This window comes from Arvicanthis niloticus, chromosome 15 (genome assembly GCF_011762505.2).
Source record: "Arvicanthis niloticus isolate mArvNil1 chromosome 15, mArvNil1.pat.X, whole genome shotgun sequence".
Taxonomy (NCBI): Eukaryota; Metazoa; Chordata; class Mammalia; order Rodentia; family Muridae; genus Arvicanthis; species Arvicanthis niloticus.
Window position 1 is genome coordinate 15,410,008 of NC_047672.1, and position 63,515 is coordinate 15,473,522.

Sequence of the window (63,515 nt, forward strand, 5' to 3'; positions counted from 1 at the left end):
TATGTATCATTTAGAAAAAAATGCTGGATATTTGAGAGACAGGGAAGGAGAAGGGACATGTGAAAACTGCAATTTTATTTTCATTATAAAAATTTAGGAGCTACTTAATGGGTAATAACCTCTGGCTGGGTTAGACACTCAACACTGTAAGACTTTGCAGCAGAACTACTTTCCCCTACATTTTATTTCAATGCTCCTGCCTCCACCCATAGATCTCTCTTCTTACAAGAAGTCACGTGGAGGATGTTTTTGTATTTAAATTCTAATTTCTGTACCCATAGATCTGGTTGCAGTCCAGACTTTAGTATTGTAGTTATTATGAAGCATCTCCTGACTCAGTAGTTTGTAAACTCCATCACTTTCTGATTGGTCAACAAAGATTTGAACCACCAATAGCTGGACAGGAAAGGAAAAGGCTGGGCCAAGAGGGAGAGAGGGAGAGAGGGAGAGAGGGAGAGAGGGAGAGAGGGAGAGAGGGAGAGAGGGAGAGAGGGAGAGAGGGAGAGAGGGAGAGAGGGAGAGAGGGAGAGAGGGAGAGAGAGAGGAAGAGAGGATCTTAGGTGGGGACTGGACAGTTTCCAACAGGACAGGGATGAACAAGAAAGCCCGGAAGAAACTAAGAGGGCAGATAACAGACCATATGACTGGGAAGTAAGCCAAACCAGCTCTGTGGAGTTAGAATAGCTCAGAATCTGTCCAGCTATTATACCTTGAGCCTTTCATAAATACAAAGATCTCCGTGTTGTTTGGAGCAAGAGCTGGTATAGAAAGCCATACTTTTACAAAGTCATGATCACAAACATTACATCATGTTGGTCATGCAGGCTCTGTGGTAACAGGGAGAGCTAGTCTGAACCTTTAAATCAGCTGACATCCCAAGGTATACTGCTCTAGTCTCACCTACAACACCATGCCACCCTACATGAGTCCTGTATGGCCGTGTGGAAGGAACTTTGTGACATGGCTTCCCACCCCTGAAGCAGAGCCAGCAGGGTGTGGGCCTCCACCTTTGCTGGGTGTGAGGTTTGTGTGTGTGTGTGTGTGATTTATAATATATTATAAAATATATTTTTTCTTCATGTTCCTTCTTCAAGAAATATTCTCCCTGCCCAGGTTATCTGGAAATAGTCTCCCTGTCAAAGTTACTCGGGAATGTCCTCTCTGCCAAAGTTAATGACTCCATGATAATCAGAGACACCAAGAGTCAGGGAGATAAGGGTTTGTCTATGTCCTTAGGGAAAAAGAGTAAATGCTGAGAACTTCAGGACAGCCTTAAAGTTGCAGGAAAGAACTCTGAAAAATATGAGTTCAAAACTATATAATTTCTCAACTATGCAAGATATATAAAGATGCACTATGAACTGTATAAGGACCTTCACAGACCTAAAAGCACAAAGGCAGCAGCACTGAGTCAGCCTGTCAGAAAGATACCGAGGAAGGAGATAAAGAGATTTAGGAAGTGGTGATCAAAGGGCAAGATCACACCAAGCTATGTTTATTGTTTATGCTTACAAAGGCAGGCAGAGTCCTGAGTTCAAGGTCAGCCTGGGTCAGAGTGAGTTTAGGTCCAGGCATGGTGGGAATGGTAATTTCAGAATGGGGTTCCACCCAGTTAAACTTATTGTCTGTGCTTACAAAGGCAGGCAGATATATGAATTTATTTGCAACATTTATATATATATATATATATATATATATATATATATATATATATATATATATCTTTTCCTAGGAGTCAGGGGCCAAGGGTTATAAAATGCTGATAATCAAAGGGGAACCTGGGATGGACAATTGAACTGTTATGTAAATAAAAGTCTGGACTTAGGTCTTCCAGAGCTGAGCTATCTGGATGAGCTATTTGGATATCTCCAGAGATAGCTGTCTCAAACAGAACACAGAGTATAAGCCTATACCTGACAATTGAACTTGGAGTCGTTAACCCTTTCCTCCGAACCCCTCTCCAATCTGAGGCTGGTCCTTGGCACCACCCATACATTTCTCCAAGCTTCATCTCTATATTAAAATCCATCCCTATGATGCTGCCTTCATCTGCAAGGAAGGCAACATGGAAGAAAAGACTGCAGCGTGCTCAGTTTCTTACTGGATCAACAGAATCCTTGTCTGCCTTCTGTCTTAGATTGATACAGAAACAGATTGATACTGTCAGACTCCAAAAAGCCAAGAATTATCCTAAAAATATTTTTAAAATTTCTCTATTTCAATGGTCCAAAGAGAGTTGATTCAGATATGGCATTCAACTGTTTTCATACACTGCAAATGAACTTAAAATGCTTTTGGGCTAGCCACATATATATTAAACTAATTTTCCCCTTTATGCAAAACATATGATGTGCTAGCTAGTTTTATGTCATCTTGACACAGCTAGATTCATCAGAGAGGACGAATCTTCAGTTTAGAAAATGCCTCTATATAAGACTGGGCAAGTCTGTAGGGAATTTTCTTAATTGGTGATTAGTGGGGAAGGGTCCAGCCTATTGTGGACTGGTGGGCTGGTGGTCCTGGGTTCTATAAGAAAGAATGAGCAAGCCGCAAGGAGCAAGCCGGTATGCATTGTTCCTCCATGGCCTGTGATTAGGCTCCTGTCTCTATGTTCTTTCCCTACTTGAATTCATTATCCCTCCATGATAAACAGTGATAGGGAGGTATAAGCCAAAGAAAGCCTTTCCTCCCAAGTTTGCTTTGGTCATGGTGTTTCCTCACATCGCTAGAAATAGGAATTAGGACATAATTTTAGTTGGTCCATGTTGGGCACAAGCCTTCTGAGATTTGATTCACTGTAGAAAACCAGTGGAATGAGACTCTCGGAATATATCAAGGAATGTCTCTTGTTTCACAATACGAGAACCACAGACCCTACTCTGAGCCCAAATTAAAGGACACTTCTTAAAATGTGGTTTTACTATCCAATGTTTCCAACCATTCAATCAATAATTATTTTGTTCCTTTCTAGTATTTAATTTGTTTGGGTTTCCCAGATCAAGGTTTGCTACATAGGCCTTGCTAGACTGGCACTGAACTCAGATAACTTCTCCGGTCTCTTCTCAGTTGATGAGATCAGGGACACCATGCCTTAACCTAGAATAATGTTCTATTGCTGAAAACACCAAGTACTTCGGACATGGGACTTGAGAATTTGGGCTTGATGTGACACTAAATCCTGGCAGGTTTATAGAAGTTACCAAGTGAAGGAAGCAATCAATTATCATGCCTCTTAACCACAACACGACCAACACGGTAGCATGTCTGTCGATCCCACCAAATGAAAGCGAAGGCCACTGACCTTTATTACTTGAATTAAAGCAAGTTTTACTTCTGTGCACTGCAAAGCCAGTACTGCTGTGTCTCTCTAAGGTGGGAGTCCAGAGAACAAGTCCCAACACAGGGGAAATGAGGGCTTGTAGCTCAGAACCACAACGCTGGGGATCTCCAAGGCTTGGAGGATTTCCAAAAGATCTTGGCAAGCGAAGTACAGAAGCGGTTTAAGATTACTTGACAGAACATCTTTTGGTTTTGTAGATGGTAGAGGTCAAAGCACGGTCAGGTTGTGGAACAAGTCAAATTCCAGGAAATGGAAACTTAAAATTCACAATAAACAGAGAGGAACTTATTTTGACCCTGTAACAAGATGGCTTCTGTTCTTAAAGCGGAGCCATGCGGTTCTACCCTTTACCCATTGTCTTATGTAGCCCTTTCAGATCCTTGCTGGGGAACAGTCATTTCTGTCTGTCACATGGGCTGGTCATCCCAGTGGAGGACAAGTGTCTGAGCAATTTCTACTTGCTAGGAGACAAATTGTAGCACATCAGATTTCTGGCCCAATTGTGAGTGATGCCAGGAGGAGCATTAGGGGATCTCAGCACCTGAGACGAGAGTAGAGAGCCAGGGGCTCCAGTCGGATAGAATTGATAACAATTAGTTCTTTTTTGGCTGATCTAAGTATTGGGTTTTAAGATTATTTCTTACCATAGCTAGGGTTTCCTTAGTTATGACTTGATTGGTTGGGATAGAAACAACAGGTTTCTCCGAGGGTCACACATAGCCTCCTTGTTTCATGAAGAGCCAATCGGGAACTCTTCTATTTTGTTACCAGAGTATATTAGTTGTTCTAATCTGGTGACTGGGTTTTCTAAGAATCCTAAATCCTGTTTAACTTGAGCACTTATGGGTTTGAACCATTGATCTTGTAGAGTGGTGTTTCTAATACCACAGTTCTTGTCATCCTGGTATTCAATAACAGTGGAACTAGAACGGACACTCACTTGAACCACGAGTGATCTGGTATTGTAGCTAGTTGTAGGCAGACTGAGTCACCATCATGATCATAAGTTTGAGGAAGAATTCAAGTGAGGATATAAAAGAATGGATATAGTGGTTTGAATGAAAATGGCCCCGTAGACTCATAGGGACCTGCATCATAGGAGGTGTGGCCTATAGACTCACAGGGACCTGCATTATTGGAGGTGTGGCCTATAGACACATAGGGACCTGCATTATTGGAGGTGTGGCCTATAGACTCATAGGGAGTGTCATTATTGGAGATATGGCCTTGTTGGAGCAGGTGTGGCCTTTGGGAGGAAGTGTGTCCCTGAGTAGGCTTTGATGTTTCAGATGCTCAAGCCAGGCCCAGTGTTACTCTCCCTTACTGACTCCTGCTGATCCAGATAAAGACCTTTCAGCACTTTCTTAAGCACTATGTCTACCTGCAAGCCACCCTTTCTCAATGGGTCTTCCCTGTCTGCCTGTCTTTGCCTGGAGAGTGTCCATGAACACAGCTGGCTGGTCTTGGCTGGCCTTGTCTGAAAAATGACCTTGTACAGAGCTGTCTGCAGGGCCACATAACTCAGCACACACATCCCACTCTGGCTTCCTGCCCACGTGATAGTTAGGTGCTGTATTATAACCAATCAGCTCTTCTCAGTCATTTGATGCTGTGACCAATCAATTCTTTCCACAAGTACCCCTTAAAAAGCCCTTATATACCCTATCTCTGAAACAATAAGTAATTTGTTTAGCTGCAGTGGTCTCTGGAGGTCCTTCCACCACACTCATGGCCATTGGAACCTTGCTCCCCACCTATGTTCCCCTTTGTCCTCTTAGGCTGATGGCCAGTTACCCCCCAAGGAGAAAAAGGGAGGCACAGTCATTTTCAACTATGACAGAGGTATTCATCAGAAAGCAACCACTATCATTAACCAAGGTTGTTACACAAAACGTCCTTGGCTTCGCTTGTTTGTGCTTATAAAGCCAAGGCCCTTCTCCCTCCCACCTACCATGGCTTAGAATTGTATTTCATACCATTTTTTTCTAAAACACTTGGCATTACATCTCTTTCTGCCTGTTTTATCAACAATAAGACTACAAGAAGTATTAAAGGGGCCCTTTTGGTTAATAAATATATCCCTAAAGACCTTTAAAATTATTGAAGCTTCTCTTTCATGGGCAATAATTGTTTCAACTTTTGCTTAGATGTTTTAAATTATGTAGGGTTCTCTTCATCTGGATTATCTCCCACTTCTCTACTGAAAAGTGAGTGTGTGTGTTTCTCTGGAATGGATTTAATGCCTAATAAAGTAGAACCGACATTATCTAGTTCTCTATAGTCCGTACAGTGTTGTCTAGTTCTAGGAACACTGGCTCAGCATCAGAGCACCTGTCTGTCATGTGCAAGGACTGGGTATGATTCCACAACACTGAAAAAAGAAAGAGCATTATGTTGGTTTTATGTCAGCTCGACACAAGCTACAGTCATCAGAGAAGAGGGAGCCTCAACTGAGAAAATGCCTTCATGAGATCAGGCTGTAGGCAAGCCTGGATGTTGCACCTTGATACTTAAGGTCAAAATCTACCATGTCCAGATAGCTCCTCTGAGCTCAGGACTCCCTTTTCTTAATGGGGCGTCTTCTTCTCTGCCTGATCTGGGAAGCCTGACCCCTAAATCTTCTACCTGAGGAATGTCAGACAGTCCTTGGCAAACCTACAAGTTCAAAGACCTCTTTCCTGGTAAGAACCTGCCCAGCAAGTACCTGGGATTTCAGGAATGCCTCTCCATACAAATGAGGCATCCATAATACTTTAAACTCCAACCAATGATTTCATTCACCCTGAAAACTGCTTCCCACTCTCCAAAGTTCATATATAGCCCTTTCCACCTGAATAAAATATACATGTATAAGTCCACCCCTAATAAACGTAGGCTCACAAGCTAAGATCCCCTAAGAGAGCTGTTTCATTAAAATCATCAGAGAAACCCTTCTCCCTCCCCACCTCTGCCAACCTGCCTCCTTCCCCCTGGCACTCCCAGGCAGATAAAGATCCTGCAGACCTCACCTGTGGACTCCTGCTTCTGTAAGGGTCCATGATTCGCTGAATAATACCCTAGACTCAAATAGTATGTAAACGCATGCTGGGATTTTCCATTACCAATATAGACCTCCTAAGTGAGCTCGCAGGCCCAGTTTAAGGCCCAATTAGGGGAGTTCCAGAGTAGGTGGGCTTTGTCTTACTCTATCTCCAGTCATTCTGGAACCATTGCTGGGGCACGGGAACTTGACGAATCCCAGGGTAGGCGGGCTTTGTCTTCTTCTATCTCTAGTCAAGTGCAGTAGTGAGAAGGGGGGAAGTATAGGAGTTCCATCTGTAACTGACTGTGAGCAATCAATTGAGATAACTCACTACCTTCAGACCAGCCTGTCTCACCCTCTCACTCCATCCTTCCAGCCTGCTGTGTAGCAGCATCTGGACACCCTGAGGGAGGAAACAGAGAACAGAGAACCACAGCTGAACCCCAACACATAACGCACCTGTAGGGCGTTTCTTAATTAATGATTGATGAAGGGGGGGGGATCAGCACATTGTGGATGGTGCTGTCCCTGGGCTGGTGGTCCTGGGTTCTATAAGAAAGCATGCCGAGCAAGCATTGGGAAGAAATCATGTAAGCAGCGCCCTCCATGGGCTTCCGCATCAGCTCCTGCCTCCAGGTTCCTGCCCAGCTTGAGTTCCTGACCTGATTTCCTTTGACGATGAGCTATTGATGTAGAAGCATTACCAGAATAGACCCTTTCCTCCCCAAGTTGCTTTGGTCGTGGTATTTTATCACAGCATTAGTAACCCTAAGACAATCAACAAACCCAGTCTATCAGATTTCAGACACAGAAACCGAAAATTGCTATTGAGGGGTATGTGAAGCATCGGTTTTGAAATAATGATTATTGTTATCATAGAGAGTGCTTCTACCAAAAACACGGTAATGTTTCCAGTTTAAACACGTTTTGTTTCGTGTTTTCAATAGGGATGCAGGTTTCTAACTAATTACTGAGTGTTTGTGCCCTGTCTACATTCCTTTTGGGTTGCCTCGTTTTTCTACCAGTTTGCCACGCCCTCCTGCTTGTTTGCCACACCCTCCTGCTTGTTTGCCACACCCTCCTGCTTGTTTGCCACGCCCTCCCTCCTCCCACCGCCAGACTGGAATTACTGTCCTTTATAGTCACCACGTCTTTATTTTTTTATCGTTTTAGCGCCATAGCTTTTCCTCTCTACAATAGAAAATTTAGACATTTCCCATGATTAACCTTGGGGAAAATGAGATGAGGCCTCTGTCCTCTTTTGAGAAGAGAATGTCTGTTCTTTGCTTAACTTGATGTACACGGAATTTATCCACATCTGTGCAGCTTGTTTGTGTTTATGATTGTGCATCTCTGCACTGGACAGGCCCGCTAACAGCTCGCGTGTTCCCTCCACTGTTGGTGGATATTCCCGTTGTTTCCCTGTGTTCTACTGTCAAAGGTCTAAAACTGCCTTGATGTGGACTTCTAGGGCTTTCTCCGAAGGACTGCTCCTTACAGCTTTTGCTTATTCGCTAAAATAATTTTCAAGTCTAAATTTTTTTCACCAAGATAATTTAAAAATGATTTAATTTCTAAACCATGCTGTAGATAGTAACATCTTTTAAATGAAAAAAAAAAAAAAAAAAAAAAAAAAAAAAAAGACTGCTCCTTTTAGTTTCCAGCTATATGATCTTCAAATCTGAGCAAATGTACCTGGGTCAGTGCCTCTTCATTATATGGTGATACAATTTTACATTTCCATTGACAGTGAGTGGTAATTCCATGTCTTCTCATTTTACCACTGAAACAAAATGCCTGAGATAATCAATTTTAAAAGAGGAAAGGTTTTCTTTCTTTTTGTTTTTGTTGTTTCTGTTTATCATTTAGGAACTTCTGACCCATGGCCATTGTCTTTGAACCTGTAGTGGAGCAGGACAACATGGCTGGTACCTATGGTAGAGGAAATCTGTTCCTACATGGACAGGATGGGGAGAGGGGGGATGGAGACTCACAGTCCACATCAAGGAAATATCCTAGTGACCTGCTGACATCCCACAAAGCCCTGCCTCTTAAAGGGTCTGCCATCTCCCACTGTAGTTTGCAAACATATGACAGAATTTCTATTCTCTAATATTTGTGAAGACAAGAATGTGGTCTGTTTGGTTGTTAAATTTGGGAAAAGTGTGTGTTCTATTGACAGTAGGCAAAGTGTCTCATACAAACAATAAGTCAAGCGGGTCAGTAGTAGTATTATTCAAGCTGTCTACAAACAATGGTTTTCTGCCTTCTTGTTGTTCCCATTATTGAGAAACTCCATGTCTGTGATCTTTCCGTTCTTTCCATTTCTCTTCGTGTCTTTTGAGAAATTTGGGATTGTTGCATCATCTTTGAGAAATGGCGTCTCCATCGCTGTGTATGGAGTCCTAGCATCTTCCCTGGATCCTGGTAATATCCTATGTTCTGAAGTTTGCCTCTCTTAAATTATTTAGTTCTCTCTGAATGTTGTTTGAACTAAGTGTTCTCTTAGTTTTAACTTAATTATGTTTGTGCTTTTAGTGAAAAGTTCAAAGGCATCATATAAATGGGTCCTATTTTTTTTTCCCCATGAGACGCGGGAGGAGACAAACGGGACGCGTTGGTATTGGAACGCCGCGGGTAGAGAGAGAGCGCGCGCAGAGGGCCCCGCGCCCTCTGCAGGCCGGCGCCTTATGCGCTGCACCACCACAGGTTCGCTATGGGTCCTATTTTATAATAGTCTAACAGACTATGGTTTTACAATATTTTGACTATTGATTTAATGTAGCTATTGCTACTATTGAATTAAAATAACCATCATGTATCTGTTTTTGACTTTTATTAGGTTTTTCTAGCTTTAATTTTTGTTCTATTTTGCATTATTTGAGTAATTTTTGTGATTTCATTTTGTCATTTCTATTAACTTTTGTTGGTTGTTGTTGTTGTTGTTGAGACAGAACTTCATTTTTCAACCCTGGCTGACCTGCAGCTCTATGTAAACCAGGATGTCCACAGCTCATAAGTGTCTGCCTGTGTCCCCCAAGTACTTACTATTTGCATCTCTTTAGAAATTTTTAACAACACTGGCATTTAAATTAGTAGGTATACTATTAGATAATAGTATACTTACCTAAATAATGCAGGACACATAAGCTAAGGCTCCAAAATATCAAAGTCCCACTTTCCTGCTCCTATGCATTTTTGTGAAATGAAGCTCTCCATTCTGTTATGTATCTAACCTATCCGTCCATCATCTGCCTGTCATCTATCTGCCTGTGAATTAAAGGGGGGATTAGAGAAGCTACAGATGGGCTTCATACATAAGCAACAACCATAAACCAAGTAACCAGATGAAGAGTGCTGAGAGCCATGGTGAGATAAAAGCCTTCGCTGTGATGTGAGCGGCAGTGAGCAGCCGGAGAAAGAAATGTCAGCATCCCAGGTTCAAACCAGGCCTCCGCAGTCATTTAAGACTAACTTATGGGGCTGGGGAGATGGCTGAGCAGTTAAGAGCACTTTCTGCTCTTCCTGAGGAACCAAGTTTGGTTTCCAGCCCCTACATCAGCTCACAGCCTCCTGCAATTTCTCCTCCAGAGGATCTAATACTTTCATCTGGCTTCCTCTGGTGCCTTCAGTGATGTGCACACACAGTCACAGATATACACACACACAGAACTGAAAACAAACCTTCTCTCAGCACTCCCACCAGCATTGTCAGCTGGTGACCTTGGCTGTCTCTCCCTAAGCTTTTACAGAGACTGATGTCATGTACAAGTGACCATTGCTTTTCTACTCTTTATTTTCCTTTTCTCTCCAGTCCTCACCCCTTCGAAACCCCCCTCTCTATTTCACCTCCTTTATCCTGATTCTTGCCCTGTCTCGTCCCCTTTTATCCTCTACTGAGCTTAAATTAACTTTATTAAAAATCAGTTTTTTTATTTTATTTTATTTTTATTTATTTTTTTATTAGATATTTTATTTACACTTCAGATGCCATCCCCTTTCCCCATTCCCCCACCCCTTAGAAAACCCCTATCCCATGTCCCCTTTTCCTTTTTGCATTTATACATTGTTTTAAAATAATGTTAATTATAAGCGTTATAAGTTTGGAATTGTTCAATCAGAGGTGTAACCCACTGACCAACCTAGATATAACAACTATCTTTGACTGGTGGAGATACATGAATATCTGCCTCCCTGTCTCCCCCCTCTTTCTCTCTTTCATCACCTAGCTTCTCCTCTCCTTCTTCTCCTCCTCTCCTTACTCCTTCTCTTCCTCTCAGTACTCCTCCCACCTTAGCTCCTCCTACACATCATCCTTCCTGTTAAAATGAAACTTTTCTCTCAAAATACAATTAGAGCATAATTATGCCAATTTGTACCAGTGAGGTACAAGATAGTCCTAATACCCCGTCCATCCTTTTGTTGACTAACCAGCACCTCTGTCATCTATCCTAACTAAAACATTTAGTTCTGAACCTGGCTTTAGGATGAATGTCAGCTGACGACCATCCACTCAAGTCTTTTCTCTTACTGTAAATAGCTATAAGTTTTCAACCCCATCAGAAATCCAGAATGACTGAGTTAACTATAATTGTGGGAAGCACAAAGCATAGCTTCTAAAACTTAGCCAATTTATAGAGACCTCTGAACACCTGAAAAGCCCCTATACTACCGAACGTTGGAGCATCAAATCTTCAGCCTTCTGGCCCAGAATCATCTGACAGACCTTGGTGATGCAGGATTATTAAGGACTGATTACTCTGTCTAGGCAGATATAATCAGTCAACTATTCTGCATGTGTGTCCTTTTCTGGCCAGTAATTTGTCTGTAGATGGAGAGAGGCAATTCTTGCCTAGTGGCTGTTACCACACAACTGGAGTAACTCCAAGGATGCTCAATTTCTTCTTAGAATCCACGACAGGAAGCTGTCAGGAGCAGACAGGTCTCTAATCAATATGAACATTAATATATAAATATATGTAGCGTCAGTTCTATGGACTTCTGATGTTTTGAAAACCAACTATCCATGTAAGGTAACCTGGACTGTTGTCTGTTCACTCCTCTCAGCTATTTCTAAATAAAATATGGAAAACACCCTAACAATAAACTCAAAGCCATGAATTTGCTATAGTCTCTTAACTCATAGGTTAACCGTCCCAAATCAGTTAAAAAAGTTAAAAAAGGGCTGGGTCTAGGCATTCTATTCCTAAATGTGTTATACAGGCACAATGCCCATGAGCGTATCAATATTCATCTCATTTTTATATTAATAAGAGGCTCGTACCAATGAAAACCTTAAATTTGAGGTCAAAGTAAATTTTGTACCATTTAAGAAATTATAACTTCATCTTGATAATAATTATACAGATTTCTACCAATAGGTTATGGCTATGCAATAAGTCCTAGCTAATCCCCCCTGTTCCAACAAAACCACTACTTGTCCCTAGAAAGACAGACCATTATTAACCACATTAGTCCCCAAGCTCAGGGAATAGGGGCACTGACTCTTTAACTTCTTCAAGCTGATTAAGGGCGTTGAGATTTTAGCAGAGGGGTGGGGGGAAGAGTAAGTTGATAAGCCTCTGATGCTGTGTCTTCACTGAATCCAGATGGAATTCCAGGACATCAGAGGTTTGGGCAGGTCTGCTCAGTATGCTTGCTTGATGAGTAGATACACCAAGGCTGTGTATTCTGCAATATACAATTCTCAGAACAAGTTTTAGTATCAAGAGAAAAAAAAAATTCCCACCCCCAGGGGGCTGACATTTTTTTTTAAAGATGTTAGTTCTGAAGACTTTTTTTTCCCCGCTTGTTAAAATTGGTTGTAGTATTTACGTTTCAGATTTTATCCCCTTAGCCTACTTCCTCCCACCACCCAGAAACCTCCCATCCCATCCCCCTCCTCATGCTTCTATGAGGCAGTGACCACCCCTACCCCCTCTCACTATCCCCTCCCTGCCCTCACATTCCCCCCACCCCCCACTGTGTGTTCATTTTTTTTTATGGGACCAAGAAACTCCTCTCCCACCTATGTCCGACAAGGCCATCCTCCCCTACATATACCTCTGGAGTCTTGGGTCCCTCCCTATGTGTTCCCAGGCTGGTGGTTTAGACCCTGGGGGGCTCTGGTTGTTTGGTATTGTTGCTTTCCACCTGGGGTCAATAACCCTTTCTGCTCCTTCAGTCCTCTCACTAAGTTCTCCATTGGGAAACCCCTGATCATATCAGTGGTTAATTGTGAACATTGTCCTCTGAGTGTGTTAGTATTTGGCTGACCTCTAAGGAGACAGCTATATCATGTTCCTCACATTATGCACTTCCAGCCATCCACAACAGTGTTTAGATTAGGTGGCTGTACATGGGTTGAATATCCAGGTGGAATGGTCTCCTGATGGCCCCTCCTTCAGTTTCTGTCCCATGTTTTGTTTCCCTATTTGCTCCCTTGAGCATTTTTGTTTCTTGTTCTAAGTAGAACTGAGGCATCCCCTCTTGGTCTTCCTTCTTCATGAGCTTCATGTGGTCTGTGGGTTGAGTCTTCGCTAATCCAAGCTTTTGGGCTAACATCTGTGGAGATATGTTTGTGTAACTATCTTCTTTTGGGGGTTTTGGAAAATTACTTTCTTGCTTTTTCTAGGTTGTAGTTTCCCTCCTTGTGTTGGAGTTTTCCACCAATTATTCTTTGAAGTGCTGGATTTGTGTTGAGATACTGTGTAAATTTGGATTTGTCATGGAATATTTTGGTTTCTCCATCAATAATGATTGACAGTTTTGCTGGGTATAGTAGTCTGGGCTGGCATTTGTGTTCTCTTAGGGTCTGTATGATATCGGTCCAGGATCTTCTGGCTTTTATGGTCTCTGGTGAGAAGTCTGGTGTAATTCTTATAGGTCTGCCTTTATATGTTACTTTGCCTTTTTCCCTTACTGCTTTTAGTATTTTTTCTTTGTTTTGTACATTTGATGTTTTGACTATTATATGTCGGGAAGTATTTCTTTTCTGGTCTAAACTATTTGGAGTTCTGTAAGCTTCTTGTATATTTATGGACATCTCTTTCTTTAGGTTAGGGAAGTTTTCCTCTATAATTTTGTTAAGGATATTTACTGGCCCTTTTAGTTGGGAATCTTCCCCCTCATCTATACCTATTATCCTTAGGTTTGGCCTTCTCATTGTGTCTTGGATTTCTTGTATATTTTGGGTTAGTAGCTTTTTGTATTTTGCATTTTCTTTGACAGTTGTGTCAATGTTTTCCATAGTATCTTCTGCACATGAGATTCTCTCTTCCATCTCTTGTATTCTGTTGGTGATACTTGTGTGTATGACTCCTGATCTTTTTAGGTTTTCTATCTCCAGGGTATTGTCCCTTTGAGATTTCTTTATTGTTTCTACTTCCATTTTTAGATCCTGCATGGTTCTGTTTAATTCCTTTTCCCGTTTGGTTGCATTTTCTTGCAATTCCTTAAGGGATTTTTGTGTTTCCTCTTTAAGGGTTTCTATCTGTCTACCTACCAGTGCTCTCCTTAAGTTCTTTGAGAGTGTTATTTATGTCTTTCTTAAAGCCCTCTATCATCATCATGAGAAGTGATTTTAATTCTGATTCCTGCTTTTCTGGTGTGATGGGGTGTTCAGGGCTTGCTCTGATGGGGGAGCTGGGTTCTGATGATGCCATGTAACTTTGGTTTCTGTTACTTACGTTCTTGCTCTTGCCTTTTGCCATCTGGTTAACTCTAGTGCTGCCTGTACTTGCTGTCTCTGACTGAAGCCTGTCTTTCTAGTTATCTAGCTTGTGTCTGATCTCCTAGGGGTCCAGATGTCTCTGTGATCTTTTCCAGCTGCACTGATTACAGTGGTACCTCTAGGATGCCTCAGGATATGGTGCCTCCAAGGTAGTAGTCCAGCTAGGTGTCTGCTGTTCTGGGTGCAGTGTCTCCTCTAGAATATCTCAGGATATGTTGTCTGAAGCTCTGAGTTCATTTGTTCTTCTGTGGCTCTGGATTGAGTGGACCTTCCAGTATGTCTCAGGTGGAATCCAGGGTCCACACAACAGCAGACCTGGCAGAGGTCTAATCCAGGCCTCAGATCTGAGAACTAGTTTCTAAGACACTGTCCAAGTTAGAGCACCTGGGATCCCTGCTTCCTCTGGGTTCTTGGAGGTTGGGGACAGAGCTGCCACCCAAGATCTGCTCAGTACTCTGGCCCAGATCAGAAGGAACCAGTGTTCCGGGCCAGGAGTGGGGAGTGACTTCCTTGGTCCTTTTGGTTCCCAGTTACTCCCTGTTTAGGGCGGGCCCTGCTGTCTGCTTACCTAAGATACTGCCTGAGTTCGAGCGCCTGGGATCCCCACTTCCTCTGGGTTCTTGGAGGTTGGGGACAGAGCTGCCACCCAAGATCTGCTCAGTGCTCTGGCCCAGACCGGAAGGCCAGTTTTTTAAAAATATTCATTTTAACCTGTATTTTCTCTTTCATGTGTATAGATGGTTTTGTTTGCACTGTGTATGTGTACTGTGTCCCTGCAGGAGTTAGAAGAACGTGTTGGGACGAGTTATATATGGTTGCGAGTGCTGGGAATTGAACCTGGGTCTTCTGAAAGAGCAGCAGGTGTTCTTAACTGCAGAGTTATCTCTCTACCCTCAACCGTTATAAATTTATAAAACTGAGCAGAAAGTACAGAAGGGGCGTGCCCTCCTCATCAGTTTCTCCTGTCTGTAACCTGTTGCATTGTTGCTGTCCACGGAATTAAATTCATGTATTTTATTAACTGAAGTGTGTAGTTTTACAGCAGGTGGAGGGTCACGTGATGTTTTCTACCCTGTGGGTCCTGGCAAGTGAATGATAACAGGAACCCACAAATCAGAGAGAATATCTCATTACCATAAGATTCCTCTGTGCTTCACTGTTCATTTCTCCATCTACTTCCCCAAGCCTGTGACAACAGGTGATCTTCATAGTTGTCCTTTCCAGCATGCCTCGGGGCTGTGGCTATACGGCACAGAGCCCTGCCAGATCAGCTTCTTTCACTTACCAGCGTGCATGTATCTTCTTTCTGGGGCTCCGTGTGTCCTGCCAACCTACTAAAAGGTATCTGAGTTGTCTCTGCATTTGGATGGACATTGTGAGCAAACCACCATAGGCATTCATATCTGGATTCTCGTGTGGGCGTATCAGCATGTTTTAAAACAAGGGGATGAGAAAGAAGGGGTCTCTAGAGTAGCAAATCATAAAGAAAGCATATGTTGAGGCTGAGAAATGAATATTAGCCTTCAGTGAGTAAGAACACTTTCTGTGCAAACATGAGAACCTAAGTTTGAATCCCCAGCAACCAAACAAAAATCTGAGTGTGACTGCTGGTGCCTGGAATCTCAGCATCGGGCAGCACAAAGCGGCAGATCCTGGAGCTCTTGGCAGTCAGTCTAGTAGAAAGCGCACGCACACGCACGCACGCACGCACGCACGCACACGCACGCACGCACACGCATACACACGCACACACCAAAAACAAACAAGCAATTCCCCCAAAACACCACTGTTTTAACATTTTCAGACTGGGCAAAAAACGGAACACAGCAAACCAGCAGGTAACCAGCAGGGGGCAGTGTTTGCAAGACATCGACGTCAGTTACTAAACTTAGCATAGTTGACCTTAAATGAAAATGTCCAATTTCTTAATTACTTCACTATATTACTGGCACTTTTTGAAATTAGTTCCTCTCTCATTTTTCTTCCCTCCTTCTCCTCTTCTTCCCTCCTCACCTCTTCCCCTTCCTCTTCCTCTCCCTGTCCGTTCCCCCTCCCTTCCTCAGTTTTGAACCTCAGGCTCTAGTAGAAGTTTGTTTTTCTTTGTGGCTGCAGCCACCTGGCTTCCTTTCATTCACACTGCTGACAGTCCCTTTCCAGCAGGGTGCACCTTCCCTTTGAAAGCTGCAGAGTGAAAAAATTCCAAAAAACCACGGAGTTCTGTGAGGAAGAAAGCATGCACCAGAAGCTGGGATGGATTTACACTTATAAAACAGAGAGCCTTCAGGAACCAACAAGAGCATACATGTCAATTAAAAAAAAAAATCTAAGGGCATGCAGATTATCGGAGAGACACCTGTATTCATTTCACCCAAATAGATCCCATATCCCACTCTCCTGCTTGAACATTACTTTTTAAAAGAAATCATCCAGACTTGGGTTCGGAGGGAGGCTCAGTAGTTAAGGAGCCTTACAACTGTCAATAGCTCCAGTTCCAGAGGATCCAACAGCCTCTCCTGGCTTCTGCAAGCACAAGGCAGGTGCAAAGGGCACTTCTGTACATGTAGGTAAAGCACTCATATACAGAAAATAAAAACAAATGAATAAAAAAACTGATCTGAACTCAAACACACAACTAAGTGGGACACCTGAAAGGCTCTGCAGAGAGAAGACCTGGCTCACCCCTCCAGATCCTGAGCCCAGCAGGGCAGCATGTAGAGGTAGACGGGACTTGGAATTCCACTAAGTGCTGTTGCTTTGCCTAAATCATCCTATAGATTGAGTAGCTAGCTTCATGGCTTCTGTGGAGACAAGGTCTGCCCAGGTGAGAAAACCTAAGCCTTGTTCTCCCATACTTTTCCCAGAAGCCGGGGCACCATAGCCAGGCTCAAGCATGATCCCTACTGATTAGCCCGGTAGGCTCCGGGGAGAGCCACTTTAGGCTCAACTGCCACCTCAAACTCCATCTAAGAAGCTACCTCTGTAGGGCAGAGGTCAACAGCAGAGCAGCATGCTGTCTGCCTCGCTCAGAGGAGAGGAAGCTAGAGTCTTGAAGTGCCCATGCTTTTAGGGTTCTCAATTGTCTTAGTCCCGTAGAGAATACTCTGCACACATGCATCTGCACACATGCATCTCAGTGGTGTAGCCTGTGGGGGTGGAGCAGGAGACAGAACTGGTTATTATTTTTTAAAAATATTCAACCTCATCCTCTGGACACCTTCTTCAGCCCTCGGAGCACAGCTCTTCAGAGAAGCCCACACACATCACTCTTTCCTGCCCCTCAGGAGACACCACCTTCCTCCCTCTGGAGGATAGATCTTGTGAGCTGTTCTCACCTCTTGTAGCTCTCATATTTTTATGAAAAGACTACAAACCAATGTGAGAGGCTGTCTAGGACTGGAAGACAGCTCCACAGAGAGTGTAGACCTTGGATGGAAAGATCCTCCGGAGACCAGCAGGTTACAGGTCTTGTGGTGTGTGTGTGTGTGTGTGTGTGTGTGTGTGTGTGTGTGTGCGCGCGCGCACGCGCGCCCGCGCGCTCACCCTTAAACCTACCAGCAACAAGTAGTGCCAACCCGAAGGGAAGGGCAATTGATCTTTTTTTATTAACTGTAGGGAAAGTCTGTTCCCAGGGGATTTTGTTTGTTTGTTTGTTTTTGGGTTTTTTGTTTTGTTTTTTGAGACAGTGTTTCTCTGTGTAGCCCTGGCTGTCCTGGAACTCACTCTGTAGACCAGGCTGGCCTGGAACTCAGAAATCTACCCGCCTCTGCCTCCCAAATGCTGGGATTAAAGGCGTGCGCCACCACTGCCTGGTCTCCCAGGGGACTTTTAGTCTCATCTGTGGAACAGCAGTGAGTTTACTCCCTCAATTGGACAAGCCTAATACCCCACTCCAGACTCAGGAGAGATTCTTAGACATTCTGTTACCTACTAGGAGTTTCCAAGGAGGAAAAGGAGCAGGTGAACTTCTAAAGTAATTTCTGTATAGCTGTTCAGCCAGGCTGTGTTAAGTGTCTGGAAGCCAGAAAGAAGCTGGAGGGAACCAGTCTCTGGGACAGGGCATCAATGGTTTTGTGAGCTGGGAAATTAGAATTGTGGCAGAAAGACAGAACACTGGCCTCATGGGTGATTTGAAATTTGTACACTACCCATTGTCCAGAAGGAACCCTAGCTGTTTGACTAGCCTCTGGTAGGAGCATTTGCTTTATCCAGTCAGGGTCAGGACTCCATCAATGGGTAAGAACAATACTGAGGCTTCTGCCTCAGAGCCTTGGGTTCCTCAATGCAGGAGAGCAAAGGGACATCTGATGTCTTTACCACTGACCATGGTCTGCACTCATTGACTGTCTAAATTACCTACAGGGACCTAAACGAGCCCCAGGGATCTGCCTCTCCCATCTCTCCACCATACCTACTGGAATATTGTCTCACTGATTCCAGTGCTCACCGAGCAGCTGGACTGGCTATCTGATCTCCCCATCCTCGGGAGGTTTAATTTTCTTTTTTTTTTCCCATCACTTTCTTTTTCTGGGTGAATATTCACAGTGCTGGACTGGAGGAACTGTCTTTCCTTTTAAAGATGTCAGGGTACCACTCAGTTGATCTGTTCACATAAAGCATTTGCTGTTTGTTTGTTTTGGATAAAATAATACTTTTTTTAAAAGATCAGTCAAAGCAAACAGAATGAGGCCACAATCAGTAAAGATCTTATTCCTGGAAAGAACCCCATGACCATTGCACAGTGGTTTTTCCTCATAACAGCATGACACATTTTTCTGATCAGGGACAGTTTGTTTTCAAGATGCTGGGGTGAAGGAAGGCTATGGGAAAGAAAGAATGGTATTATCACTTTTGTCAAATGAGACCAAGATATCTGCACAATGCCAACACACAAGTCTGTGATCTTCTCACAGTGCTTCCAAGTGTGGCCTGCACATGCCCTCTTCTGGTCTCTTCCAGTCCTGCACCACATGGAAACACAGCCAGAGGAGAGCTTCTTAGAAGCATGGGGAAACTCTCCCACTTTTGCTATTCCAAGGTTCAACCAAGGGCCAGAAGTACCTGATGAACACTTATCAATCCCTCCACTTACTTCTTAAAAATAAATGAAAGGACTGATAGATCCCCACCTGGTGGGTGGAGTGGTACGGTGGGTGGGATGGGCTGACAGCTGGCTCCTAGAGGGCAGGGACAGGGGACACTGCTACCCTGAGAGGATGGTGGTTCAGCATAAAATACTCTGAAGGAGACCGAGAGGGAAAGGAGTACAGATGAGAAACAGCAAGGGGACAGTCCTTTTATTGGAGGTGTGTGGGTTCAGAAGGAACCCTTGCTGTCTGACTAGCCTCCGGTAAGAGCGTTTGCTTAGACTAGAGAAAGCACTGGAGAGGGAAAACGTCTAAACAAAAAGGCTTGAGAAACCATGTTCCCACTCTTGATTTCGCTCCTCTTTCTCCTCAGGCTGGATTCTGAGACAGCAGCAGTTTAAGGCTTTCAGTTTGGAGGAATGACCTGCCACCAGTTGCTCTGCATCGCAAGAGTAGTCCTGCCTGAGAATCTGCTGGTAAGCATCTAAGGGGGTGACAGACCCCATCCCATCAGCCTAAGTTGGGTACACAGCCCAGGAAGCTGTACAGGAGGCAGTGGTTAGTGTTACCTTTGCTCTTTCATTGACAGTGTTGTTCAACCTGGATTCATCCAACCCTGAAAGTCAGTCTCCTCACAGAAGTGTAAAGCAGCTCAGGGCTTCCATGGTGGCCCTGATCTGAGCTTAGGAATCAACACCATCTCCCTCCACTCCTTTCCGTAACTGGTTACATATTCTCCCCTCTACCTTTTAAGGCACTTGCCTCCCCAGCCTCTTACCTGGTCCTCGTATGTCCACTGATGCTCAGGGCACCTCCACCTTGCCCTGCTGGAATTTCCTACTCACGGTGACCCAGAGACAGCCTCAACAACCATATCTTGAGCTAAATGACAACCACCGCAAAGCTGACAGCTACAAAACACTTGATTCCCTCATTTAATCCCCAGACATTTCTGTAAACCTCTCCCCTCTTTCTCTCTCACTCACAGAGAGCAAAGCAACGCTGAGGGTCAAGTTTGGCTTGCTACATCTCTGCTTCAGCTGAGGTTTGCCTCTGATGGTCTCCAGCTTTCCAGGGCAAAAGAAACAACAATATAGTCAGAAATTTGTTTTAGAAACTGGCTCACGAGGCCATGAGGGACAGAATGTCTGAGCCCTGTACATGTCTGGAGGCTGAACGTTACTGGGCTAAATGCTGGATCCTGGCATCTAGTGTTGAAATTAAAGAACTCGGAGTTTATTAATTTATGTTTCTTGTCAAGTGGTCTCTGGGTGGCTTCATATGCGGAAGAGCTAGAAATCATCTAGGAAATCCGTTTGTTCCAAAAAGTGTTTTTGAGTGACATACCAAAGACTCTGCAGTTCTGTAATTAGACATTCATTTTGAGGCTTGTGTTGGATATTTTGGTTTCAATTTGATTACATATGGAATTGACTATATGTGGAATTAAGTAAAACCCAAATTGCTGGGCACACCTATGAGGTTTCTTTTTCCTTAATTAAATGCTTTGAAGGGAGAAGACCATTTCTAATCTGTATCCTTAAGATGGGAAGATTCACCTTTAACCTGGACCACACCTCCTGCTGGCTGCCTAGATAAAAGACATGGGAGAAGGAATCTCGCTCTCTTTGCCTCTTTGCTCTCACTCTCACTGGCAAGTCCATTCCTTCTCTGGCATTAGAGCGTATTTCTTCAGGACTCCAGTGTATTCTAAAGACCAGCTGAGACGTCCAGACTCGTGAACTGAATGACTACTGGATTCTTGGACCTCTCATTGGTAGACAGGCATTGTTGGACTGGCTGGACCAGAGACAGTAAGCCATTCTAATACACCTCTTTTCTATTCTCTCTCTCTCTCTCTCTCTCTCTCTCTCTCTGTGTGTGTGTGTGTGTGTGTGTGTGTGTGTGTGTGTGTGTGTGTGTGCTCGTGCTCTATTAAGTTCTGTTCCTCTAGAGAACTCTGACTAACACAAGACCTTACTCCTGGAACATGGTACAAGGAAACACTCAAGAGCTTTGACAAGCAGGGGCCGGAATTACCTTTGGAAGGTCTGTATTCGTTCTTCCCAGTAACAAAGCTGGGAAGTGGCTCTCTGTTACCTGGTACAAGAGGTACAAGGTAGAGTGGGGTAGGACAAGGATCAGAAAGGATTGTGAAGAACAGGAGAGAAGGAAAGGAAGGCCCTGAAAGAAAGACACCCTCAAGGTGTTTCCAATCCAGGATTGAAAGGGAACAGGGAAGCTATGGAGCTTCCAGGAGCACAGCACACCGAGTAAACAGCCTTAGGACTTAGCCTTTCTTTGTGCTTACTTCGGGTAGCCTACAACTCCCAAACAGGTCCCACGACAGACTCCTACTCCTGGGTGAACAGCTGCTCCTGGTTTGCTGGGAACTTTCCCAGGTTGGGCAGAGAAAGTCCTGTGGTCTGCTCTCAGCTCAGCTCTGGGCACAGCAGAACCACTGCCATGGAACATGGGAAGACTTTCATTTGTCTCTGGAGATGCTGGGAGTCCAAAGATCCCCAGACAGCCATGTGCTCAGTTAAATAGAAAATAACTAACCAACTTAATGAACTGTTACTGTGGGATGGAGACTAGTTATGGTGACAATGAGTCTGTCCATATGCTCACCTACACAAACCCATTTCTTGGGTTTTTCTCCTTTGGGTCATTTAGAACTACCTGTAAGTATGTGTATGTGACGTCAGCAGTTCTTTCTTTCTTTGCTCTGATGTCTCTTCCTACAAGATGTTAGGTTTGGCGTTGTGTATCATATTCAAATCCAATATGAACACTTTATGAATATTTCCCCTTCTAGAGAAAAAATGGAAACTCTTCAGGAGATTGTAAAAGGTAAGAAGGCTGATGGTGGTAGGACTCTCTCCCACAATCAAAATGACTGCTCAGTGCCTAGAAAGTGACAAACTTCCCTCCAGGCACCTAAGGCAAGAGAAGTGTCCCCCTCACCCTGCCCAGATAATTGAATGTATTAGGCCATTAACTCTTATACTCTCCAAAGCAAGGGCAAGTTCTTCCATATAAAATCTCACCATCTATAAAACAGAGATCAGGATGGATGGGAGGAGACAGAAATAAGAAACAGACAGCCAGAACGACCAACCCTAGAAGGTCCTGAGCATTCTGCAACGGCCCATCACCTCAGACTTGTACAGAGGATGGTCCTGAAATCATCAGTCTTTCGGGGAAAGATGTGTTAGACTTTGATTATCAGGCGCACTTGATCCCAGAAGTCCCGTGTGGTGGGTATGAAGTGGTTAAAGCAGAGGGGCTGAGTTCCTAGTTGGTTCCCGCTAGTTCCTCAGTTTTTGGCCATCCTCTTCATGAACCGTTTCTTATACCGCAACTTCCGTACACTCCCACAGGCGGAAAGAAAGGTGGCTGCACCTCAGGGTCACTGAGGAGCCTCCTGGTGGGCAAATCTGGCAGCGGAAAAAGTGCCACAGGGAACAGCATCCTCCAACGACCAGCATTCGAGTCCAGGCTCAGAAGCCAGTCTGTGACCAGGACCAGCCAGGCAGAGATGGGCACATGGGAGGGAAGGAGCATCCTAGTGGTAGACACGCCCCCCATCTTTAACTCAAAGGCCCAGGACCAAGACATGGACAAGGACATTGGAAACTGCTACCTGATGTGTGCCCCAGGACCCCATGTGTTGTTGCTGGTGACCCAGCTGGGACGCTTCACACCTGAAGATGCCATGGCTGTCAGGATGGTGAAGGAGGTCTTTGGGCTGGGGGTCATGAGGCACATGATTGTCCTCTTTACCCGCAAGGAAGACCTGGCAGATGGGTCCTTGGAAGAGTTTGTGACCCACACTGACAACCGCAGCCTGTGCGGTCTTGTCTGGGAGTGTGGAAGGAGGTACTGTGCCTTCAATAACAGGGCCTCTGGGGAGGAGCAGCAGGGGCAGCTGGCAGAGCTCATGACCCTGGTGAGGAGGCTGGAACAGGAGTGTGAGGGCTCCTTCTACAGCAATGACCTCTTCGTTTGTGCTCAGGTGTTCCTTAGAGGTGGCTACAGTGAGCACCAGGATCCATATGGGTACTACATGGCCAAGGTGAGGCAGGAGGTGGAGAAACAGAAGCGGAAGCTTAAGGAGCAGGAGGGCAGATGGGTTTGCCTCCCCAGAGGCAAAAAGTCGGTGGCTTTGCGCTTGGATTATTGTGCGTGTTTGGTGTTGTTCATATTAATCTTCTTTATTATTTTTTCTTGTATTTTATAATGTTTGGCGCTCCGTATTTTAGAGGCGTTTCTAACACAACTTTCTAAAGCATTTATTTCTGTAAGTATACCTTTCAAAAAAACTACTCTCCTGTGTTGGGAAGACACACCAATACTGTGTTTTCTGCCTATAGAAAAAAAAAAAAAAAAAGTGTGCCCTGCTGTTTTCAATTGTTAATTGAGCCAGCAACACACTAGCAGGATATGTAAATGTTTGTCACTTCTTGTCCCCGGGGAAAAAAAAAGAAAGGCAAGCTGCCCTGGGGAAGGAAGGTGAGCTTTCCCATGTAGCCCCCACAAAGCCTTGTTTAAACTGGTTGAGTAAGAAGTGTGGTGGGATTTGGAGGATTTTATTTGCTTGCTTCCTTGTTTGTTTTGTGTAATAAAGAGCTGGCAGCCTGCATGGGGCTGGAACACAGCAGAGAGTTGCTGACAGAGGCAAAGGAAAGGCAGAAGGAAGATAGAGCTAGGCAGGAAAGTGAGCAGTGAGTGCCGTACAAAGCTACACAGTCGCAGAGAAGTCGGGTTAAATTAGAGGCTAGCCGAGAGACTGCCTCAGCGAAAAGCCAACAGCTTTAAACTATATAGACATCGCTGTGTCTTCATCATTAAACCTCAAGCGGGATCCCTGAAAGCGCTGCAATACTGGTCTGCTGTTGTGGGCCTCTTCTGTTTCCCCTTTAGAGTTCTGGTTTGGTCCAGGCTTCTCTTCTTAGCTCCTAGGATGTCTGGTCTAAAGACTTTCCTGTTCTCTTTATGAATGATGGATCCAGAGAAGAGCCTGCAGGCCCATGCCAACCAATAAGAGTCTCTGGGGGAGGAGCTACAGGTTTCCCCTTACCCAGGGAGACCCACAGATAGAAACAGCCTCTCTTCTTGCTCTGAATGTTGTTTGGTGAGATGGAGGGAACTGAGCTCACCACAGCCCGGCTCAAAAGCTCACCCAGTTTCTGTATTGCCACATATGTTGGCCAATAACTTCCCCCACTGAGTAAGTGATTTGAATTTCAATTCTGATGGAAGTAGGAGGCAGTTCTGACAAAACCACACCCTACAACAGGTCTCACTGGTAGGTTTGTTAAGGGAAAGGGGCACAGAGGCTGCCTCTGGGGGGAGAATGAGATGGGGGAAGGGAACACATGGCTTTTTATGGGGAGGTGCATGTGTTGGACCCTAAGATCCAAACCGGGGGACGTGCTCCCACAGAAACACTCACGGACAGGGGATTCGATGCAAACTCAAGAGGTTTAATTGATTCCAGTGCACTGGGGTTCCCCCACATGCAGGCTAGAGGAACCCCGAGTTAAAGCCAAGAGCAGCTTTTACATGGTTTTCACAGGGTTTACGAGGGCAATCTTACAGTCACCTTTTACACAATGTTAACCCCAAAGGCTGACCTCAAATGGCTGTTCCCACGCCCAGTTTCTTGGCAACACATATTTGCACATTATCTTATGACAATGAGTGTTTGCTAAGTCTATCTTACCACAGCTCCTGTTTACCCAGGTGTATTGCTCTAAGAGCCCAGCTTCCTGATAACCTTTTAACTCTCTTATCTTGAGCCCTTCCAGGAATGTATGTAAGTCTTTGGAATGTGCTTCTGGAACCCAGAGAACTTAATTTTTAAGTTTAGGCTGAGACCTGAGATTCCTTCACATGCTAATGGCGTGTCTTCTTGTGTGTTCCTGGGAGCTGACTGTGAAGACCCCCGATTGTCCACCACTATTGCGGAGTCCCTTTTGGCTGTCTGGGAATGAGCCTGATTGTTAACAAAGTCTCTTTGCAAACATTTGAAAGCATTTGAAGTAATGAAGAAATCTTCATATCTCCTTTATTTCTGTCAACTTTAAAAATAACATTTAAAGTTTGTGTAAATGTATTGTACATAGCACTGGGGTTGGAAAGAATATTTTCATGCAGGTCTACCATGTACTTTTATTATGTCCCCACTTTCCCTACCTATCTTTCTTCTCTCGTTAGTCCCTCTATTCCTCTGGACAATTTCACTGCTCTTTCCATATCATTCATATATATGATTTTTATTTATCTATATTGTTAGTGAACAGGCAATTGTTAGTTATACAGTGATTCAGCTGGCCTGCCCTCAGGGACTTAGCAAAAGCTTAGTTATCACCAGCTCATCTTGTCTTTTTTCTAATATATATATATTTGCATCTTTGTCAAAAGTCTCACAGCTTCACCTGTGTGGGCTAGTATCTGGGCCTCTATTCTATTTATCTGTGTTTCTGATTTTGTTGTTGTTGATGCCACTACTATGTCTCTGTAATATAATTTCAAATCACGTTTATGATACTCCCAGCATTGTTCTTTGGCAAAAATTACTCTTAACCTGTCTTGGGATCTCTTGTGTCCTCAAGGTGCTCCCCAGCAGCTCCCATAGGAATGTTGGGTTTTTTTTTTTTTTCTATTTCTTTAAAGAATGACACTGACATTTCTACAAATATTGTATTGAATTTATAGGTTGGTTTAGAAAGTATTGACATTTTCACAATATTAATTCTCCGGTATGGCCAACCCTCTCATCTTCTGCTGTTGTCTTCAATTTCTTTCTCTGTTTCACAATTTCCATTGTAAAATTCTTTCACTTTCTTGGATAACTTTTTTTCCCACAATATTTCTTTCACCGAGCCTGGAACTCACCTTTTCCACTAGACTGGCTGGCCAGAGAGCCCCTGGAATCTTCCTGTCTCCCTTCCACAGGGAGATGTATGCCACTGAGCTTGGGTTTTATGTGGACACTTGTTTGGCAAGCACTTTACCTCCTGAGCCATTTTTCCAACGTGATTTTCACATTTAAATAATAATTATTTTATTTTATTTTGATTTGTGTGTGTGGGGGGGTGTGCACATGTGAATGCAGTGCCTGTGGAGGTCAGAAGGGATCACCCAGAGCTGGAATTACAGACTGTTGTGAGCTCCCAGGTATGGGTGCTCGGGTGCAATCTCCACTTCTCTAGAAGAGCAGTATATGATCCTAATTCCAGCACCAGTTCTCCAGTACATCTTCACGGTTTTTGTTTTGTTTTGTTTTTGTTTTTAAATGACTGAAGGATTCAAGAGAACAATGTTCTAGCTTCACACATGAAAATTACATGTAATTCAAAACTCAGTGTTCCATAGCTCTAAGTACCTACAAGAAGAAACTGGAGAGAGCATACATTAACAACTTGACAGCACACCTGAAAGCTTTAGAACAAAAAGAAGCAAATATAACCAAGAGGAGTAGACGACAGGAAATAATCAAACTCAGAGCTGAAATCAACCAAGTAGAAACAGAAAGAACTATACAAAATATCAACAAAACCAGGAGCTGGTTCTTTGAGAAAATCAACAAGATAGATAAACCCTTAGCCAGACTAAACAAAGGGCACACAGACAGTTTCCAAATTAATAAAATCAGAACTGAAAAGGGAGACATAACAACAGAAATTGAGGAAATTAAAAAAATCATCAGATCCTACTACAAAGGCATATATTCAACAAAATGGGAAAATCTGGATGAAATGGACAATTTTCTAGACAGGTACCAGATACCAAAATTAAATCAGGAGCAGATAAACCATCTAAACAGCCCTATAAACCCTAAAGAAATAGAAGAAGTTATTAAAAGTCTCCCCACCAAAAAAAGTCCAGGACCACATGGTTTTAGTGCAGAATTCTATCAAACCTTCAAGGAAGACCTAATACCAATTCTCTTCAAGCTATTCCATCGAATAGAAAGAGAAGGAACACTACCCAATTCGTTCTATGAAGCTACCATTACACTCATACCAAAACCGCAGAAAGACCCAACAAAGAAAGAGAACTACAGACCAATCTCTCTTATGAATATTGATGCAAAAATACTCAATAAAATTCTCACAAACCAAGCCCAACAATACATCAAAACAATTATCCATCATGATCAAGTAGGCTTTATCCCAGGAATGCAGGGATGGTTCAATATTTGGAAATCCATCAATGTAATCCACTACATAAATAAACTCAAAGAAAAAAAAACACATGATCATCTCACTAGATGCTGAGAAAGCATTTGACAAAATTCAACATCCCTTCATGGTAAAAGTCTTGGAAAGATCAGGAATTCAAGGCCCATACCTAAATATAGTAAAAGCAATATACAGCAAGCCAGTAGCTAACATCAAACTAAATGGAAAGAAACTTGAAGCAATCTCACTAAGATCAGGGACTAGACAAGGCTGCCCACTCTCACCTTACCTATTTAATATAGTACTGGAAGTCCTAGCTAGAGCAATTAGACAACAAAAGGAAGTAAAAGGGATACAAATAGGAAAGGAAGAAGTCAAAATTTCACTATTTGCAGATGATATGACAGTATACTTCAGTGACCCTAAAACTTCCACCAGAGAACTCCTAAACCTGATAAACAACTTTAGCAAAGTGGCTGGATATAAAATCAACTCAAACAAATCAGTAGCCTTCCTCTACTCAAAGGATAAACAGGCTGAGAAAGAAATTAGGGAAATGACACCCTTCACAATAGCCAAAAATAATATAAAATATCTTAGAGTGAATCTAACCAAGCAAGTGAAAGATCTGTATGTCAAGAACTTCAAGTCTCTGAAGAAAGAAATAAAAGAAGATCTCAGAAGATGGAAAGATCGCCGGGCGGTGGTGGCACACGCCTTTAATCCCAGCACTTGGGAGGCAGAGGCAGGTGGATTTCTGAGTTCGAGGCCAGCCTGGTCTACAGAGTGAGTTCCAGGACAGCCAGGGCTACACACACACACACACACACACACACACAAAAAAAAAAAAAAAAAAAAAAAAAAAAAAAAAAAAAAAAAGAAGATGGAAAGATCTCCCATGCTCGTGGATTGGCAGGATTAACTTAGTAAAAATGGCAATCTTGCCAAAAGCAATTTACAGATTCAACGAAATCCCCATCAAAATTCCAAATCAATTCTTCATAGAGATAGATTTGGAATAACAAAAAACCCAGGACATCGAGAACTATTCTCAACAATAAAAGAACTTCTGGGGGAATCACCATCCCTGACCTCAAACTGTACTACAGAGCAGTAGTGATAAAAACTGCAGGGTATTGGTACAGAGACAGGCAGGAAGATCAGTGAAATAGAATTGAAGATCCAGAAATGAACCCACACACCTATGGTTACTTGATCTTTGACAAAGGAGCTAAAACTATCCAGTAGAAAAAGGTCAGCATTTTCAACAAATGGTGCTGGCTCAACTGGAGGTCAGCATGTAGAAGAATGCAAATTAATCCATTCTTATCCCCTTGTACAAAGCTCAAGTCCAAGTGGATAAAGGACCATCACATAAAACCAGATACACTGAAACTAATAGAAGAAAGGTGGGGAAGACCCTGGAATACCTAGGCACAGGGGAAAAGTTCCTGAACAGAACACCAATGGCTTATGCTCTAAGATCAAGAATCGACAAAGCTTCTGTAAGGCAAAGGACACTGTCAATAAGACAAAACGGCAACCAACAGATTGGGAAAAGATCATTACCAATCTTACATCCGATAGAGGGCTAATATCCAATATATACAAAGAACTCAAGAAATTAGACGCCAGACAACAAAATAACCCCATTAAAAATGGGGTACAGAGCTAAACAAAGAATTCTCAACTGAGGAAACTTGAATGGCCGAGAAGCACCTTAAGAAATGCTCAACATCCTTAGTCATCAGGGAAATGCAAATCAAAACAACCCTGAGATACCACCTCACACCAGTCAGAATGGCTAAGATCAAAAACTCAGGTGATAGTAGATGCTGGCAAGGATGTGGAGAAAGAGGAACACTCCTCCATTGTTGGTGGGGTTGCAAGCTGGTACAACCACTCTGGAAATCAGTCTGGCAGTTCCTCAGAAAATTGGACATAGCATTACCTGAGGACCCAGCTATACCACTCCTGGGCATATACCCAGAAAATGCTCCAACATATAACAAGGACATATGCTCCACTATGTTCATAGCAGCCTTATTTATAATATCCAGAAGCTGGAAAGAACCCAGATGTCCTTCAACAAAGGATTGGATACAAAAAATGTGGTACATTTACACAATGGAATATTACTCAGCTATTAAAAATAATGAGTTCAAGAAATTCTTAGGTAAATGGATGGAACTAGAAAATAACATCCTGAGTGAGGTAACCCAATCACAAAAGAACACACATGGTATGCACTCACTGATAAGTGGCTATTAGCCTAAGAGCTTGAAACAACAAAGATTCAACTATCAGACCACATGAAGCTCATGAAGAAGGAAGGACAAGTGTGGATGCCTAGGTCTTACTTAGAAGGAGTAACAAAATACTCAAGGGAGCAAATATGGAGACAAAGTGTGGGACAGAAACTGAAGGAGTGGTTGTCTGGAGACCATTCACCTGGGTATTCATCCCATGTGCAGTCACCAAAAATAGATGCTGATATAAATGACAGGAAGTGCATGCTGACAGCAGCCTGATATGGCTGTCTCCTTAGAGGTCCCCCAGAGTCTGACATACCCAGAGATAGATACTCACAACTAACAATTGATCTGATCAATGGTTCCCAATGGAGAAGTTAGAGAGAAGACTGAAGGAGCTGAAAGGGTTGGTGGCCCCTTGAGGAGAGCAACAATACCAACCAACCAGAGCTCCCCAGGGTCTAAACCACCAGCCTACGAACACATAGGGAGGGACCCATGACTCCAGCTGTATATGTAGGGGAGGATGGCCTTGTTGGGCATAGGTGGGAGAGGAGATCTTTGGTCCCATGAAAGCTGAACACTGAGTGGGGGGATCTGAGGGTGGGGAGGTGGGAGTGGGGGTATGTGGGGGCACACCCTCATAGAAGCAGGAGGAGGGGGGATGGGATAAGGGGTTCCTGGGTGGTAGGGGGAATGGGGTAAGGGGATAAAATTTGAAATGTAAATATTATATCCAATAAAAAAGAAAAAAAAAGAAAAGTTGTTAGAACCAACATCTTTAATAAAATGTCAGCCCTCTAAAAAATTATCTTGATACTAAAATTTGTTTTGAGAATTGTATATTGCAGAATACATAGCCTTGGTGTATCTACTCATCAAGCAAGCTGAGCAGACCTGCTCGAACCTCTGATGTCCTGGAATTCCATCTGGAGGCAGTGAAGACACAGCGTCAGAGGCTTATCAATTTACTCTCCCCCCACCCCTCTTCTAATATCTCAACACCCATAATCAACTTGAAGAAGTTAATGAAGAGTCAGTGCCCCTATTCCCTGGGCTTGGGGACTAAGGTGGTAATATTGGGCTGTCTTTCTAGGGAAAAGTAGTGGTTTTGTTGGAACAGGGAGGATTAGCTAGGATTTATTTCATAGCCATAACCTATTGGTAGAAATCTGTATAATTATTATCAAGATGAAGTTATAATTTCTTAAATGGTACAAAATTTACTTTGATTTCAAATTTAAGGTTTTCATTGGTGTGAGCTTCTTATTGATATAAAAGTGAGATGAATATTGATACTATCATAGGCATTGTGCCTGTATAACACATTTAGGAATACAAGGCTTAGACCCAGTCCTTCTTTAACTTTTTTAACTTATTTGAGATGGTTAGACTGTGAGTTAAGGGCCTATAGCAAATTCATGGCTCTGAGTTTATTGTTAGGGTGTTTTCTATATTTTATTTAGAAATAGCTGAGAGGACTTAACAGACAACAAACAGTCCAGATTACCTTACATGGATAGTTGGTTTTCAAAACGTCAGAAGTCCACAGAATTGACGTTACAAACATTTCTGTATTAATGTTCATTTTGATTAGAGACCTGTCTGCTCCTGACAGCTTCCTGTCTTGGATTCTAAGAAGAAATTGAATATCTTTGGAGTTACTCCAATTGTGGTGAGACAGCCACTAGGTAAGAATTGCCTCTTCCCATCTACAGACAAATTACTGTCCAGAAAAGGACACACTTGCAGAATAGTGACTGATTATATCTGCCAAGACAGAGTAATCAGCCCTTAATAATTCTGCATCACTATGTCTGTCAGATGATCCTGGGCCAGAAGGCTGAAGATCAGATGCTCCAATGTTCTGTAGTATAGGGACTGTCCAGGTGTTCAGCGGTCTCTATAAATTGGCTAAGTTTTAGAAGCTATGCTTAGTGCTTCCCATAATTTTAGTTAACTCAGTCATTCTGGATTTCTGACGGGGTTGAAAACTTATAGTCTCATAGCCAATCCTGGCTATTTACTTTGAGAGAAAAGATTTGAGAGGATGGTTTTCAGCTGACATTCATTCTAAAGCCAAGAAAAAAGCCAGGTTCAGAACTAAGTCTTTTAGTTAGGAGAGATGACAGAGGTTCTGGTTAGTCAACAAAATGATGGACTGGGTATTAGGACTATCTTGTACCTCACTGGTGCAAATTGGTATAGTTATGCTCTAATTGTATTTTGAGAGAAAAGTTTTATTTTAACAGGAAGGGTGATATGTAGGAGGAGCTAAGGTGGGAGGAGTAAGTAGAGGAAGAGAAGGAGTAAGGAGAGGAGAAGAAGAAGGAGAGGAGAAGCTAGGTGATGAGAGAGAAAGAGAGAGAAAGAAAGGGGGGGCATGGAGGCAGATGTTCGAGTGTCTCCACCAGTCAAAGATAGTTGATATATCTAGGTTGGGTATTGGGTTACACTTCTGATTGAGCATTACCAAACTTATAAAGCCTTTGATTAACATTTTTAAAAATTGTATAAGAGCAAAAAGGAAAAGGGGGCATGGGATAGGGGTTTTCTAGGGAGGGGAAATGGGGAAAGGGGATAGCATCTAAAATGTAAATAAAATTATCCAATAAAAAATAAATAAATAAATAAATAAATAAATAACCTCAGTGTTCATCAGGTTTATGAATGCAGGGCCTCTTGAACATAGTGAAGGGGTCATCTCTTAGCCTTTAGAAAATTCCACCAGGTCCCCTCCCTTCCCAGAAGGGAGAAGTCCTTAGAACAGGTAGATACCCCTCCTTTCCAGAAGGGAAATGCTGAATCATATTCCTCTGGAAGATTACAATGGGGGGACCAATCATTGAGCATCTGAAGATAAGGGAAGCTCAGGGCAAGTAGACATATTCCTCAGGGTAGGCCAAGTGTTGCCACCACCACCACCACCACAGACAAGGAAAGCTCTTGCCATCCCCTAAGGACCAGTCAGTTTAAAAGTTACACTGTTCTGCCAATCATATTGTGCCTAGTTGCTGTTTCTCTATTCTGCCCCTGGAAACTGTATAAAGGTTTGCAGAATGAGCTGCCTGGGGTTGCCTCTCAATTGATACAGGATGACCCCAGCATGCTAAAACAATAAAATTTCTCTTGCTTTTGCATCCATCCCCTGCTTCACATTGTTCACTTGGGGGTCCTCCAGTAACTGAAGGCTCACCAGAGTCTTACAATAGTGGCTTTTGCCTGCATATGTTGCTGAGGGCCTATGATACCCACCACACAATCTTCCAAGCCCAAGGTATGCACCTCTTGCCATTTGTATCTCTGATCATAGACTTTCTGGTTTCTGTGATTCCTGACTGCTGACCCTGCTTTTTTGGGGTAAGACCCATCCTGCTCCTGTAACCTCTTCACTCTGACCCGACTCATGTCCTCGCCTCCCAACCCCAGTCTCTTCTATACCTTCAGAGTTCTCTGCTTCACACATACTGTCTTTATCCCTTTCAGGGGTGGAGTGATGATGGAGTTCTGACTTTATTGGTACCATGAGGCCAGGATGTACTTATGACTAAAATATGACTCGGCTCTCAGCTTTGTGTTTCTCCTCTTGGCATCACAGCTGTAGGAAGTAGAGCTCTAGGAGAGACATACCCACTGCCACACAGTCCATGTGTCTTCCTTGGTGCAAGCCCCCAGACCTCTATGATGGTAGCTACTTGCTTCATTATCTGTCCTCACAACTTTTCAACAAAGAGAGAAATACATTTTTCTTTCATCCTTTATTTAGAAGAAGATTCCTGGCATGTATGATCCATGCAAATCAAATTAGAGTGAAATTAATTGAAGACTGAGGTTCCCTGACACAAGATGGGGAACTTTGGGGGACAGAAATGATGGGAGAAATCACCCAAAAAGGCTCATTTCCATCTGCTAATATACAAGTTAACTAAAGTGGTGAGAAAGATCAAACCAAGCACAATGAGAAGAGCAGATACTGCAGTGTGGGGGTCCAAGTAAAACTTGACTGTGCAAAGCATTTTAGCTACCCAGCTGCCCTCCTGCTCCTCCAGCTCCCATTTCTGTTTCTCCACCTCCTGCCTCACCTTGGCCATATAGTACCCATATGGATCCTGGTGCTCACTGTAGCCACCTCTAAGGAACACCTGAGCACAAAAGAAGAGGTCATTGCTGTAGAAGGAGCCCTCACACTCCTGTTCCAGCCTCCTCACCAGGGCCATGAGCTCTGCCAGCTGCCCCTGCTGCTCCTCCCCAGAGGCCCTGTTATTGAAGGCACAGTACCTCCTTCCACACTCCCAGACAAGGCCGCAAAGGCTGCGGTTGTCAGTGTGGGTCACAAACTCTTCCAAGGACCCATCTGCCAGGTCTTCCTTTCGGGTAAAGAGGACAATCATGTGCCTCATGACCCCCAGCCCAAAGACCTCCTTCACCATCCTGACAGCCATGGCATCTTCAGGTGTGAAGCGTCCCAGCTGGGTCACCAGCAACAACACATGGGGTCCTGGGGCACACATCAGGTAGCAGTCTCCAATGTCCTTGTCCATGTCTTGGTCCTGGGCCTTTGAGTTAAAGATGGGGGGCGTGTCTACCACTAGGATGCTCCTTCCCTCCCATGTGCCCATCTCTGCCTGGCTGCTCCTGGTCACGGACTGGCCTCTGAGCCTGGACTCGAATGCTGGTCGTTGGAGGATGCTGTTCCCTGTGGCACTTTTTCCGCTGCCAGATTTGCCCACCAGGAGGATCCTTAGGCAGTTGGATTTTTCTACACAGCAGGCTTCTTGTCCTGTGGGCAAGAGAGGATTTATGTTTCACTTAGTGATTCCTCTGATTTTGAGGTCATGGATCCTTGTGGATAGTTCTTCAAAGCAATGGTCCTCCACCCCCCAAAAATAGGTATTATTTAATCCTCCCAAGTGTTTGCCTATAATTTTAGGTGGCTCTCGACTTTCACAGAGTCTCTGTTGGGAGTCAGCCAAGGGGGAGAAGTATCACAGGAAGGAGAGGCTCTGTTCCATCTGAACCAAGACAAATAGGTCAGTTCTGAAGAAAAGGTTTTTGTGCTCTCCCCCTATAGAATGTTCAGGGCAGCTCCCCAGAAAACTCATCGTGAAATCAGTGTGAGTTTAGAAGGGGGCAGAGATGGATGAGAAGTCATGGCCAACAGAACAGAGTTACCTCATTACCCACAATTCTGCAGACAGGCATGTGCCTCCTACCCCTGAAGGTATTTTGGGTGGAAGGGCTCCAGTGACTCACATTCAGAACCGACTGGATGTGCTAGGAAGCAAAGCAGCACTTGAATTTGAGATGAAGGAGGGTGACAGTGTCAGGTGGAAGTCTGGGAATGACACTACAGCGAGAAGGGTGGAAGAGAAGGTGGTTAGAAACACTTAGAAGCAGACAAAGAGGACATGCCAGAAAGGTCTTCTGATTGGTCAGCTGTGGCCCAGGGCCTATAACAGAAGGATTCCTGGGTGGGGATCACTAAGGCGGTAAGAGCTCAAACCTCCAACATTGAAGGGATGAGGACCTGGGTCCTGTGAGTCCAAACTAATTTTAAGTAAATTATAAACTAGAAATCGCTGTTCGGGTGGAAAGCTGGCGTAGCTCATTGGGAGAATGCCCGTCCAGCAAGCAAGAGGCCCTCTGTTCACGTTTCAGTATATTTTATTCTTTTTAGTCTTTTGCTGTTTTTTTTTTTTTTCCATTTCCTTTAGACTTTTGGGGGTGTTTTGTAAGAAATAATCATTTTAAAGGATTTTTCAAAATTTTTGCAGCTGAGAGGAGATGAAGGGAGAGAAACTACCACAATTTAGTTCCAGGCCCTTCTAACTCTGAATGAGTGTCAATGACACATTTCCATAGTGTTACAGTGGAGTGTGTGTGTGTGTACGTGTACATGTGTGTGCATATGTGTGTACACATGTGTATTTGTAAGCATATATGTCTGTGTGAATCTGTGTCTCTGTACATGTGTGTGTGCACATATGTGTGCATATGTATACATGAAAAAAAAACAATAGCTTGGACACAGTAGAATTGGGGACATGAGGAACAAATACCAGTTGCCTTCCTCCCCTCCCCCCGCTAGATCTTAACTGAGTATCTGCGCCTGTTTTGGAGTGGGGAGGAACAGTTACTGCCTCCACTTACTACCTCTTAGGATCTTGGTGTTTTCTTACCTTCAACTGTAATTCCATGTGTGCTCTTCTGAAGGTCTGCCATTCTCTTCTGGAACAAAAATGGGAAAGGAATTAAAGTCAGATGTGTGTGGGGACTGGTAAGGCACCTGACTCAGGTACTAAGGGCAACTACCCTCGGGTGGCCAGCTCCATTGCTAACTCTCTCCTCTATGTGTTACTTTCAAACATCTGTAAGTAGCAGCTGGAGTGAGGTGGGGTCATCCCTGCACAAGGTGCTATTGCTATTGTTTTCCCCTACTGGCAGGAAAGTGGATGTCCACTCCAGAGGCACTGATTACCTCCTCAAGCTGAAAGTACAAACTGTGGGAAGCATTCTTCTATGAGCAAGAAAACAAACTACCACAAAAACTGAACCAATGTAGATGAACTTGCCAGACTAGAGAAAATAATTGCTCTCCTGTGGATAATATTGATTTTTTTTGAAGTACCATGCATTTCCAAAAAATGTTTCAGAGGCAAAGAAGCAATCCAGCATGGTTTTCCTGGGAGGATGGAATGGAGTATGGCAACTTCTCCAAGGACTAACCCGAGAGGAAGGAGGTCAGGAGGTCAGATCTTCTCTGCCTAGTTCTGAGGTCCTGGTTTATCAGTAACCACAATCTTTGAATTTTAGTACATTCAGCTAGAAACTGGATTGAGCATGGCATACATATTCTGTGCAAAGGGCTGTAATGTTGTTTTGCTGGGTTTGGTGTGATAAAATGGAAGCATAGAACAGGAATGGCTAGCCTGTGACACCAACCGCTCCTGGGCGAACTTCTGGCTCATTTTAGTCAGCTAATTTTTAAATGTTTGTAGTTTTAAACCATATTTGTACTTGGGAAAATGTGCATAAAAAACATAGAATAAAAACATACAGCCACCATGTGAATGAACATAAGTGTTTTGCTTTCCGATGTAGCTGCACGGCCTGATTTAAAAATTAAAACATCACAGATGTGCTTCATGGTTATTGGTGTTTTCCCCAATCTTCTTCCTCCCTCTCTCATTCTGGCCTTCACAGCTGTCAGTATTTTGATGCTTTTATATGATGTGAGTATTTTATATGTATTTGCACACACATGCTTAGACAATTTCATGTTAAACTTTACATAAATGTCATTTTTGCAACATGTGATTCATTTTTTATTAACAGACATCTAAACTGCTCTGAAATTGTTGCTTTTTCACAACAAAGAATGCTGTGAAATAATCCTCATAGGTACCCCTCAGCACTCCCGTTGAACAGTTAGTTCACTTAGAGCACAGATTTTCTGTTAGCTGGATGGGTATGACCAGGTCTCACCCTGTGTGGGTTGAGTCAGTTCTTGCTCGCCCCAGTGTCTCAGGTAAAATCCCCAAATCTCCACATCTGTTCCATGATGACACACTCTATTTTAACCCCCCTTACGGATGTTTGACTGGTGGTTGAATTTACAATAATTCATAGCACAAGTGTTACATAGGATACTTCTGTTATTTTGTCTTTCACAATTTTATTTTGGGAAAAAAAAAGCTTTTTTTTTTTACCCCTTCATAGAAAACTATTGACTGTTTTCACATTGCCAGAATATCTTAAGGCATCTCCCTCTCTCCCTCTCTTCCTGTCTTCCTGTCTTCCCCTTCTCCTCTCTCCTTCCCTGCCTGTCCACCTCCTCATCTCCTTCCCTCCCCCACTCTTCTCTCCCCCCTTCCCTTGGTCCCACAGAAGAATTGCCCTCTCACGACTACTTCTCACGCACCGTTCTGACTACTGTAAGCTATATCCAGATTTGTATTAAAATTCTTCAAATCCTAGAGCATTGCTTCTACTAATTTTCTGAGTTTTGAAGGTGAAGGGTAACAGTGTCAGGGGGACTGAAGCTGAATTTCCCCACCATGACCGTCCTTGGTGCAGACATCATTTCCAGGCTTCTTGCATGACCATCTTTCCCCTGTATTCCCTGTGTTGTTATTGACAGGCCCCCGGAATTTCTATTGAAGTTACATGGCCTCCCCAGAGTCACATATTTCCCTTATAGCTAAGCCACCCCAATGGCTTCTTTCATCTGTGTCTTCTTTTTCATTTAATAGTCAGTGGGGAGTTGGGGAGATCATCCACAATAAATCTACAACCCTCTCTTTCTGAACCCCCACATATGATGCTGCTGATTCCATACTTCGGACACAAAGCAGGTACTGATTGCTGGAATTTTCTCCCAAACCAACATTGAGAACTACACTTCTATGTCTAGGTTCATGTTTTTACAAAACAAAAATACCCAATGGAGAAAAAAAAATTACTCAAAGATAAGACTGTTCTGGGAGGTATCTGTTCTGTTTCGAAGGGTTTCAATTTGAACCTGACTTGCCTCTCAGTGTCAATTGCATGTGTACAGTGTGGCTGTCATAACCAAACTCAACAATATTAGCAGGGAAGTTTCTGAATCAGTTTCTGAAAAATCAGACCACAGGGAACATATGTTCCACTGAGGAACAAATTAGTTGGCAGATATGAATAAATAGCCAAATGCCCAGAGGTGAGGCAGGGGCATGAGACAGAGACATTAAAATGAGTCACAGATCAAACAGGAGAAGTCAGTCAACAGCCTAGAAACAGAGAGAAGGGGAGGGGTGTGATGGACGTGAAGAGATATGGCTGTTGTCTTGAAGAGCACACAACTGTGGGCAGACTGAGAATGGAGGTAGAGTCCTTCTACAAGGGGAAAGTTCTGCTAACTTTCCCCAGTGTGGGTGCAGAGGCCATGGGAGATTGGCAGGCAATGTGTGGGCAGCGGCAGTTGCCAAGGGGCAGCAGGAAGGCTTCTCCTCAAGGAGGAGGCAGAAGTACAAACCCAAACACTCATTCTTGTGTGAAAACCGCCAACTTATCAGGACAATTTGTTTTACCAAGCAATGAGAACACCGCTCAGTCAGGAAGCTGAGCGAGATGGTCTTTCCTGTCTTCCTTGATAAGTATCAGGCTGGTAACAATGACTCCCAGGGCAAAGCGCCTGATGCACAAGCTTGAAGACTTGACTCTGAGGACCAGAACCCGCATGAAAAGCTGGATATGTTGGCCTGCTTCTGTAATCCCAGCATTACACACAGTGAAGCAGCCGGTGGAGATAGGAGAAGCAGCCAGAGTCTGTCAGGCCAGCTAGCCCAGGGTGTGGCAGAAACAAGAAAGAAGCCATTTCCACCAAGGAGAAGGGTAGAAACGACTTCAGAAAGCTGCCCTCCCATCTCCATAAGTGTCTGGTGGCACCAATGCATTCCCTCACACAACTAGAAATAAAACAAACATTTTCACTGGCATCTGCTCCACCCATCTGCCCCTCCCCTGTTCCTTTATGTCTAGGTACTAAGAGTCTCAGGACAGGCTAGTTGTCAAAAGTCCAGGAAACTGTACCTCCTCCTGTACAGCTCAGCTGACAAGGGGCGTGTTCATATGTGTCTTAAACACAGGCTGTTGGCATTACAACTGCTTCTTGGGGTGTGTTAAGGGAAGGTGTGGGATACCCAGACATGAAGAATGGGGTGGTTTTCAGAACAAGATTCTAATATAAAATTCACTGACCAGTCTTCTAGGGAAGGGCTGGATCATAAAGGAGGGAACATGGAGATTTCATTCTGGTCTGTAGAGCCATCCTGCCTTTCTTCAGGTGAGGCCGGTCTGGCAACGTGCTCCACCTGCTGGAGGAGCTTGGGAAAGCCTGTGGGCGGGCGCTTGGGACTTTAGTTACTCCTCCGTCAAAGGGGGATGAGCATTCGTTCACCTTTGTTACCTTAGGGTTTCAGAAAGGCACAGGTGGTGAGATGGAAAGCCCAGGGCCTAGGGATGATGGCATGGAAATTTCAGGGCTTTGTCCCACTATATGCTGTCGCCGACACTCAATTCACTGTCCAGAAAACCCACCCAACACACCAAGCTCACCCGAGTGCACAGCGGGTCCTGTCTCCCAAATGGCTGTCTGCACCGCGGTGGGGTTCCTCCTTACCCAAGCCGTCCCTTACAGGCAGGCGGTGGACCTGTCGATGCTCTCACAGAACAGCTACTTGCAGTGCCGTGAATCCAGAGTCCGAAGGCAGGAAAAGAAGAAAACCCATGGTGACGGAACATACACTGCCCTGCAGACTGTATCCCCTCGGATAGGTGGAAAGGCCTTGAACATCCGCCAGAGCACAGTGGAACTGCTCTAGTAAATGGCTACTTCCTGTGGAAAGCCTCCCTGCCCTACTCATTTCCCCTTCAGGGGGTGTCAAGTGCACAGTCCTGGGAGTCTGACTCTGAGAAGTGAGACAGCCGCCCTTTTCAAGAAAGCCCTTTTGTGGCTGGAAAGTGCTGAACCCCAGGTTCCCCAACAGCACCCAAGCTGAGCATCTGTACTTCCTCAACCCCCTGGGTCCCACATCACAGGCTCTGCCTTCAGAACTTCTAAAGAGGGACAGAAAAGCATCGCTGGTCCCAGAGAACCTGGACCTCACCCTCTCAAAGGACAGCTAAGCTCAGACAGGAGACCCGGTGCTGGCTACCCCTTCTTTGCTATTTGACACAGCCAGGGCGAAGTATTCCTTTATCTTTGTACCTGCTAAGCTTAAGCCTTGGACATAAAACACAGTGCTGGCTTATGCAGGGCGATTCTTGTCTCAGAGAATTCCCCCATGATGCTTTCTGTTGTCAGGGAAGCATACTTGGTCCTCAGTTGTGAACACTAGGGTTTCAAGGGGTCTAGGGAGGTGACACACTAAGAAACTGCACAGGAAGTGGAAGAAAGGAGAGGAAGAAGTAGGAGAGATGGACGGAGGAAAGATGGACAGTAAGTTTAAAGCCAGACAGATACAGCCCTCTGCATGTATTTTCAAGAGAAGACATAACTCAAGCTGAGCGTGGTGGCTTATCCCAGTTTGTCAAGGGGCTGAAACAAGAGGATTGCCTTGAGTTAGAAGCCAGCCTAGGCCACTGTGTGAGTCAATCTAATTAAAAAAAACCTTAGATCTTCTTCAAGAAGATGTGGCAGCATCCTTTATTAGTGTCTCTGTCCTCTGTCCTTTATTCTAAACTGGTAGTGACCAACTGTGTCTGCTAGTTGCTAGTAGCTTTTTATGTCCTTAGGGCAAGAGGAAGGTTTGCAACAGGGAGGGCCCTGCAGTTTGGCTTCAAGCTAAGTTAGACCCTTGGAGCTAGGTAGGGTCTCATTTTCCTTGATGTTTGCATTTCAAAGAGAGGCTGCTCAGAGCACAAGATCTTCCCACTCTTCAATTAAATAAAAAAACGTTTTGTTTTTAAAGATATGCATCTCAAAGCCAAGGCAAAGAAGAAGGTTTTAAGGGTGTTGGTTGTTGTTGTTGTTGTTGTTATTGTTATTGTTATTATTATTATTATTATTATTATTATTATTATTATTACTATTACTATTATTATTATTGATTTTGTAAGAAAGAAAGGAAAAGAAAATTCCAAGTGATAGTTCTGTCCTATTGAAGAGATTTTTTTTCCATTTTGATTTTTACTCATCCTTTGCCTTTTAACTCTTCAGAAAAGCTCAGAATCTCTCAGAAACCTACTGGAGGTCAGAGTTCACATCACCCCACCAAGACCACCACCACCCAGTACTAAGAATTGAACCAAGGGCCCTGGGAGGGGAGCACCTGGTCCTCCTATTTATGCCTTCTGGCAGACAGGTGCCAAAGTGCATCTCGAAATAATTCTTTTTAAAAAGAACCTTTAATATTTTTTTTACAGAGGAACAAATTAACACCTGCCCCCCTCCCCAAGTCATGGAAGTGTTCTTTTGAAGGTAGGCAGTGACTCTTCTCTCATTAATAATGTTAATTAACGAAGCCAATCTCAGACCCTGTGTTTTGGTTTGAACACTGGAAGGAAATCCCTGGCTGGCTTATCTCATCTCTGTGGAAGAGGGCAGAAGGACTGTAAGGGCCAAAGGTGGTGGATGACTTCAAGGAAACTGTTTCCCAGACACAACAGGGCAGGTGCACACATGAGCTCATAGTGGATGTGACCCTGTACACAGCACCCGAGCAAGCGCAAGCCCAACGCACATCCCCACAAAGGCTATGGGCACAAAGTCCCAGTCCAGCCAGGAGCTATTCACAAACTATAGCTCCTGGGAGAAGGAAAATCAATTTTCTTCAGTGAAGTGACACTGGGTATATCAACCACACCCCAGGGCAGGCTTCATGCTCAGGAGTATATCGGACTTCATGTTGTTGTTTGGTTATTAAGACCAAAAACCAAAACATGATGTTCAGTGAGTAGGGAGGTGGGGAGGACTTGGGAGGACTCAGGGAAAGTGGGAGAATATGATCAAAATATATGAAATTCTCAAAGAATAAATAAGAACATTATTTTTTAAAAAGGAAAAGAAAATGTGTGCTTTCTTTGTGCTGTGATTTTTGCCCCCATTTACAAGCTACCAGGTGTATTTCATTATTTTAAGGGAAGGATGGCCCACGGGGATGACGAAATGTCTGAAGGACACGTTTTGTTTTGTTTTGTTTTGTTTTGTTTTAACTCTGAATGTGTATAGTTAAAGCTGAGACTCAGCACAACAGAGCCTTAGCAAAGTTGATGCCATGTTCCCGCACTGTGAATCACTAAAGCTCTGAGCAGAGTTCTAAGTATTCCGTTTTAAAAAGATCTCCTTTCTATTCATAACATCTTCTAAGACTGCTATCTGTTATTCTGGTCCCCAAAGGCCTCGGACCTTTCTGTAGAGCAGCAGGTAGATCAACAGGGCCACACCCAGGAAGACAGCCACACCCCGTCTCCAGCCCTTCCAGTAGGTTTTCTGCCATCCCCACAGCCCAGCTAGCAACCTCCTGCTCCTCTGCATGCGCGCAGCCACCATCTCCGCCACCTTGGCTAGTTGGTCCGGAGGATCAACCCACCGCATGGCTTGCACCAGCTCGTACACCTCATTGGAGTAGTGCGCGCCCCCGTGCTCCCTCACCAAGCACGCGACCTGGCCCAGCAGCTGCTCAGCCTGAACCTCGCGCTCGCTGCCTGTGGCGCGGTTGTTGAGAGCGCACACGCGACCCCCGCACTCGGCCACCAGCTCCCGCAGCGCGCGGTTGTCCGTGCAGCGCACATAATCCTGCAAGGAGTCTCCGGCCAGGTCCTCCTTGCGCGTGAACACCACGATGGTGCGCGCCAACACTTGCTTCCCGAACATCCGTTTTACGGCTGCCAGAGCCTGGCTGTCCTGCATGGTGAAGCGACCCAGCTGGGTGACCAGCAGCAGTGCGTGCGGCCCGGGAGCCGACAGCACGAAACATCGGGCTGCCTCCATGTACCCAGGGTCGGTTCGCGGGGTCTCGGAGCTGAAGATGTCCGGGGTGTCCACCACCTCCACCTGCCAGCCGGCCCACCTTCTGCTGGCCAAGGTGCAACTTCTGGTGACAGGCACCGCCCCCAGCCTGGACAGGAAGCACTTCTGGCCCAGGATGCTGTTGCCAGTGGCACTCTTGCCGGTCCCAGTCCTGCCCACCAGGATGAGCCTCAGCTGCGGCTCCTGCTGGACCCTGGAGTCCTCTGCGCCTGAGGATCAGATGTAGCAGTATCAGAGTCAGAGACACGGGCTTCTCCTTGGGATTCACCTTGCGTTCTAGCTTTCAGTACAAATGGGAAGGACCCATCTCTCCTGTCTTAAGCCAGCCAGCTCCCTAAAGAGAATACAGCCCCCTTTGGATAATAGTTTATTATATTTTATTTACTTGGGAGAACCACCACCATGTCCCATGGAAGCTAAACCAGTCGGTTCCCTCCTTGCATCATGTGGGCTCAGGAGTTGAAATCTGCTCATCAGGTTTGGCAGCTTGTGCCTTTACCCACCCAATCATCTTCCTGACCCCCCAAATACTGATACACAGTTAATCCCCTATCCTCCAAACACTGGGGACCTGGTGAGTGAAGCTCGCTCTAGTTCTGGATTTCCCATCCTATGTTATTTTTGTGGAAACCAGTGTAGGTTTAGGGTTTTCCCTTCATGCTGTGAGAACCAGCAAGAGGCTGGTCAAAGCTCTGAGCTCCCAGCAGGACAGGGTCAGAGACACAGCCAGAGACACAGTCCTGCTATTCCATCAGCTTCCAGAGCTGAGGAAGCTCCACCCCTTTCTTACCTTGAGCTCACACACAAGCAAGGATGCCTTTCTGGGAAGGGCTCTTACCATAGCTGCCTTCCTCATCTCTTGCCATCTTCCTTCCCCTCATGCTTCTTAGAAGGCTCTCAGTTTGGTTTTCTCATTCATCTACTCATTCCTGAAATTGAGCAAAACCCAACCACAAAGTCAGGCAAAGTCTAAAGAACTGGGGACTCTGGAATTACAGAGAAAGGTTTTTGTTCACAAGGAGCTGAACATTTAGGCGTGTGATTTCAGTTTACAAGTGGAGGGCACCTTTTGTCCACCATAATAAATTCTGCTATTCCTTCTTAGAGACAGCATCTGGATTTTGAAGAATAACATCTAGGGGGACCAGAAAGACGGTTGCAGTGCGAGCCTGACAACCTGACCTTGCTCTCCTGACCTCTGCAAAGGTGGATGGAGAGAACAAACTCCACAAAGTTTATGAGTCTCCAAGCCCTTTGCTTTAAAGGCTTCCCATCTACCACCTATGTTCTGATTGTACCATTATTTGATACAGCCAAGCATTTTTGAGTCATGTAGTCCTGATTCCAGGAGTCCCTAAGCCCAAAGCAGTGTCCCCTCTGTCCTCTGCTCCAGTCTCTTAGTCAGCTAACAGGTCTCAGCCAGTGACTGCCCAGAAATCAGATTCAGCCTCCCCAGCCCTCCCTGGCCTTTCTCTGGTGATAGCTTCGGTTCCACATTCCTGTCTGAGTGCTTGTCTGCATTTCTCCATCATTTCAGAGTCAATCTCTTTGTGTCCACTATGGGTGATGTGTTCCCTTCCTCTCTCCCTCCCGTGGGCACAACACACAGAGAAGGGAAACATTAACTCTATAGCCTATCTCCCGCAGAAGGGCTTTGGAAACAGGTTGGGCTAGTACCCCTCCCATCTCTCAAAGCCTTTAGTAGAACTCACTGGGTGATTCCATGTCACCCTTTTGTGTGCAGAAATCAGCAAATGCCCACAAATGACACAGATCAGAAATGAAGAAACAGCCATAAGACTGAGAGCAATGAGCAAGGCTTCTGCAGGCTCTTGTGGAATCTCAGGTGATAAATAGTTTTATTATCTGGGAACATAAAGCACATGCAATTCTATAAGCTTGAGAGAGCCCAAGAATAGTCCAGTTCCTTGCCTATAGGCTTAATTTTTATTTATTTATTTATTTATTTATTTATTTATTTATTAGAAATATTTAGGTATTCCCCTCAACATCACATTTCTTGGATCCATCCTCAGTAGTTCTGATACAACAAATGGGATATTTCTCACAAGCTTAATCTGCATCCAGGATTTGAAGATCACTATTTCTTAAACCCTTGTTTGTAGACATGAAGAAACGGAGGTAGCCCTTTAGTTGGAGTGGGACAAACTCGGGAAGCAAAGGTTCACATGGCAAGTGAGGACTAATTCCACTCCTCTCAGGTCTGCTAGAGCCCCTCCTACAGGCAGTGAGGAGAAGAGACTTCTGAGGGACAGACGTGGCGCCTTAAAGGTAGTTTATAGGGACACAGAAGTATCTTAGCCTTTGCTGAATGTGCGTCTTGAGGAATGGTGTCTTCTAAGCTGTGCTTTGCTCCTGGAAGGAGACCTAGAATACATTGCCCTTACTGTATGAAAGAAGTGTGGGAAGAGAATTTTTTTTTTCATCAAAGTATGAACTCCTAAGACTTCCTCTAAACTTGTCAAGTTGAAACCCAGACCATCCTAAAGCACCTGGAAGCCTTCCCTTGCCTGTGCCGCTCGCATGGTATGGTGCACAGAGCTTTGTACGATGCAGGTGTGCAGGCAGCAAACGCTTTGGTCTCAAGCCCAGCCTCATCTCCACCCCAACTCATAGCCTCAGGCTCACCTTTCTTGCTGACAGCCTCTGAAGTGGGCCAGAGAAGCCCCAGCCTCCTGCCTTCCCTTCGCTTGTGAGTGCAGAAGTCTCTCTGTGCCCAGGGCTGAGCATAGAGGAAGTCGCTAGGCTGCCTGGGTCTTAGAGATCAGGAAACTGAGAGAAAGGCCGGATGATGATGGCTTAAAGAGACAGAAACATTTTCCATGCAGTTGTGGTCTTTGAATTCCCCTATGGAGTCACACACTCAACCTTCTCTGTGACTAAAGGCTGTCTGTGTCCAGAAGGGTTAGTAGTATCAAACATGCCAGAACCTTCCTTGGCTGACTCTATTCTAGAATTGGCTAGAGCTAATCTTCGTGTGTGTGTGTGTGTGTGTGTGTGTGTGTTTTGTATGTACTGTTTTTGTTTTTATTTTGCTTTTTAAGAATTTTTCTTACTATAAAATAGTGTTCAATTAACACTGAGGATGACAAATTTAAGGCCAATATAGGCTACTTAATCTTAAGACCCCATCTTAAAACAAAACAACCACTAAAGGCTAGGGGTTTAATCACTGGTAGAGCATTTGCCTAGAATATGCAAAGTCCTGGGTTCTATAAAGTACCAAAGAAAACAAAAACTTAAAAAGAATAGAATATCTAATATCACTAAGACTGATATTGGTTATTAGTGACTAATCTTTAAATTAGTGCATGCATTTTTTGTTCATTCCTATTTCACTAAATAAAGGCTTTATTTGGAGGTGTGAGTTATTTTAAAATGTCTTTTAATAGTTGGAGCAATTGAATGATTTTTCTCTTGATCTCTTAATATTGTAAACTATGTTTCTGTGTATGTATATTTATGTGTGCATTTGTGTGTGTGTGTGTGTGTAAGAAGGTTGGGTTTCAAGGCATATGGACTAGTAAGGTGCAGATATAATGGTGTTGAAAGAAGCTTTGAGGGAGTCATTTTGGGATTTATACCCAAGAGAGGAAGGAAAGAACACTGGATTGGGTAAAGACAAGTTAGATTGAGCCAGTCACAACAAATGTGGACTCCACAGGGATCGCTACAGTTTGCATAGACCTCGAGATGAGGAGACTAGATTTCATAATTCTATCAGCCAGTTATTGTATAAAAACTTCCATTGGAGAAAACACTTAATCCAGAGGCATCTCTCTTCAGCAGATGCCAATCTCTGGGCAACGGTGATAGCCAGACAGTGGGTACTGCCAGTTGGCTGCATTCCTGGTCAGCTGGAGGGAGAGACTGCCTCTGTGCTGCTCCTGCATGTTGGGCATGCTGATAGAATTTCTCTTGCTTCATTGTTTGAGCCATTTGAAGAGATGTGTCAATATAGTTTTAAAGATGTCCCCCCAAAGCACAGGCATGTCCAACTCTAGGGAGATTGGAGCAGGAAGATCATAAGTTTAAGGCCAGCCTGGACAACTTAATAAGGCTCTGTTTAAAATAACTGAAAGTGGGCCTGAGGCTATACAAGTGGGAAGCCCTAGATTCAATCCTCACTAGAGAGGGTGGGAACCTCCTCAAGAAAGCTTCTTCTTGGCCTACCCTCTCCACTCTTGTCCTTGCAACACCAACCTTAGAAGGAACATCTTCCCAGTGTCCTACTCACTGTCTAGACATGTGACCATAGCAGTAGACAGATACAGGACCAAAGTGAAGAAGAAGGAACAGGTCCTGGCTAAAATGAACAAGCGGGGCTTACTGTGACCATCTGAATTCACCACAATTCATTTTATTCTTGCAGTTTGAAGTAATTGTGGGAAATGTTTCAGACCACAGACCTATTAAGAAATCGTTGACAACTGTTTGTGGTTTCTTGCACAGCCCTTGTTTGCAAAGCATTTCTGCTTGATCAAAGATTCTGTGATGATGGCACTGTTCCCTGGGCTCCCATGACCTTTTGCAGTGTGGTTGGAGTGATGGGGAGACGACACTGCACATCTAAGTTCATCTGACTGAATACTGCATTTATGTGACCTGTGGCTACCATTTGAGAGGCAGTCATGGTGTTTATTTTCTTCTCCATTTTATTTTTCAGTACTGGAGATGGAGCCCTGAGCCTAGCACATGGATGCTAGGCAAGCATTGTAGCATTAAGCTGCATCTTGGGCCCTCTTTTTGCCTCTTGTTTAAGACAGTATCTCACTAAGTCATCTAAGCTAACCTTGAATTTTTCTCTGTAGCTGAAGCAGGCCTTGAACTTGCCATCTTCTTGCCTCTGCCTCCCCAGGTAACTGGTATTACAGGCTTGAATCACCAGGCTTGGCTAAGGCATACTTTTTTAGCAAGATGATACAGAATACTGTTTGGAAATGGGAGGGGCACAGATAAAGATGCACAAAATTGCAAAGCAGAAAGTACAAACAGATTTAATATTCTTAAAAATCCCAAGCTGTGGAGGAGAAGAGTGGTCCTGGCAAGTTTTATAGTGGCCTCTTGTAAGCTTAATTATCCTGCTGTCCTTTGTCAAAAGCCTTAGACTTTTTGGAATAATTATTAGTTAAGAGGATATTTAACCTGGATATACCCCCCAAATACTCAAACTCTCCTAACTGGATCATTTGCTATAAATTACTTACAATCAAATTTTCCCCACATCATTCTTTGAGATGAAGCTCCACAGCAGCCGGGTGGCTGTACACTCCACAAAGACATTTCTTTATCCTGCGATCAGGAGGACGATGCAGAATGACCACAGCCATCTCCCTGCTTCTTCCTGAAAAGATACCATCTCAAGCTCACGCTCGCTAAATTTGTTTTGAATCCTGAGAATTCCCCCTTTTTCACACTGGGAAGTAAAATGGTTTCCTATGAGCAGATGGGGACACATGTGGCTGGCTGTCCAAGTTTCACAGAGGACACAGGGGCAAAGTCAAACTCTCCTCGAGGCAACTGTGAGACCAGAGTGACATTACTGAGAGGTGGGTGCTGTCAGCATATGCAGCACAGAAGTGCATCTCCTGTGAGTTTCTCATCAGTGAGGTCAGATGTCAGTCACTGTCTTTTTCTGGACAGTCAAGTGTCAGGATGTAAAGGCAGTGGCCACTTCCTTGGATCAGATCATGGTTTTTGTAGTGCCATGTCCTGATCCACTGTGTCCTCCTCACACTCCATAGACAGCCACCTCCTTCTTCTCATCCCAAACCTCTTTTAAATGCATGCTAAGGAGTACATCTTAACAGTTCCTTTAGAATTTGTGAATTGGGAACTGGAGTGATGGCTCATCAGTTCAGAGCACTTGGTGTTCTTGCAGAGAAGCTGAGTTCAATTCCCAGCACCCACATGATGGCTCATGACCCCATCCATAACTGACTATTGCCAACTCTAATTCCAGGGGATCCAATGCCCTCTTCTGGCTTCCTAGGGCATCAGGCATGCATGTGGTATACCTATATACATGGATGCAAACTGCTCATACACAAAAACTCTTCATTTGTGAATTAATGTGATGCCATCTTCATATGAACCCACTCTTGTGTTGAATCTATTTTCTGAATGTTCGCAGAGGCATAGTCGGGAAGATGGAAGGCACCTGTGCCATTACCTTATGAGTTTAGTGTCCATCCAATGGAGGTTGGTGGTAAACTGTTAGATTGACATTTAACTTTAACTTTAATATTATACTTTATAGAGACTCTGGATATATTGTTAGAGCTGCTCTGGAGCCTTTTAGAGGTATTTGGACAGAATTATTGGGGCTTTGCAAAAGCCAAGAATGCAATAATGGCTTCCTTCCTTAAGATTATGATGTAGGTCTTTTCAATCTGGTGTTTTGCTATGAGGCTTTATATTAGATGTGTTCTACTCAGAACAAGGGAGACCTCTGCTTTGAACTACAGTGTGCTGGAAATGGAGACGGTTCGGTATGAGCTGTGAGTGGGCCAGGGTTCCATCAAGGCCTCTATCTGCAGAGCTTTCTGACAATTCCTCAAAGGTGCATGCAATGGCATGCTTCTTTAAGTGCTGTTGGAGCAGATTCAGAGGTGTTGCTTTGGTCGTGGACATGGCAGAGCTGCTGTAACGATGCGATTGACTATTAAAATGAGACCTTTGAGCATCTGTGAACTCAGGGTCTCACATAGAATCGGCCTTCTTCCCAGTTACTAGCCCAATAATGAACAGATCCAACCAGCACCACCTTTAGACTCCTCTGACTTTGCAGTGCTCCGGTAGACCTGGGGAGCACACTCACCAGGGGGAAATGTGGGAAGGTGTAGAAAGTTCCACTCCTGCCTCCACAAGTGTACCTCAGAGGACCGAGGAACAGGTGACAGCAAGAGGTCCAGGTGTGTCCCCTTATTTAACTCTCTGCTATCCATGGTCATTTGAGCCATTCCTGCTGAAGCCCAGCCAACCTCAGTTGTAGCCACTGGGCTTCGCCTGAACTCCTGACATAAACTATGAGTGTGAGAAAATTATTTAATGTCCTCAGGTTTTCGAGTGACTTTCAGTGGACAAACAGGGAACTCAGTTATCCAAGTTGACTTCTTCATGGAGAATTAGTAAACAACTGACACTTGCACTTTTAAGTTTCATGAAGTATTACTGCACAGATTACAATAAAAACATTACCAAATGCATTTCACTACCATCTTACTAATGTTAGCTTTCCTCAAATCTTCATTCACCATGCTATCTTTATGAATATAATAAGGTAATTTTTTTCATTGTGATTTTCATACAAAACACTCAAGTGGGTGTAGTTGAATCATTTTAATATGTTAAAGAAAAATGTCTATTTATTGATGTCCATCTTACAGACCTCCTGCCATTTCTCTGTTCTGCTGGGAGTTACTTTGATGTGGATTGATAGAGGTCCACCTTTTTGACCCAAACGATGAACAGCTCATCTTGTGTTCTTGAACTTAGAAAACAAACTTGTAGATTCTTCCACTGTTAGGTTATTATAGCTAATATCTAGGAAAATGTTAATAGTGGGTGTCCGTGGTATGACATCAGTATTGTTTACTAAACAAGATGGAGGCTATGGTTGAGATGGAAAACTTTACTCCTGGTAAAGGGAGAGCATCTGCCAGAGCTTTAGCTCACTAATTACTGTTTGGCAGCTCAGGAGGTCCTTTGCAAGAGCATCAAGTGCTCTTAGCTGCTCAGCTATCTCTGTAGTATACCCCAAGGCAAGTGGCAGCAAGAAGCTCTCAGATTGTCAAAGGAAGCAGTGAGTAGCAAGATGTACAGATGACAGTCAAATTGTGGGGACTTGGAGCAGGGTTCAGGCAGATGGGTCCTGACATTTTTTTCTTACGGAAAATGAAAAATCACCTCAGGGGTTGCCATGTCACGTCCCCTCACTGTGCCTTACAGGAGCTGGGTTCTAGCCCTCCCTCCAGTTCCTCTGCTTCATCACCCACTTCCTTAGTGTATGTAAACAGGCAATTGTGGTCAAAGTGAGCACAGAAGCAGCCTTAGGTGAGATCTCTGATAATGGTTCACTGGCTTCCCACCTGCTGCTTTCCTCCATTCAGAAGCTCAACAACCACAGTTTTCTCCCCAAGCATGCTAGGAAAGTCCCTTTTATTTTGACTCTTTATTCTTCCTGAGTTCAACCATACCGTGAGATGAACCCTGTGGTTAGATGATCAGCCATGTGTGAAGTAACAGTTTCAGGTTCAGTATGTGAAAAAAACCATAAAATGGCTGCTGCAGAGTCCTGCTGAGAACTGTCCTTCCCTGTGTGAGCAGAAGGGTCAAAAGTCCTCCTCTGACAAAGCACGTACCATCCACCCACTGGTCTAAGGCTTATGATTAAACATTTTCCATGGGAACAATGACCAGATGAAACAAAAGGTAAATCTCAGGTAGAGACTGATATAAAGCTCAAAGCAGCTAAATAAAATAAAAACAAATTGACTGAAGCATTAAGGTCTCACATCCCTAAAGGCTAGGTATTTGCTATACACGTGTGTGTGCATGTACACACAAATGGAAAGATTGGTCATGTTCATGAATTGGGGAAAAATATAGTTTAAATGTCTGTATTGCTGAAATCACTTTATAGACACAACACCATCCTCATCAAAATTCTAATGATATTCTTCAGGTAACTAGAAAAAGCAATCCAAAAATTCACATGGAAACACAAAAGACCTCCCACATTGACAAAGCCATCCAGCACAAAAAGCTATGTTATAGGTGCCATGTACCTACTTCCAGGAAATACAATATAGCCATGGGAATAGAAAAGTATAAAACTGACCATACAGACCAGTAGAACACAGCAGAGGATCCAGAAGTAAATACACACTGACCTGGCCCTTGGGTCGGTCAGCAGGATCTGCAAGAGAGAGAGTGGGGATGGAGGGGCAAGAGACGCAAAGAATGAAGCCAAGACAAAGTTTTCTGATCAAGGCTCGTTTATTGCAAGGAAATCATGGATGTATAAGCACAAGCAGGGGAGTGCAGCTGGAGACACTTTACCACGAGTGCCTTGCAGCTGAGGACACTAAACAACAAGTCCAGGAGATGTCGAGAAAAACAAGATGTTTATCAGAGTGTGCTCAGCTGTTATAAGCTGCTTACAAAAACATCATGCTAGAAAAACAAGTCTCTTGTCAGGGTGGGAAAGTATCAACTGGCAAATATATGGCCCAAGATGGCTACAAAGATGATAGCCGCCTTCTGCTAGGAGTCAGCTCCCAGCAACACACATTTTCAGCTACCTGATTCTTGGCAGAGGTGCCAAAATTATACACTGTAGAGAGGACAACCTTTTCAACAGACAGTGCCGCCCTCCAAAACTGGACATTTACATATAGAAGACTGGAACTTGGCCCCTATCTGTTATCCACCATTAAAACCAACTCAAAATGGGTTAAAGGCCTAGACATAAGACCTGAAACTCTGAAATCGCTAGAACAAAATATAGAAAAGATACTTCAGGAGACTGATATTAAAGATGGGTGTTTTGTATTTGGCCTTGAAGTGAAATTACATCAGAGAGAAAACAGAGTGAAGAAGTGCCACACAACAGGGGAGAATACAGCTGTAAACTCCACACAACAGGGGAGAATACAGCCGTGAACTCTTCACCTGATGGAGGCTTCAACCTCTGCTCCACATAAGGAACTAGAGGCCTTAACCACAGAGAAAAGTAAAATCAAGAAAGAATAAAATAAAGAAAGAGCAAAAGATGGGCTGAGCAGACACTTCTCAAAATACCTGCAGGTAGCCAATAAATGGATGAAAAATTCTCAGTATAATTAACCTTGAGGGAAATGCAAACTAAAACACTGAAATGCCATCTTGCCTAAATTAGAATGGACATTATAAAACAGCAAAGAATAATAAATGCTAGTGAGACATGATGGGAGGCACTCATACATTGATGAGGGGATGTTAACTACCACAACCATGGAGAGCAGTGAGGCTTTTCAAATATATATATATAAATAAATCTACCATGTAACACAAAGATTCCACATGGAGCTGCATGTCCAAAGGAAATGACATCAGATTATCAAGGATGTACTTGCATGCCTGTGTTTATTGAAACAGCATTCACAATAGATAGACTATTGTGAATCAAAATAGGTGCTCAACAGATGGATAGATTGAAAAGGATCCATCCCACATACAGACACCAAACCCAGACACTATTGCTGATGCCAAGAAGTGCTTACTGCCAGGAGCCTGGTTCAGCTGTCTCCTGAGAGGCTCTGCCAGATCCTGACCAATACAGATGCAGATGCTAGCAGCCAACCATGGGACTGAGCACATGGACCCCAATGAAGGAGTTAGGGGAAGGACTGAAAGAGCTGAAGGGGTGTTATCTGGCATCAATGGGAGGGGAGGCCCTTGGTCCTGTGAAGGCTTGAAGCCCCAATGTAGAGAGGAATGCTAGGGCAGTGAGGTGAGAGTGGGGAAGTGGAGGAGCACCCTCATAGAAGCAGGGTAAAGGGGGATGGGATAGGGGATTTGTGGAGGAGAAAGGAATAACATTTGAAATGTAAATAAATAAAATATTTATTTGAAATGTAAATAAATAAAATGAAATGTTATTCCCTGGGAAAGGGAATAACATTTGAAATGTAAATAAATAAAATATCGAATTTTAAAAAGAAAGAGAACCCTACATCATGCCAGCTGAAAAATTATTTCCTAGCCTTCTATGGTAATCTACAAATAAAATCTGAAACTCAAAAAGAGAGAGAGAGAAAGAAAAGAAAAGAAAGAAAAAGATGTGGTATACACTGGAATTTCATTTAACCATAAAGGAATTTGCATCAAAATGCATGAAACACAGAAAGATAAATACTACATATATGATGTAAAAAAAATAGATAAGAATATAAACTGGTAATTACTAGAGGATGGGAAGTGTGGGAAGAGGAAACTAGGTTTGAACAGTACACACGTAAATGTGAAGCCATTAATTTTAATAAAAATGTCAAGAAAGCAGAAAGAAACGAGAAGTTAGCAGAGATCACTCCAGTTTCTAACTTTTCCTTTCTTCTACCCAGCACAGGACTCTCAGGCCTTTGCCTGTATCACCTGAAGGGACTGTGCCAGAGCCTGGAGCCCTGGTTCCCAAGATGCTGCTGGAACAGAAATGTCAAATTCAGAACTGCTGTCCTGGGACATTGTCCTCATATGGACTACTGAAACGGTCTCACCACTATAGCCAATAGAACAGGTCTTGGCCTAATTAGATTTTAATCATTAGAAGTGGAAAGTTAATTTCTAAGATACCTCAACTTTCTGGGTTTGCTTTTTGCATGTGACATTTAGGCTGTGGTATAGCTTGGACAAGGTTCTCCTAAGACCCACATGTTGATGGGGTTATCTCTAGTCTAAGGCTTTAAAGGAGGGGGTGGGATCATTGGGAAATGAAGCTCATTGACAAGAAGGTAAGTCATGGAGATGTGTCTTCAAAGCAGCTACGGGTGCCCCTTGACCCTTTCTGTTTCTCTCTTTACTTTCTTGATTCTATGGTAAAGAGATTTTCTCTGTCTCCACCATAATGTATGATGGTGCAACAAGCTTGAAGTAACTAGACCAAACTATCATGGAGGGATACCTCTGAAGCTTTCCCTATTCTGTGATTATTTTCTAACTAGGCATGGTGGTTCATGTCTGAACCAGCACTTGGGAGGCTGAGATGAGAGGGCTGTGAGTTTGAGACCAGTCTGGTTCCATAGTGAGTTCCAGACTGAATTGATTGTCTTGGGTACCTTCTGAAGTACAAGAAGCTAACAGAAAATTGGAACCAGTAGGTGGGTCATTATTGTGATTACACCTGAGGTAATGTGGAGCTGGATAATGGGTGTGTAGGAGGAATCTGAGTTTTGAGAATCTGGGACCTAGAAATTGTAGAATCAGAGATTTCTGAGTAGTTCTGATGAGGACTCAGAATTCCAGACTCTTGATAGCAATGTGAGGCTTATGTTCATGAGGTTTCAGATCTCAATAAGGACTCTACCGGGGATTAGACTAGAGGCTGTCTTTGCTACACCTTGGCAAAGAATCTGAATGCATTATGTTCCTGCCTTGAGACTTTGTGGAAGATCAAGCTTAAAGCTGATGGAAGCTTGTCTACTGGAGAATGTTTCAAGACTGCATAGCATCCAGGCAGTAACATGGATACTGTTGGCTACCTCCAACTCAATTTTCTATGAGAACCAAGAGCAAAGAACACATCAGACTTTTTGAAAAGTTGGTTACAACAGCAAAGAAGCACATTTAAAGAAAGTCTTGTCAAGAGGGCAGAGGAAAAATCGCCATGAAAAATAAACCAAGTACTTCACAGCGGAATAGTAGGATTTAAGTCTCGGAGTTGTTCAGAATGAGAGAGGCTCTGCAGGCTTGAATATGAAAGTACAAACTTGTTTCCAAGACTTCTGTTTGAGATACTAGCACTCTGCTGTCGTTGGGAAGACCTTGACTATATCCTCACCACTGCTACCTTTGGGTCTTAGACTTGAGTTTAGCACCTCCATGGAGGAATTTGCTTCAGAAGTTCATGCGATCTGCAAAAAAGTAATGATAGAGAAAATGTCAGACCCAGGCAGATTGCTCAGTGAAGATCCCTCTGCATATAAGGAGACCCATGTGCCACGAGACCTTTGCACACTATAACAGGAATTCTAAATTCTAGCTAATGGCAACAAAGGGAAGGGACACAAGCCTTCATTCTTCTTTGTTAAAACATAGTGGGGCTTCCCTGGTCATCTGTGTCCCTCCTTATGAATTTCCATGTGTAAGTTATCGTGACTCATTCAAACACCTCTGGTGGCCCAGCGACACCCCTTTTCCATGGGGAGCCTGTTAACACTGGTCTTTCTGGAAAGCTGCTCAGCACTGAGTCTATTCTCAGTACCCAGAAGAGTGAAATCAACAATCTGGGACCGGGGTGCAGCTGTGGTCCTAAAGCCACCTGTGTATTATGCTCTTAGGCATGGTGTATTAGAGCCTCTGTAACCAGCTTGTTAAAGGAAGGTTATAGTGGGTTGTGTTATGGTGTATTAAAGCTCTGAGCCTAGTTTGTTAAAGGGAAGTTACCACATATCGTGTTAGGCCTCTTCCTCCTCTGACACCTAAAACTCTCTACTAGACATACTCAAGCAAGCATTAAACTCTCATCCATGGCATAGCCCAGCTCACTGTTCCATCAACACTGACCCAGTCTTTAGAGCACTGGCTGAACATGGTTTGAAACCTACAGTGCTAGTTCTCAAGACTATCGATCCCTCTTGGAGACCAGAGATTGTGAGTGGGGAGGTTCTATCATGCTAGGGTAAGAAGTTCTGTCAGCAACAGTTTGGAACTTTGACTAACAACATTCCTCATACCCTTGCTGTGTTGGAGTCGCTGATGGGTGATTACCTCTGGGATCATAATCAAGCCAGCTCAGTCAGTCAACAGGGTCTCAGGTGAGCAAGTAAGGATTGAAAAAGAAAAACAGACAAAATTATAACATAACTCCATCCTGTACTGAGGCTGAAGCAGCTTTATTTCTCTCCAGCCTGCTTTTATATCATTCTAGGTATATCCAAAAAACATGGTCAGTTCTTAGATCAAAGACAAAGTAATCAAGGGAAGTAGTGAACAAGGAGATCACACAAGGTAGTAATTCAGCAAAGTGGTAAACAAAGCCCCATGGTCACTGTTTCTAATATTCTTATCCGAGCCTACTTCCTTGTCCAAGCCTAGTGACCAATGCCAAATTCCTAGAAGTGGCACCAAAAGCTCTCAACAGGATCAGCTCACATCTTGGCACAAAATATTGATATCCCAGGAGGCAGATCACACTGCTAGACAGATGATTAATTCTTTCTCCTGTCCCTCCAAGTCTCTTTCTTGCCCAGTCACACACTATACTATGTCCTGTCCTATGGCTTCAACTCAGACCCCACTATCATGAAGAGAGCCAAGTGTGCCAGGAAGAGTGTGAACAGGAAGAAAGCCATGGACAGTGAGCCATATTTACCCCATGTCTGCACATGAGGCCAACACAGGCTTCTACTTTCAGCCCTTCACATCTTTCCTTATATGTGCTGGCTGCACTCACAGAACAATACTCTCTTCACTATGCAGCTTTGTTCCCTTTGATCTCTACATATCTCTGGGAGTCTCTGACCTCCATTTCTCAGACAGGTCTCAAATTATGAAAGCAAGATAGTTTCCTGACATTTTGCCTGTGTGTGTGTGGCAACACCATACCTGCTGTCTTCACCTCAGCCATTTTCTGTTTCTCCCCCACCTCCAGGTTGGACCTATCATATAACAACATGGTCACCCTACAGGGCAGAGTTAGAATATGGGGCTGACATCTCTTTCCTTACATGGAATCCTTGGACAGTGTAGTCATTCAGTGTTTCAGATGAGTCATAGGGATAGACTGGAACCTCACCAGAAAGATCCTATTGAGGTGTTTTAGGCTAATCTACAGAGCTTCCCCCAGATGCCTCAGACTCTCTCCTGGGTACTGTACCAAAGTGAAATACATGTTTCCTATCAAACAGAGTCTCACTCAGAACAGAGTAACCAGGGCATTTCTTCTTCCCCAGGAGCAAGTAGAAGGTCTCATAACACATGGCTATGGCATATTCTTTCACCCTTGGCATGTACTTGAGAAATTAGGTAACATGGTTCTCAAAGCATAAACTGCCATGTTGAAGTAATTATTTAAAATGGCCACTAGTCAAGCCTACTATCTAAGCTGCAGCAGCTCTGTCTAGCTCAGCTGCCATGTTCCATGGCCAGAGGCCAAGTGTGTGACGTAGCTAGAAACAGCCAGCCAAAAACACCAGCCCTGCCACCCACAAGACACCAGCGTGGAAGATGGCTCTACCAATCTTCTGTGCTGTCTCTGCAAGGCTGGGCATTGCCCAGACCATCCCGCCATCCACGTGGGCCTGGTAGGAAAATGAGACTCTAATGTTTAAATATTAAAGGCTTTATATGTTTTGTAATGCTCAATAACAATATGCTCATACAATTGGAGTTGTTTCTCAATTAGCTAACCTAAATATAAGTTGTTACCTGTGACTGCTCTCCATACCTTCGTGGCTCTTCCTCCTCCTACATCTCTGACCTTTCTAGCTCCTCCTCTTCCTTTTCCTCTTCCTCTCTTTACTCTTCCCACTTTAGCTCCTCCTACATATCACTCTTCCTGTTAAAATTAAAAAAAAAAAAAAAACAAAAAAAAAACCTTTCTTTCAAAATGCAATCAGAGCACAACTATACCAATTTGTATCAGTAAGGTACAAGATAGACCTAATACCCAGTCCATCAATTTTGTCAACTAAACAGAGCCCCTGTCATCTCTTCTAACTAAAAGACTTAGGTCTGAACCTGGCTTTTTTCTTGGCTTTAGAATAAATGTCAGCTGAAAACCATCCTCTCAAATCTGTTCTCTCAACATAAATAGCCTGGGTTGGCTATGAGATTGTAAGTCTTCAACCCCATCAGAAATCCAGAATAACTGAATTAACTGAAATTATGGGAAGCACAAAGCATAGCTTCTAAAATTTAGCCAATTTATAGAGACTGCTGAACACTTGGGCAGTCCCTATACTACAAAATATTGGAGCATCCAATCTTCAGCCTTCTGGCCCAGGATCATCTGACAGACCTAGTGATACAGAATTATTAAGGGCTGATTACTCTGTCTTGGCAGATATAATCAGTCAACTATTCCAAAAGTGGAATAGTTTTCTAAACAGTAATTTGCCTGTAGATTAAAAGAGGCAATTTTTGCCTAGTGGCTGTCTTACCACTACTGGAGTAACTCCAAAGATGCTCAATTTCTTCTTAGAATTCAAGACAGGGAAGCTTTCAGGAGTAGACAGGTCTCTAATCAAAATGAACATTAATACAGAAATGTTAGTAACGTCACTTCTGTGGACTTCTGAAGTTTTGAAAACCAACTATCTATGTAAAGCAATCTGGACTGTTGTCCATTGTTGGGAGCCGACTTTAGTAGAAAGCGGCTAGATCAACTTTGCAGCCATCTGGAACCATATACCCGGATGAAAGACTTGGTTTTCAAAAGCCTATAACAGCTGGAGCACACTCTGATAAATATCTTGTTTATCCCACATAGCTTGTTTTGCTGTTTAGTGACCTCAGCTGTATGGTGCACGTGGTAAAGTGTTTTCACCTGTGTTCTCCTGCTTGTGTATATAAATACCTCAGAATTCCCTTCAATAAGGGAGACTTGAGGGAGACTTGAGAAAATAGAAGAGACTGAATCACACCCTGTCTTGTCTCCATTCTTCGTCTCCTGCCCCTGCAGCCCCACTCTCTCTCTCTTGACCAGAGCACTTAGCCCCCAAAGCATTGAGGCAAAGTGTTGAGGCAGAGTGTGGGCCTCAACAGTCCATTAACTCCTCTCAGCTATTTCTGAATAAAATATAGAAAACACCCTAACAATAAACTCAGAGCCATGAATTTGCTATAGGCCCTTAACTCACAGGCTAACTATCTCAAATCAGTTTTTAAAAAGTTAAAGAAGGACTGGGTCTAAGCCTTGTATTCCTAAATATGTTATATAGGCACAACGCCTATGAGAGTAACAATATTAATTTCACTTTTATATCAATAAGTAACTTATACCAATGAAAACCTTAAATTTAAAATCAAAATAAATTTTGTGCCATTTAAGAAATATAACTTTAGCTTAATAACAATTATACAGATTTCTACCAAATAGGTTATGGCTAAGTAATCAATTTTAACTATTCCTCCCTATTCCAATAAAACCATTACGTTTCCCTAGAAGGACAGCCTAATATTAACCACCTCAGACCCCAAGCCCAGAGAATAGAGGCTCCAACTCTTCATTAACTTCTTCAAGCTGAATTTGGGTGTTGAGATATTAGAAGAGGGGAGGGGGAAGGGTAAATTGATAAGCCTCTGATGTCTGTGTCTTCACTTCATCCAGCTGAAATTCCAGGACATTAGAGGTTCGAGCAGGTCTGCTCAACTTGCTTGACGAGTAGATACACCAAGGCTGTGTGTTCTGCAATATACAATTCTCAAAACAAACTTTAGTATCAAGATAATTTTTTGTTTGAATTCTGGAATCTAGTCTTCTGGTGGCCTGCCTCTGTCTTGTCTAATCCATATAATTCTGGGAGGTAGAAATACCTTAATTATCTCTTCTAAAAACACACAGACAAAACCTTTTTCCCAAAACAGAATATTCTTGAGCCAGTAACCAGAAAAAAAACTTTATCTTGACCTCTTTCCCAGAGGAAAGAATATAACCACAAAACTGAAAATCACACCCATCTTGAAAATAAAATCAATTTAATAACTAAAATACTGTATGTGCCTATTCTTTAGGTCTTCCCTATTTTGCCAAGCAGAAAATTGTCCCAGCCTGAGCTGCCCATGCTTGGGGCCAAAATGTTCTGGACCGCTCTGCTGCTCCGGTCAGTGGGTCAGGGTCTAGCAAGAGAGAGAGTGGGGGGAAGAAGGGAAAGAGACTCAAGAATAGAGACAAGACAGGGTGTGTAGTCAAGTCTCGTTTGCTGTCTATCACTATATTGACTCCTTTATTGCCTCCTGGCAAGGAAAGCACAAGCAGGAGAACACAGGTGAAAACACTTTACCAGGTGCACCATGCAGCTGGGTTCACTAAACAGCAAAACAAGCTATGTGGGATAAACGAGATGTTTGTCAGAGTGTGCTTCAGCTGTTCTAGGCTGCTGAAAAACAAGTCTCTTATCAGGGTATATGGCTGGAGATGGCTGCAAAGTTGATCTAGCCACTTTCTGCTAAAAGTCGGCTCCCAACAGAAAATGAACCCAGAATTCCCTTGGGGCCCATGTTAGATAGAACCCGAGTCTCCTTCGAGGCAATATAACTTTATATCATCTGAATACACCTGATTTACACTATCTTTCTGTTCAGCCTCTGCCTAGAACAGTTTGGCTCTGTACTCTAGAGTAGCTTTCACTTATACACTGTACTCTCTACTCTTGAGCCAGTGACAATTTTCCCTATCTAAGTTCCAAACCACGGGCGATAGATAATCCCCACGTGATTCAGACAAATCTGTTTATAAATCTTTCCTAAAAGCAAATAATCCCTATATTTTAACTTTATACTTAAATCAGTAACTGCTCCACAATGGAGGCTTATTTATTTGACTCTCTTGGCTCAGAGCAGCCTTTATTTATACACTGTACTCTCTACCTGGTTTCAGTGACCATTATTCCTATCTAATTTCCGAACTGCAGGCAAAATTTCCCACGTGAATCGGACAAATCTGTTTATAAATTCTTTCCTAAAAGCAAATAATCCTCATTTATAAATTCACAGGTATGGCGGCCACTAGCCAATCCCACTGTCTAAGCTGCAGCAGCTCTGCCTAGCTCAGCCGCCATGTTCCACGGCCAGAGGCCATGTGTGCAATACAGCTAGAAATGGCCAGCCAGAAACTCCAGCCCTGCCACCCATGAGACACCATCGTGGGAGATGGCTCTGCCAATCTTCCATGCTGTCTCCTCAGGGCTGGGCATTGCCCAGACCATCCCGCTATCCACGTGGGCCTGGTAGGAAAATGAGACTCTAACGTTTAAATATTAATCAAAGGCTTTATATGTTTTGTAATGCTCAATAACAATATACCCATACAATTAGAGTTGTTTCCCAATTATCTAACCTAAATATAAGTTGTTACCCATGTCTGCTCTCCATACCTGCATGTCTCTTTCTCCTCCTACATCTCTGCCCTCTCTAGCTCCTCCTCTTGCTTTTCCTCTTCCTCTCCTTACTCCTCCCACCTTAGCTCCTCCTACACTGCCACCCCTCTTTTTTAGGTTTAGTGTGTATTTTGAAGCCATGCTGACTTGAAAAATCACATCAAAAATGACTTTTAAAATTAGAGATGTCCATAATAAGTGATTGTGGATATCAATGCACAGAAGCTGCATCAGCCTAAGACAATGACGCAGAGGTAAGGGGATGCAGGGACCATTCCCCTCTGTTTACTAGGACTCAATTTTATACAAAATAGAAACACATGTAATTATTAAGCTCCTAACACTTGAGATTGTGCTCCTTGACCTGGGTGTAGAGTTATATAGCTTTAAGAACATTTTTAATATAAGAGCATGTAGGGTTAGAAACATGGTGTAGTGGTTAAGAGTACTAGCTGCTCTTCGTGAGAACCAAGTTCAGTTCCCAGCACCCATGTCAAGCAGCCCCAGAACTGTCTGGAACTCCAGCTCCAAGAGATCAAAAGCCTCTGGCCTTTGACTCACCTCCACATAACCACATGCAGGCACACACTTATACACTTACTCTCAAAAATAATAATAATAAAATCATTAAAAAGAATCCAGTCATTCTAAAATGAAACTTTTGCCTAGTGTGGTGATGTTCACCTGTAATCCAAGCACCCAGGAGGCTGGGACAGGAGGATTATGGCTGTCCAGGCCAGTCTGGGCAACTTAATGAGACCCTGTGGGGGGGAAAAAAAGGCACTAGGGATATAGCAATGTGAGTATACAATTGCTAATGATATGGGAAGCTTGGGCTCCATCCCTAGTACCACAATAGCAAATATACCAATTGATGACATGTGCCATGTAAGACCTCATTAGCAATGCCAAAAAATTCAAGTGAAACTGTTGGACTCTAAGATCCAAACTGGGGAACGTGCTCCCGCAGAAGCACTCACGGACAGCAGACTTGATGCAATAACAAAAGGTTTATTGATAACCAGTACACTGGGGTTCCCTCACATGCAGGCAAGAGGAACTCTTATAAGAGCAGTTTTTATACCATTTTCACAGAGTTCACGAGGGCAGCTTTACAATTACCTCTTAAACAATAACCACAAAGGCTGATCTCAAACATCCGTTCCCAGGCCTGGTTTCTAGGTAACTCAGATTTGCACATTATCTTTATAACAATGAGGGCTAGCTAAGTAGCTTCTGCTTACCCTGGTGTATTACACTAAGGGCCCAGCTTCCTGATTACTTTTAATCTTGGGCCCTTCTCCTGGAATGTGTGGAATGTGCTCCTCCTGGGATGTGTCTTTGGGGCAGTTCATTTTTAAGTTTAACCTGAGATTCTTTCTATTTTGAGTTTAAACTGAGACCTGAAATTCCTTCATTACCTGAAATTCCTTCAAAACATTCTGTAAAAAAGTGTGTGTGTGTGTGTGTGTGTGTGTGTGTGTGTGTGTTGTAAGTGGAGAAGGATGGAGGAGAGCTATGTGAGGTAGAAGCATGTTCTGGGGGCTTCAAGGGCAGGGCACATT

At 43.7% G+C, this 63,515-nt stretch overlaps 3 protein-coding genes across 5 annotated transcripts; 1 reads left to right on the top strand and 2 right to left on the bottom strand.

Annotated features, from left to right (window-relative positions):
* The first annotated feature begins 22,003 nt into the window (after positions 1–22,003).
* LOC117720983 (GTPase IMAP family member 3-like) lies at positions 22,004–23,421 on the top strand. Its single transcript, XM_034519674.1, has 2 exons — positions 22,004–22,031; positions 22,562–23,421. The coding sequence occupies exons 1-2, from the start codon at positions 22,004–22,006 to the stop codon at positions 23,419–23,421; spliced, it is 888 nt and encodes a 295-aa protein (XP_034375565.1).
* A 9,940-nt stretch (positions 23,422–33,361) lies between these two features.
* On the bottom strand, positions 33,362–41,147 carry LOC117720984 (GTPase IMAP family member 5). Of its 3 annotated transcripts, XM_076913368.1 has the most exons (4): positions 39,718–41,147; positions 39,361–39,568; positions 35,802–35,850; positions 33,362–34,402 (listed from the first exon to the last, which is right to left on the bottom strand). In XM_076913368.1, the coding sequence occupies exons 2-4, from the start codon at positions 39,385–39,387 to the stop codon at positions 33,519–33,521; spliced, it is 960 nt and encodes a 319-aa protein (XP_076769483.1). In that variant the 5' UTR covers positions 39,388–39,568; positions 39,718–41,147; the 3' UTR covers positions 33,362–33,518. The 3 variants fall into 3 exon arrangements, with proteins under 3 accessions (XP_076769483.1, XP_076769485.1, XP_076769484.1); XM_076913370.1 differs by lacking the exon at positions 39,361–39,568 and having other exon boundaries at positions 39,782–41,146; XM_076913369.1 differs by lacking the exon at positions 39,361–39,568 and having other exon boundaries at positions 39,718–41,146.
* A 342-nt stretch (positions 41,148–41,489) lies between these two features.
* On the bottom strand, positions 41,490–45,933 carry LOC143434516 (GTPase IMAP family member 1-like). The gene is given in 4 exon segments (XM_076913371.1): positions 41,490–42,501; positions 42,503–43,341; positions 43,971–44,061; positions 45,782–45,933. Coding segments are annotated over 3 exon segments (909 nt in total). The 5' UTR covers positions 44,014–44,061; positions 45,782–45,933; the 3' UTR covers positions 41,490–42,474.
* Positions 45,934–63,515: the final 17,582 nt, after the last annotated feature.

Excerpts from the sequence above, each read along its gene's own strand:
- LOC117720983 (XM_034519674.1), top strand. The coding sequence starts at position 22,004 with ATGGAAACTCTTCAGGAGATTGTAAAAG. Across the intron at positions 22,032-22,561 it reads TCTTCAGGAGATTGTAAAAG|GCGGAAAGAAAGGTGGCTGC; the intron begins GTAAGAAGGCTG and ends ACACTCCCACAG.
- LOC117720984 (XM_076913368.1), bottom strand. The coding sequence starts at position 39,387 with ATGATCCAGCCCTTCCCTAGAAGACTG. Across the intron at positions 35,851-39,360 it reads AGCCCTTCCCTAGAAGACTG|AAGAGAATGGCAGACCTTCA; the intron begins GTCAGTGAATTT and ends TTTTTGTTCCAG. Across the intron at positions 34,403-35,801 it reads ACATGGAATTACAGTTGAAG|GACAAGAAGCCTGCTGTGTA; the intron begins GTAAGAAAACAC and ends TCTTGCCCACAG.